This window comes from Ictalurus furcatus, chromosome 4 (genome assembly GCF_023375685.1).
Source record: "Ictalurus furcatus strain D&B chromosome 4, Billie_1.0, whole genome shotgun sequence".
Taxonomy (NCBI): Eukaryota; Metazoa; Chordata; class Actinopteri; order Siluriformes; family Ictaluridae; genus Ictalurus; species Ictalurus furcatus.
The window spans coordinates 26,559,332-26,631,420 of record NC_071258.1 but is presented as its reverse complement, the minus strand read 5'-3'; the positions used below and the strand labels follow the sequence as shown (position 1 = coordinate 26,631,420).

The following is a 72,089-nucleotide window of genomic DNA, read 5'->3' as shown; positions in this document are numbered from 1 at the left end:
CAACAAAACCCTCAAACATCTTGCAACTGAAAGAATATTGCATGGAAGAATGGTCAAGAATTCCAGCAATCCTGTTGAACAATTATGCAAAATGCCTACAAGAAGTTATTTCTGCTAAAGGGGGTAATACTAGCTTCTGAGGCCAAGGGTGTACTTACTATTTGCACATAAGAATATCACATCTACTGATATTCATGTTGAATAAATGATTGAAAAAGCTTGTTCAAGTATATCAACTTCATTAAAGGACTGTTTCAAAGATGATCACGTTTGCTTGTCCGAATATGTCAAAAAAGCCAACAATCTATTTGGGGTGTATGAACAGTTTCCATATATATATATCCCCCCCCCCCCAACTACTAATGCTAGCTCTCTGGGTAACATGAGTGTCTGAGTTCATATGTGGACCTACATGACCCCCTCAGAGACATGGCCACCAGTCGGCAGTCTGTAGAATTACCATGAAATTCTTTGAAATTACAGAAAGCACAAACAGTGCTGCCAAGCACAAAAGCACAAAAAAGATGAGGCAGATCGGATAAAAATGCATATGCATTCAAATGGCACTGAACAAACACCACAAAAAAAGTCTGTACCACAACTGTGCCAACTATACACAGTCTAAATGTAGCAAGCACAAAGAAAATTAGTATCCTCAAATTCCCCTAGACACAGTGGGAGTGGGGGGTATTTTGGACAGGAGGCACTGTGCCAGTCTCCCTTCTACACAAATTGGGCCCCTTCACCATGATTCTGCTGCCCGCCATGTGCCAAGCTTCCATTCCAGCCCTCCAATTGTTTTCATTTCTTGTCTCGAATGTATTTCTAGCGAATATATTTTTCTATCTTAAGGCTTTCAGGGGCCAAGCTAGAGAATGAGCTCAGGCTGAAAAAGGAAAACAAAAAACAAGGGCTATTTCAAGACTGTCAAACATGGTGCCAAAGAGGCATGCAAATCACCCCTGAGGCCTCGTAACATGGCGTGAAACCCAAACATGGATAATCAAAAACAGCGGTGGCATTCGCAATTCCTGATGTCAGCCTGATGTCACTTTAGATTAGACATGACCCGCTAATTGTTTATGCAATATAACATGATATTTAACAAGCACAAGAATGTTAGCATGTAAGTACACTACCCCTTTGTTTCGTTCAGGAGGAATGTGCCTAGGTAGGCAGCATTTCTCTGCAAAGCTTGTGTTCTGATAAAGGGTTTTCTTTTTTTTCAATTTTTCCACTTATAAGGAAGCATAAGGTCTTCTTACATTAGCTAGATCTGAAGGCGTTGCCAGGAAATGTAATACTATAATCCGTTTACTGGACTAGAGTTCTGCAAAACGTAGAAAAACCTAGCAATTTGGCATTATCTAAGAATTTCATTACAATTGTAATACAATTGTGTAAACCTGCTGAAATTTCACCCTCTCTGGTAGAAAAATGCAACTGCAAGCAAATTAAAGAATCAGAATAAAAATTCAAGGATGCGTTCCAAAATGTATACTTCGTACCAGCAGTATGCGTAAGTGAAGACATCAAAGGTGTCCTGACATACTATTTACTGGGTTGCATGTGTCCAAGGCATTTGTGATCTGCTGCTGTTTTCATATTACACAAATGTTATGAGAGTAAAAATGTACAATGATGTGACTTTATATTTAATGACTATTAGAGAAAAGCAAAATCCCCTACTTTCAACAAGAGCTTGTCTTTTAGCTTCCATCACTCATTTAGCTCATACTGTGACTGTGTGATCCAGCAGCAGTGCCCATGCATCAGCTACTTATCATAGAGTAACTGTGCTCATTATGTTCCATCATAAACACATAATGAATACATCAACTAACATTAGCTAGCTAGTAAATTAGAAGTTCTAATTGAAGGGAAAAGGGTCGCTTCACTGTAATCTCACAGAGCATCTGCTCGGAGTTGGACTGTGGGATGAATACAGGGGCTTTTCCAGAAGCTATGTGCATCTCCAAGTTCAATGCAAGTCAGCTAGCCTGCTAACTCTAGCTAGCTAAATTACTTTTCCAGAAGCTATGTGCATCTCCAACGCCAATGCAAGTATGCTCGCCTGCTAATTTTAGCCATATAGCTAAAATATACTGCAGAGAGCAAAACTGTCACACCTGTTCACTAAAATACACTGAATGGTAGATTAAATATACATAGCAATATAACCAAGTTTGAAGTACAAAAATACAAAAAAAACCCCCAGCTAACTCAACTAGTTATCTACTACTCAGCTATCTGTATATCTTCAGCTACAATGTCTCTGCAACTGTGTAGCAATACAAATTCCACAATGAGAATAATTCAGATGAGTGTTATTTACTATTCCCAAAATCAAGAATCCATTTTTCTTTTATTGATTGTGTTGGACTCACTTTCTCTCCCCTGATTGGCTGCATGTCCCCATGGAATCAGATTTCTCTGCTGAACCCCCCGCAAAACAATAGAAACCCTCATAGAATTTGAAATGGTTATAATGGGAATTGTATTGGTTGTAATGGAAACTGTAATGGTCCCTGTGGGTCTCTACTGGTAATCTGTTGCCTTCTACTGGTGACATGTAAAATATTTTGGATACCATTAAGGACCAATAATGGTAAGGGTTTAATGGTTAACAACTGATGGTTTGTAATGGTATTTGTAGTGGAAACCCTAAGAATTTCTGTGATGGTTTCTATTGTTTTGTTCAGCAGGGTTCTTTCGTCACCAAAATTTGGGGTGCAATAACATTTGATGTATATGAGTTGGCATATAATGCAAGTGTACAAATTTCACATAAAATTCAACCTAACAATGATAGAGCACTGGCTGTGAATTCCGTCATAAGTGTTTAACACTGACTCAGGAACCTGATTGAAAAATCATGGTTCTTTCATATTTTTTGAAAAATAACAAAACTACATATTGTAAACTGTGGTGCAGCTTGGCAAATATTTTGATAGTAAAACTTCACATCAGCATGTCCCTAGTCAAGATGTGGCAGTACCTAATGGATAAGGGTTAGAGGATTAGCCTCAATAACAGTCATTAGCTTTTTTGCTGTCAAGTATCTAATCTTAACACCACCAGAGAATCCTCTATGACACATCTGACAGACATTTCCCACAATAACACAACATGGGTCTGTTTTAATGCAAAACTACACTGTAAGCTATTAAGGTTCACCAAGTAATAAAAAACAAAAACATAACAATAGCAGTCTGAATACAAAGTCTGAGTACATTTTGCATTAGCTATGAGTCACTGTATGGCATGACTTCAGTTAGCATTAACTGCCTGTATTTAGTTGACATTAGCCAAGTGTCTGTCTGCAATAAAAAAAAAACAACTATTTAGCATTAGCTAAGTGTTCAGTTCTACTCTGACTTCACGATTGTATGATTTAAGTTAGCATATGTTAAGAACAGCTTGACTGCAGTTTTATCTATGCTAGTTCCTAGCTAATCATATGATTAGGTGCCAACTATGATTCTGAACACAATCATCATTAGCTATAGGATTAGGAAAATGGTATCATGTTTTCAGAGGAGAACAAACTGGAACCTGCCTGAGGTCCAGCTCTGTCTTTTGTTCCATGGTTCTGACCCTTCCAGGAGGAGGTACTTCCCTGAGGAAAAGTCTTTCTAACATCACTCCGTTGACGTCTTGAGGAGCATGCAAAGCGGTGAGCTGATGCCATGAGCCAGGGGTCTTGGCTGTTCTCCTAAAAGCAGGCCTGATAAGGATCGTGAGGGGTGCCCATGTTGCCCTGCCAGGCCAAGTGAGCGAATGCAAGTCAGACAAGAGTGACCGATGCTCCGGTGAGCCCACACACACACATACACACACTGTGGCCCTGCTGCCCACTCTCTGAGTAATGCCCTCGGCCACTAAAGAGACCACTTTGTGTGCCAGGGCCAGCGAGTGGGTTCGGACTCCAGAGAGGAAATAGCTAAGGACTGAACATGGGTTCATGTCATTATTCCAATGCTGAACAGCTAGTAGGGCTGTGTTTGGGTGGAAAAACTGTAAGAAGTTTCTATAAAACATAAGATACCTTTGTATTAATGTTGCATCCTTGACTACACGGAAACTGGAACGCGTCCAAGACTCAACACTCCAACATGGTGACAAAAGAAAAAAAAAAAAAAAAAAGAGGACGTACCATATTCTGCACTTTTTAGTCAGATTTGTGTGTGTGTATGATGTGCACCTCACTAAGTACAGGTAGATAACTCGACAGTATTGAATATTGAAAAAAGATTGTCTGCAATTACATAAAAATGCGATAGTCATATTGTAGATTCATTGTAGTCGTAAAGTAGATTAATGAAAAAAAGTAGTGCAAATTAATTCCACGTTAACCCTAAGCATTTATGTATAAAAGGTAAATGGTAGCTGAAAGCTTTTAATATTCCACTAGCAGCATTACGAGCACTAGCTTTCCTCTGAGTGTTCACTTTTTCCAACCTCAGCATTAAGGTCATTCTCCAAACTCAGTCAAGAGTCTGTAGGATGACTACAGTTAGTATTAGCCAAAAGCATCATTATTTTCTCTTTCGTTACTTTCAGTCGGAGAACAGTCAAGGTATATAACAGCCTGTCTATAGTTAGTATTAATGCCTGATTGCAGTCCAAGAAGCAGCCAGACAACACTTCAAGTATGAAAACAGCATGACGACATCAGCTAAGTGTCTATGGTAAGTGTGTGGTTAGCATGAGGGACTGATTATAGTTATATAGTTAGACTGACTACAGTTTGCATTAGCTAGGACTCTGACAGAACTCTGATGCTTGCTCCCATAACAAAAAGTCAGCAAGGCATTGGTCAATATTATGAATCTATGAACTGTGGTTTCTCTCCTTGCATTGCACATGAATGATATTATTCTAGTCTCCTGAACATTTTTTTTATTATATTCATGGCTTGGTTAACTGTGGGATGATGGCAATTAGTAATCAAGAGAATTGTATGATAGTTTTATGTTGTGTTTTTGTCTGGTTTTGTCAGTATTTTCACATACCTGCATACTCCTGATTCTGAAGAGACCGTCTGTCATCTGTGTATACTACTTACACTGATGAAGTACCATGAAATGCATTACGTTTAAACATGAAACTTTATTAAATTTGAAAACCCTGAGTTTGCCATTGTTAACAAGGAAAACATTAGCGAAATACAAATGGAGTTCCTTTTATTGCTCAGTACCAGGTTTATCTCGATGACACTAGCAAATTAGCCTGATTTTTTTTTTAAAGCGCACCTACTATGGTTTTGAAACGTGCCTAATTTTGTTATAAAGGTCTCATACAATAGATTTATATACATCCAAGGTCAAAAACACTTTAATGTGCTCATAATTTAAATTACAGCATTACCCCCCCCCCCCATGTCACAAATGACTCGTTAAATGATTCATTCTAAAGGATTCGTTCTAAATTCCTCCTTTCAGACAGCATACTGTCCTCTGATTGGTCAGATGTCCCAGTCTGTTGTGATTGGTCTACCGCTATCAGCGTGTTTCAAAAAGGAAACACCCACTACCATAACGAGTTTCAGCTCAGTCTGATTGCGAGCAGCTGATGAAGACCAGAGGCGGGGCTTTTTATTACAAACCTATGTAGGTTAGTACAGGAAGTAAAGTCTGGAATTACTAACAACTCATTTCAGCTGTTCAGAATTGCTTCCTTCTTTTGGGAGTCAATAACTCCGTTTGTCATGTGCTTTGATTTTTGAAACCTTGAAGACTTTTTACATTCACAAACATCTACATAACACACTACACGAAAGGTAATATTTGAAAAACTATAATAGGTGCACTTTGATAATATTGAAGCAGTTTACCGAATGTACTGTGAGGTAATGCTAGTATACTTGGCTGCTGGTTTTAATCAAATAACAATAAATTAAGCTAGTTCGTTATCCAATTTGGATAGTTTATTGACGTCAAACAACATGTATATTAGAGGCCTTGCTGGATTGCTGGAACTATCAGTTATCGGCAAAAATCCACACCAATAGTTTTTCCCGGTTGCGTCCGTTGTGAGACCGGCTGAGAAGGGTCAGTCGTCATTATACAGTATGGGAGCGGCCTCCAGAGACAAAATAAAAACTATCACTGAAAAATTTTGTTGTGTTATTTTAAGTTTTTTTTTAATTAATTTTAGATGTCTCTATTTTTATTTGTTATTTGGAGTATTCAAGTTTTGGTACAGTCAATAGTGTTTATTTTTGTAATAAAATTCAGCAATATTTTTACTTAAGAGTATTATGTTTTCATTCAGTAACCATTTAAAAAACTTTCGGTTGATTAATTAGTTATTAGCAGGTACTGCCCAACTTAGTTATCAGTATCTGTAAAATCCACTATCGGTAGAACTCTAATGTATATAGAATGTATATATAGAATCATATACTGAAGAGGTAATATTAAGGTGAACTTTAACACTATGATGTGCTTTGGTAGCAAATGTTGCTAAGCTATTGTAATGTGTAATTAAGACCATTTTATGCTAGGCATTAACCAACATCAAGGTGTGGGAAAATAAAAATAAAAAAACTAAATGGATGAAGACATTGAACTCAAGTAGAAAACATCTGTCACTCGTTCAAATCTGAATAAAGACATGGAACTGCCGAATGACACTCATCCAAGTATATGGAGGGAGTTCTCTTGGGGCTTCGGGTCATTTTTCCACAAGGTGATGCTTACGGACTCATGGAAAACAATGATACTTGGGTTTAAAAAACAATAAATAAATAATTAAATAAATAAAAGAGTGAAACTGAATTGTTCCACATCATAAAGACAGACAATGCTGTTCAGGCTGGATTACGGGAGTTATAGAGAGGACAAGACCACATCAGAGGGAACCAAGAAAAGAAAAAAGTGGCCTTTTCTGAGTGGTCATCAGTGCGTGCGCGCACACACAAATATTCAACTGCACTCGTGGCCAAATGAGAACTGTTTTATTACAAACAACCACACACACACACACACTCTGCTCAATCACAATGTACACATAAATTACATCCTCAGAAATGCAAACACACACACACACACACACACCATCATCAGAAAGTGCTGTTTCAGAGGGCCTCCCCTTACATAAGCATCCAGACTCTGTAATTATGAAGGGTGGTTCCCATCTAATGCGTGTGTGTGTGTGTGTGTATGTGTGTGCTTGTGGAGGAGGGCCAAAGACACGAGTGAAACTAAGACAAAGAGAAAGTGGAAGAAAATGGAGGAAAAGCATGACTGAAAAACTGAGAACAACAGGTGGTGGAGGAGAGAATAATCCTCACTCAAGATTCACTTCTATGACAGTTGTCTATTATTTGACCTCAGCCTTTAAATAACACACTGAGAAACATGATTCCTTGATCGGAGTAACGACGGTGTCCATGTTGTTCAAACTTCAATGCAATTCTCATGCTGAGAGTTATGCGACTGGATTGCCAAGGAGGACACATTTTATCCATTTACAGACATGGGGACAGAGAGAGAGAGAGAGAGAGAGAGAGAGAGAGAGATGCATACAGAGAGGGGGGATGGACACATGTAGGAAATGTACTGATAATTCCCTCCAAAATGTTTCCTCACTGGGGAACAGGCCTTTTCCGTTTGCTTGGTCAAAAACACACACACAAACACATGCACACATACATATATACACACACACACACACGCACACACAGAAAATGAAATGACAAGGAATAATAAGCCAGATGAATGATAGAAAGTTGTCCCTCTCTTTTCCTGCCTCACCCTTCTGCTCCTGTTTATGTTAGTGAGAACACAGATGGCTGGACCAATCAGAGGAAACAAACTAAAACACACACACCTCATTACCCTTGTGAGGACCTTCCTTTGACATAGTTATTAATGCCTGCACCTAAATCTAACCCTAACTTTAAAGGTAACGAAACAGAAAACTTTTATCCCTTTGTTTCTAAAAAAAAAAAAATAATAAAAAAAATAAAAAAATGTGAGAAAGAAATTAATTAAATAATAATAATATCCTTGTGGGGAACAGCTGAATATCAGCTAAATGTCCCCAGAAGTTCAAAACTGACCGATTTTGCTACTCTTGTGGGGACACACAGTACCCACCGAAATTTAAAACTTTACTCCCATACACACACACACACACACACACACACACACACACACACACACACACACACACTGGAGATTTGCCAGAGGTGCCCTGGGAAAGAGAGAGCCCCCCTCCCCCTGGTGGCTTGATCACCACACGGCCCCTTTCTCATGCCTGGGTCTGTGAAGTACATAACAGAAAAGCCTGCCTGCGCGTGCGCGCACACACACACACACACACAAAACCATCTTGTGGGCCTTCAATCTAGACCATGTCATCTCAGTGCTCGTCCCTCACATCAGACTGACATCATATGTGTATAATTTCAGACCATACAATAGAGTTATTATTAGCTCTATTGTAATTAATTAGTTACATGTGATGTCATTGTGCTTATATTCACAAGAAAGAAAACTTTAACTTATGGTGACCTATTTATTAAGTTTTATTTACTGTATCTGCATCTTGCTACAATAAAATAGAGATGTGCAGAAATAAATGTTTGCTAATTTTGCTGCCAGCTTGTTTCCATCAAACTGTATTTTGGGGGGTAGGGGAGCATGTTTTTATATCTTGGTTGGGTCTAAATGTCCCAATTTGTACATTTGGCTGGTCCCCATAAGGAATTAGCTTTTTCAAAAACGACAGCTTTTATTAAAAATAAATAAATAAATAATTATGTCAATGGAAGGTTCTCAGGGACAGTAAGACAAATGTATATATGTGTGTGTGTACACGCATGCATGTGCGTCTCACACATGACAGTATAGATAAGCACAGCAGCCTCCTGTGTTGGCCTTGTTATCTGGATCTGTTATCTGGAGACTATATGGAATTAAATTTGAGGCAAAAGTACTGAACGTAACTTTTCAAAAAAAAACAACAAAAACATAAAATGAGAAAAAAGAAAAAAAAACATTCTGAAACTGAAAACTGGAACTCAGGGGCAAAAATTTAACATGGTCTTCAAATAAACAACATTCTTTGTTAACAGTTTTCTAAGCTTAATTTTTGCTAATCACGGTTTATGAATGCTCTGCCAGAGTTTTCCTTTTACACTCAGCAAGTTTATGTTCGCCATTCTGGCACAAATCTCTTGTGTGGGCGGGGCTTAACAGTGATTTACTCCCATTGGCAAGTGAGATTTAGATTGACAGCTCCCTGACCATGAAGTACAGACTTCAGGTTCTCTGTATAGTTTTAGAGTTTGTACTTTATCACTGTTAAGCCCCGCCCACACGAGAGGTTTGTGCCAGAATGGTGAACGTAAACTTGTGGAACGTAAACGAAAACTCTGGCAGCAAATCCGTAAACCATTATTAGCGAAAAGGAAGCTGAGAAAACAGTCAAAGAATGTTGTTTATTTGAAGACCACGTAAAATTGTTGCTACTGGGTTCACCATTTTCAGTTTCAGAGTGCTTTTCTTCTTCCTCGTTGTATATTTTTTTTCATTTTTGGAAAAGTTATGTTCAATACTTTTGGCACAAATTTAATTCCATAAGACCATAGTTTCCTTATTTGTTAGCTACATTAGCTCCAGAGCATCTACACTTGAAGTTCGAGTGCACTTCACCTTTGACTTTGAAGTGAAACATTGTGTACAATAAGATTCTGGCCAGATGGTCCCTTTACAGCTTTAAGACTTCATTGCTAGCTGGATCTGATGAAGGTGAAGTGGAAAGCAAGACCGCTATAAACACACACTCACAGAGCAAGCCATTCTCCAATCATACTCTGATTGGAGAATGGTTTACCTTGTACTAATACTAGACACACAAAGAAAGAAAGAGTGAGTGAGCGAGAGAGAGAACAGTAGACAGAGCTGATAAAGTGATGTCCTTCATCTCGAGACAGAAGGACGTGGGAGAAAAATATGTCTTTGATAGGTTACTGAAATGTGACACACTGATACTCCCTTGATTTCTTTATTTGAAGTGAAGAAAGTAAGGAAGTAGGTCACATAAAAAGTCCCTTAAAAAGAAACACACACACACGGTCTGCTTCTCAAGGCTCTTATGCAGAGAGAAAAGATAGGCCACATTCCTGCAGCTTGATTAACTGAAAACAAAAGAGCCACCAGATTCCCTCTTCTTCTTCTCCTCCACCATCTCTTGCTACTCTCTCTTCTCGCTATTCTGTTCTATTCAGCTGTTTCTGTGCATTCTCTTTTCTGTCCTCTCAATATCACTTCTCACTTTTGCATTCACCCTCCACCACTCTTTTCACTAGCTCTCTCTCGCTCACTCTCTCTCTCTCTACCTGATATCACACTACAATCTTGCAGCAGAGAAAATGAAGGAGATGACCTCATCTCTTGGCTATGCGTCACCTCCTTCACTGGCTTTAAAGAGGAAAGAGAAAGACTGAGGTGTGGAGAATGTGGACAGAATGAAAGAACAAGGCCAAGGGAAAATTTCCTGGTCATGGTCAAGGGCAAGGTAAAGCAGGCAAAGGCAAAGGTCATACCTTAATACCTGTGGAACAGCCACTGCTAATCATAGACTACTGTAAGGTAATTGTTAACTATTGTACTACAATGTACTACAATTGTAGTACAAATAGTACAATTGTACTACAGTGAATCTCAGAACTGAGATAGAATCACGGACCGTATGTCCTTAGTACTGTTTAATACTAGTTATAAGCTATGTAGAAATGATAGATAATATTTGGGAAATTAGAAACCCTATCTATCTGTATATAGACCCTTGCAGCCAGGTAGCTAACAATGGTCCTGAAATTGAGATCACACAATCTGTATATGTCTGACATTAGTTAAAGCCTATATGATGGGGATCATCAGTTAAAAACTGTAAAAAGGGGGTCAGGTAAATACTGTACCGGTAGGAGGGATCAGTTAAAGATTAGTGAGAAGGAGCAGTTAAAGTGTGCCGAGTGGATCAGTTAATGACTTGCACTCCAAGGGAATCATTTCAAATTGTACAAGGAGGGTGTGAGATCAGCAGAGTGCACAGAGAGCATTTCAGGCCTTCAAGTCTCTTGCAGCATTCTCCCAGCATCCTTCCCTGCAACTCGTCAAGTACATCAGTAACCACAACAACTTCCTGTTTCTGTTCCCCAGCTTCCTGTCTGCAAAGGATCACTCCACACCAGCGCTGTCAGAGGAGCAGGCCAAGGCTCCAGAAATACACACACACACACACACACACACACACACACTATCATAGCCACACAATGGTGTGTATTTACCAGATGGAAGAAAATTTCAGCAAATTCTAGATGTTGATGCTAAATTACAGTCCATAGAGTACAGGCATGCTTTCTATTTCACAAATGAAGTGCACAAACTCAACAGCACAATGAGCATACATAGGTGTTAACTCATCATCTCTCCTTTCTTGTTTCCAAAATAAATTTAAAAAACCCACCACACCCTTTCATTCTTCTCGTTCATTCTTCTAACTATATGCTCTATCCTCCCTCCTATCACTGTCCTCTCCACTCTCTGGGATCAAGTAGTTATGGTGCTCATGTCATAAAATACAATCACCAATTGCTCCCTTCCAGGGGTGAGCTCAAGGTACGTGTCCTCCGCCTAGTCAACCACAAGTATGTTTGGGTGTTCACATCATCTGCTTGCGTCACACACTCCTAAAAGAAATGCTTAGCCAGCAGGTTTTTTGCTCCCCTTTTCTTTCTTTCTCTCTCTCTCTCTCTCCCTCCCCCCTCTCTCACTCTCTCTCTCTCACTCTCTCTCTCACTCTCACACACACACACACACACACACACACACACACACACACACACGGAGCAGTAATGATAAAAACAGGGTGCACCTGTTTTTATCATTACTGCTGTCCAATACACCCAAACCATTAAACCCAGTGGTTCTGCTAATGATAATCTTCACCTAACACAATAAACAGTACTGATTACATCACTGGTGCAATCATGAAAATCCAGAGAATTATCCCACAAACTCAGCTGCTTTATGAGAAACTACATGGTATTCTTCATCTGGCAACCAGAAGTGTAAACTTTTCAATGTTGTACACACTCCCAAACAGTTCGAGACCATGTCCAAACTCTAATGCTTCCCAGTGTGGTGATGTCATCCCTATAAATAAATCCCTGAGGACCCCGTCAAAGCTAAACCTCGCAGTTTACTTAAGACCTTACTTAAAATGATAGCAGCTAACTACTAAGCTAACTATTTTGCATTAATTTGTATTGTAAGCTCCCCTAGTGTAGCACTAGTCAGCTACCTATAATTAATGTCTTACTTTCATAGAAGTATTGTGTAGCTACAGACAAATTACAAATGAAAGGAAACTTTATATCCAAGCTACGTCAATGCACGTTGAGGCTGTTCTGGAGGCTAGTGGTGGACGAACGCCTTACTAAGACATTGCGCTGGTTTTTATGTTGGTTTTTTCCCTTTCTTCTAGGTACAGTGTAGGTATGTTGTGCTCACGAACAATGATGTCTTTTTGAACGAGTCAAAAGGTTAAGGTAAACAAATCAGTATAAATCCGGCTTTTTGCTGATTATCAAACAGATTTTAGATACAATACTGACCAGATACAGTAGTGACTGAGATTCACTACTCTCTGGTTCAAAGGACCAGTTGAAGTGCGTTCACAGAATACCAGTCAAGCTTGAGATTTTCAGCCTTTCAGTGCATGCAATAGCAATGTGAGGTAGGGTTTGGAAAAAATTATATTCCAGACAGAATAAAAATAAGACAAATAAGACAAACTCTATTGCTGTACTTTATATTAAAAAATGTGATTTATTTATCACTTTTGTTACAGACTATTTATTTTTAACCCAATATGTCATTTGTTAGTGTTTTTACGATATGCATGCTACTCCAGCAATTATAGTTTGTGCTTATGAAATTATGGGTGTGCCTCTTATACTACAGAGAGACTTCTGTCACAGAAACAGTATATGTGCAAACATGGTCTGTGATGCAGACAGACCAATTTCAAAATACAAGTGGAAGGATTCTAATGCAACTCATGAAGCAAACACGGAACCAAATTATAAAAAGGTCATGATGCTGGATTCCTGAGCTTTCTATTCAGGTTCACAGATCGTGTGTTTATTTTCACTAACCTTTATTCATTTGCCAGACACAAGCTTAGATGATCAGGTGCTAATGCTTCATATATTATTTTTTCAATTCTTTACAGTGTCTTTTTCTTTTGGCAACAAGATTGTGTGCGCGCCCTAGTCTGTGCCTCAAACCCAGTGTGCATGCATGTAGGAGACAGAGAGACTACTGTGAATGATGACTCAGATTAGACCAAATTATCCAAGCTGAAAGTCAAGCCCAGCAAGGCATTTTAACTCTTGTCTAGGTCATAATGACTTCATTAAACAGAAAACAAGAAACATTTAAATATCACAAACTAGGAATGTTGGCTAACCAACACAGTATCAATCAAGGTAATTCATTTGCACCCATCACAATCAGCGCCCTAAATTTCAGCAGCACACAAAGAATCAAGAACAGCCAGGCACCAACAAAAACTAGAGAAAGTACACAACCATAAAAGGTGCTAAAAGAGAATACGACCTAGCCTTGCCCTACAAAAGGGTGGATTCATTATACACATACAGAGAAGAAACTAATCTCTGAAAACCTGTAACACTTTGTAATAAATCTCAATCAATATATACCCAAGTGTAGAGCACTCTTAAATATAAAACATATTGAGGACATTTCACAGAAACTTTTCTGTGACATTTCATTAGAAATGTTATAGCAAACTGTTCCCTGAGCTAAATTGTTATCTAAATACACAAGGAGGTAAAACAATCTGTCCAAAACATGCCAGGAAAGAATGAGCATGACTTTTAAAACAGCTAGAGAAAGAAATATGCATTTGCACTGAACAAAGTGAGGCATATGGGGCATATCAGAATAACATATGCACACACAAAAAGGCATAAATTCATACGAAGCAAACATCTGAGGAACAGAAGAAACAAATCTCCTAAGAAAAAGATTCCTATTTGGCCCATTGTTTGCATGTAATCTTTCACAATCACAGACAAAAATATCTTGTGCCATAAAAGCACTTCACTGGAATACGAGGCAATATGTTTCACAAAAGGAGACCTTCGGGCATGGATATCACTTCTGACGTACACATGCACACACAGTAATATTACAGGTACAATTCCTTATCAACTAAAAATCTTTAGCCTTTGGGGCACACTTGGTTTCAGCTTAAAGCATAAAACTCAAATGACCGAAGATACATGTCACCTACCACTTGCGGCTTGGTTTTAAGCGGGGCCTGGGTCAGCTCATCACTGGACTTCCTCTGCAGTTTGGGGTCAATGGTGGCCATTGCAGGAACAGAGCTGGTACCTTCCACAACAGCTCCATCAGCAGGGATGTCTGAAGACCCCTCGGGTGGATTCAAAGCCAGGATGTATTGTTCCGTCACATCTTCCAAAGATGGAGTTCCCTCTCCTTGTCTGTGTCTTGAGACTTGTTGGGGTTCAGGGCTCTTGAAAGAGCTACGTTGCTGGTTAGATGATGTCATGGGCACAAATGTTGCAGGCTCGCTGGCATGGCGTACATGTTTGGGCCTTACTTTAGGTGCAGGAAGCTGAGGCAGGATGGACTTGGAAGGATCCAGATGATCTTCATAGGATTGATCCTCTTGCTGCTCCTCTAATTGGTCCCCATCATCACAAGACTGTTGATGGGTGACTCGGTGTGTACGTTTCTTGTAACCGCGACGACTTATGCAGGGAGACAAAACCTGGGCCAGCTTTGGGTCAAAGGGCAACTTTGGCTCCTCGTTTCCCAATTTATTAACTCCATTGCGGTCAAGGTGGCAGGGCAAAACATGCTCTGATTGGGATCGAGACCTCCTGTTGGAATACCGCTGACATTGCTCACTGTTCAGCTCCCACAGCTCATCTCTTTGCTCCGACAAGATTGGCTCACTGCTGGAAGGAGGAATGGGCTGCTCTAACTCGTTAATAGGTTCCTTAGGATGTTTCTGGACTTCAAGTGCTGGAGAAGCCAGTTCTCCCCGTCTGCTGGGGTCACTAAAGCTCTTCTTTTTCACTGCTTTTCCATTTGCCTTCTCATCAATGAGCTTGTCCATTGCACCGGGTTCATGCACTATGCTCTGTATCACAGTGCTGTAATCTCGCAGAGAGTCACTATACACTGACAGGTCACTAGCTGCACTGCCGGTACACTCCGACAGATCCGCTGCAGAAGAATCTGCACTTACACCCACCTTTGAGTTTAGAGAGAGTGAGCCAAGTAGGTTGCTGTCCACAGAAAAGCTGTTATTGCCATCCTCTGCCACCGAGCGACTTCGATGTGGCATGGGATCACTGAGAGAGCGGTATGCAGACTCACCATTTGACTCCCCATTACTGCCATTGCTGGAATCTGAGCCATTATTGGCAGCTGAGGAGAATTTTCTCCGTCTTCGAAGAGCGCTGGGAGTAGGCGGAGCCTCTGAAGAAGCCTGGTTAACATTTTTACTGATGCTTACATCTCCTCCTATAGCTACTGCCTCATATTCTGTCCTGACAGATGGGACAGGAGTGGAAAGAGACTTCTCCGGTGTCAGATTGGGTGACTGTTCCTCATACAGTCCAGACTGAGTCCAAACAGTAAGCGTCTGGCCTAGCAAGTCGGTTCCAGAGGGCAGCCCTCCATATGAGCCAGCCTCCGGCTCTGTGACAATTCCTTCATCTGTCAGACTTGATTCATGTCCTGAAAGTTCATCCAATGACTTATCAACAAACATGTTCTCCTCTGAATTTCCCCTAGGTAAACATTTTCCACTTTCTAGATCAGCCTGTTTTTTGTTTACAGTATCTACAATCTGTCCATCCATCTCCTCCACTTGCTTCATCTTATTAATTTCTTTATCTTCCACCATGTCAACATTTCCATTTCTTTTAAACCCTGAAATATCATCATCATCTTCATCATCATCATAATCCTTGTTAGCACTCATTTGACAAATATCCCTTATTACCTGTCTTGCTTCTTGAACGTAGCGATCTTGTAGAGGGGTTGGCATTGGCTCTTCATAGTCATAACAACCTCTACAATCATCACTTTCCACCTCTCTATCAGAAATGACTACTCGATCTCCATCACTTTCATGGTCCAGTCTTTGCTCAGAGGAACTCCTCACAGCTGACCCTAATGGTTTCTCTGAGTAAGTGAAAGATTTGGTTCTCCTCAATGTTGCAGTGAGGTCCTTTAGTGAGGGCCGTCTAGAGTTCAACGCTGAGGTTCTTGAGCCCATTTTGTACATAGTTGATGCACTTTGGACACCCTGAAAGCTGGAGTTCAGACTTTCCTCACCTTCTTGGCCTCTCTTCTTCATTCTTAACTCTGATAAATCAGTTTTCAGGTAACTCAGCAGTGACAATGTTTCTGAAGTAATATCAGGATTTGACATGGATATTCTGTCTTTATCTTTTTCATGACTGACAGAACGGCGACCAAGTCTGTTTTCTGCAGCTTTAGGAATGCCTTCTCCTTGATTCAAGCTAGGCAGCACTCGGGGACGAACACGGACAGGGGCCCGAGAAAAATTGTCTCCATGGCCAAAACTAGGTGAGCGGTACATAGTAGCATTGCCATGATATGTTTTGCTTAGGACAGAAGATGAGGCTCTGCTAGACGTTGAACTCACAAGATCTTCAGCCTTTAGAGTCTCAGTGCTGGAATATCTGCTGCTACAGCGTGACCCCAAGGGGGTGGAGAGAAATGAGGGAATGGTTACCTTTGACACGCGTGATACAAACGGGACATTACCGGTGCCAACTTGTCCCTCAGAAGCTTTACATAGGTGCTTATAACTGTCCTGTACCACAGACGAACCTCGAGCTATGTTCCCTCTCTCCCACATCTGCCCACTAAAGCAAGCCTTAGACCGCAAGCTGTCAAGCCTACGTCCCTCCATTTGGGAATCACATGAACGCTGGTGGCGCTCGAGGTGCTCCATCATTACGTGCTGGTCGTCACTGTCATCAGACTCCTCATTCTCTCTACTACAATTACTTTTCTTCTTTTTCCTCAAAGAACGACGTCGAACTTGATGAGCTAATCCAGCTGGGCTGTCTTCCTCACTACCTGAAGACCTATGAGGGAGTTTGGCCCAGGCATCATGCTTGTTCCTTGAAATATGTGTGCCAATTCCTTCACTGCTGTGCACAAATGAGAGTGCTTTTCTACCTGTCTGCCCTCCAGATTCGTCCTCCTCTTCTCCAGAGCTCAATCTCTCACGAGTGCTGACCGATTCCACGGAGGAGCCCGTCTGTGGTTTTGAGGAGCTATGTGAGGAATGCAAACTATCTGATGGCTGTGGCTGCTTCGCCCTCTGTCTCTGCTCCTGCAACTGCTCACTGTAAGCACACGAATGGGACCTGAGAGGCAGTGCAACAGAACTACTGCGAGGTGGAGGAGTGGGTGGAGTGGGTCGGAGGTCACTGTCTGTCCAGCCCTTTCTGCCACTTTTGTGAGTCTCAACTCTACTTATATCCGTTGGCAGTCTTCTTGTCACAGCGCTCAGATCACCTTCATTAGAATGCTTTTCTGTGCTAAAATCAGAGTCCATACCCTGCTGTTTGTTAGCATCATGGTCTGAGCTGTTTGTATCCTGCCAGTGTCCTCTTGGCTGCAGTGGCGACTGCCTGTCGCTCTTGTCTGAGGACGTGTTACTGTCTTTTGTGCTGTATGAACCGTGATGGCGATAGTCATCAGATCTCAAGTCCTCTCCATCCGACATTGACTTGTGCTTCGTTTTGTGACCATCCCCAAAAAGCTCTCTAATTTTTGTAACGCTTGGCCAGCTTGAATCAACATGAATAGTTTCACCTTGGGAAGAGCGATGGCGGCGATGAGACTTGCATGTCGAAATTCCTAGGACACAAATATCATCTTCTGAATTTAAAGTGTTACCACTAAAGCTGTCAGATCCATCACTGATTTCAGAATAATCACTCTTACCTGCCTTTATGCCACCTCCGATCTTTCGAACCCTCCGTTTATGACCTGCGTCTGAATCCGAACCAGAGACGGATTCCTGACACTTATGATCCAAAAGTTTGTTGGTCAGGGTTCCTGAAAGATCTTTGTTCTGATCAGGGAAACATCCTGAAATGTCCTGGGAAGACGATCCATCCGGAGATCTAATCCTATTGGAAACTGCAGACTGAAGGACTGAAGTGCTGCCTGAATTTGTGTTTGTTCCAAACTTTTCTGAGAGCTGGCGGATTGAGGGTGAAATGGTATGAGTGGAGCCCTTCTTCAGCTCTGCCCTCGAGAGGCTGGCTGCTGAAATTTTGGAAACTTTTCTAGCCACAGCAGCACTGCGCATATCCGAGGGCTGTGCAGCCGGAGGGGGAAGGGCTCCTCCAGTCTCCAAATCCTTCGAGCCGTGGCGCTGATCCTCGGCTCCCGGACTGCTTTTATTGGCCTTCCAATTGTGCAACTTTTTGAAAGAGACACTCCGGTAAACCGCAGCTTTCCTCTGCGTCTGCTTGTCTGCCATCGCGTCTCTCTTCCCTCTCGACTCTTTGGCGTCTAAATTCCTTCGGTTTTTGTTTGTTTTTTAGTTCATCGATAGATCCACAGTCTTGTTTGTTTTTTAGTTCATCGATAGATCCACAGTCTTGTTTGTTTGTTTGTTTTTTGCGTCTTTGCTTGTACAACTTGTAAACTAACGCCGCGTTCCCATTGACCCGGGTCTGTGTTGCACAACAAATCCAACTTAGGAAACTTTACACCTTAGGGAAACTAACGCACGCGCGAGTTTCCCAGCAATGCTTCCCTTCCGCTTGGTTTCCATCCATGAAGGAGGAAAAGAGGCTCAAAGTCTGAGCAGCAAGCTTGCAAATGGTTGAACTCCGCAGAAAGTTTGCCCAAAGTAAATCCCATTTCGGAAGCTGAGCGCGTCTCTGCGTGAACGCATCTTTTCTTTCCGACACCAGTGTGCTTACCGGGATTCAGACATCATTAAGGTTGAATTATGTGCTGGGTTTTTTTCCCTGTGTTTTGCATGCCTAAATGGCTGGTGGGAGTGAGTGAGGGAGGGCGGGACTGAGCATGGGGAAGGGGGAGAGCAAGAGCCCCTGGGGTAATGGGGGAAGAAGAACTGCGCTTCCTCTCTGATGGGAAAATACGCGCGCGCGCGCACACACACACACACACACAGCAATGCTGCTAAATAAACATTAAATCCTGGATGGAGATCAAGAGCTACTTGGTGATGTAAAAACGCCTAATGAATTAAACTTCTATTGATTCCCTTCGAGGTTTGTGTTTACACTGTTGTCTTGACAGTAAACTATGAAAACATGTCCTGCGTTTTTTTTTTTTTTTCCATGCAGGTCACTGAATTTGGGTTTATTGCCCTCCTGTTGGGAGGCATTTCAGCATTCTTCTCATTTCTCATATTTGTACTATTTCTAGCTCCAAAGTTCTCCCCAGTGGGTTTCCTCCTACCTCTCTGGTTTCCTCCCACCCCCCCAAAAAATATGCTCTGCGATGGACTAGCATCACATCTACAGTAGAGTGTGCCCACCTCGATCCACTCCTATAATGTGGTCACTGAAGTCGAATGAATGAATTAATGAACTATCAGTAGACTAGGTCAACCAAACAGACTTCATATAAAAACCATAATGAACTTCGCTTTACTTTCACACTATCCATTGTCACCCAGATGAGGATGGGTTCCTTTCTGAGTCTGGTTCCTCTCAAGGTTTCTTCCTCATATTGTCTTAGGGAGTTTTTCCTTCCCACTGTCAACTCTGGCTTGCTCGTTAGGGATAAATTCACACACGTAAAATCTATATCCTGTGTTTATATGTTTCTGTAAAGCTGCTTTGAGACAATGTCCATTGTAAAAAGCGCTATACAAATAAAATTGAATTGAATTGAATTGAACTATTTGTGCACTACTGAATACTTTTTATTTTATGCTGTATTGTTCACAGGGGGAGCATGGTGGCTTAGTGGTTGACACATTTGCCTCACACCTCCGGGACTGGGGGCTTGATTCCCACCTCCATCTTGTGTGCATGGAGCTTGCATGTTCTCCCCATGCTTCAGGGGTTTCCTCCAGGTATCCCGGTTTCCTCCCCCAGTCCAAAGACATGCATTGTAGTCTGATTGGCATTTCCAAATTGTCTGTAGTGTGTGTGATTGTGTCCTGTGATGGATTGGCACCCCATCCCCTGCCTCGTGCCACGGGTCCCCTGGGATACGCTCCAGGCTCCCCGCAACCCTGTGTAGGATAAGGGTTAAAGAAAATGGATTTTAAAAAGTCAGTTACATTGTACAATGAGATTCTTACTCTGCGTTCCTTCTGTTCACCATCAATATTATACAGATACTATAAATTGGTTAGAAATTATTGTGTAATATGGAGAAGTATGGTATATATTACAAATATGAATATGATGTAGGTAGGCTGTAGTGCAAGAAACCTGTAAACATGGATATTTGACACTGAGCATTGGATTGTATGATTATAGTGCCAGTATTTATATTTATACAAACCTCTGCTGATCTGATATGGTTATTAACAACTGTAGTCACAGTTGGTGAGAATCATTGACGAGCCTGATGGACTGTAGATGTTTCTTAGCTTTGTGGTTCTTGATTTCAGACTCCTGTAGCGTCTATCTAATGGTAGGAATGTAAAGAAGGTTGGGGTGGGTTCTGTCTATGATAATATTGTGTAGCTCTTCTGGTGAGCCTGGTATAATAAATAACCAAATAACCAGTAAAGTCATTAGAAAATCTGAAATGATTATTGATCAATTTAGTCAGGTAATATGGAAGGTGGAAAATCACTTACCACTCCTCACTACGCTTACTGCATATAATTTTTATTTGTATGTTGTATGTATGTTTTGTTGTTTGTGCAAAAGTCACATGATTTTTTTTTAAAAAGTTATTTATAGGAGCACTTCTATAGCTCTTTTATTCAATTTTATACAATTATAAATTCATTTATCATCATCTTTATCCTGTTTCAGGGTTACAGTAAATATAGAGCCTATCTGGGGAACACTTGGATAGACTGGGTGCAAAGCAAGAATATACCACACATAAACTCACACTCTGAGTGGCTGTTTTTTGGAAGCACCTGCAGACACAAGAAGAACGCCAACAGAAACGCCACAAAGACAGTAACTGAGCTCAGGATTGACCCAGAGAGCTGGAGCTCTGAGGTGCCACCATGCCGGCCTACAATTATACTACCATTCTATTGTGTTTGATCACTCATTCATTGTGTGTGTGTATATACACACAATAAACCTGAAGACACAGACCATGGATAGAACAAGACATACACATAACTTCTAGTGGTTTTATTGTTTTCTAATACTGTATATTAGTGCAAAGTTTAGATAGCCTATGTCTAAAGACATGAGCACAGCACACAACTACAAACATTGTGGCATAACACAAGCAAAAATATAAAATGATATCCAAATCCAGTCAGGTAATAACACAGTGATGCCTATTTTTAAAGTTTATGTTTCTCAAATTCACATTTATTGGTTGACATGAATGCACAGTACACATGCACAGGTTTTATGACATCACAAAGCTGCAAGACACGCAACTGTTTCACAAATTAGTCATCTTCTCACAGGCCAAAAATGCTTAAATGGCACTGCATTTACATTACAAATGTCTTTTCAACAGTTATACACATTTCTATTTATAGGTTTGCTGGTGTAACCTTAAGTCATAAGTATGAGATGTGTCAATACATGCTCAAAACAAGAGTGCAATTTAAATGTCTTCATATACAGTATTTATTCAGTCATTTATACGGTGTCTAGCCTGCATTCTCATACTATAGATTCAGTTATGTTTTCTCATTATATAATTACTTGCTTAAGGAAGCACTAGGGTGTGTGAAATTCTATTCAGGACATAAATACTTTCCCTTTCAATGGATACAAGTTAGAGTAGCCAAATGCAGTTTACAGTAAGAGAAGGCGCACTGCTGGCAGCTATTCTTGGTAAATCACACCACCTAGTGGCTGAAGTCGTTAAGTCTTACAGGGTGCCCTTCACATGTATTCACATTTACACTGGTAGTGGAATTGTAAATCACTACAATATACAGGTGTAGAAGAGTAAAGACAAATAGTACTGTGTGTTGAAAGGATGTGCTGTGAACAAGAGTCTTCTTTATCTTTATGATTACAGTAGAAGGTCAAATCTACAGAATCCAGGTGAGATTATCTACTTTTTATCTACTAAGCATGCGAGACCTGGGTATAAAATGTTTTTGGAGTTTAGGAGTGTTTATCATGACTTGATAGTAACCCTCACCCCTGTCCACTGTGCAATCACTTAGTATGATAATACATTTTATTTATAATATCAAACATACATACACATATAAACACAAAGCATTTCTCTTGTTTTTTTAGTGCTAGTGCTTCATGCAACTGTGACAAGCCCGGCCTTTCAGACTAGACAGATATTTGTCAGAAATAATATTTCAAACTACATTTAAAAATACATGATTTGAAAAGACAAACATAATATTTTCACATTTTATAAATATATGACTGGCCTCAGAAGCACAATTCTTACACAGCCAATGAAGGACTTTTGTTCCCGCCTCAATCCACTCCTCAATCTACCACTATCCTGACCAGGATAACGTGGTTACTGATGTCAAGTGAATGAATTAATGTGCACTACTGAATACTTTTTATTTTATCCTGTATTGTTCACGGGGGCGCACGGCACCTCCAGCGTTGGGGGCTCGATTCCCGCATGGAGCTTGCATGTTCTCCCAGTGCTTCAGGGTTTTCCTCCAAGTGATGGATTGGCACCCCATCCCCAGCCTTGTGCCCCGAGTTCCCTGCAATATGCTCCAGGCTCCCAGCAACCCCATGTAGGATAAGCGGTACAGAAAATGGATTAAAAAAAAGAAAATCAATTCTTACTCTGCATTCCTTCTGGTTACCATCAATATTATACACATGCTAAAAAACTGGTGAGAAATGATTCTGAAGTATGGAGAAGTCCATCCATCCATCCATCTTCAACCACTTACTCCTTTTCAGGGTTGCAGGGGAACCTGGAGCCTATCCCAGGAAGCATCGGGCACAGCCGATGAAGGACTTTCCTGTTTCACAGGAAACTGTGTACTCCACACATAAGATTATGAAAATAGATTTAGACATTTAAACCTTTATATTCTGTCCTCATGATTTTGTGATCATAGAGAATGTTTGTGTGTGAGTATCTGTGGACTTTGGACTTATTAGAACATGGCTAGAATTGTGATTAATGGAGATTGAGATGTTATGTTGACTTCATGGAAAATGTGATTAATTATGATAATAATTATTAATTAATAATACAGTTGTGGCAGCAAACTTAAGGGAGATGGCAAACATTACAGAAACTTGCAGAGTCATTATGTATATTTTAGTGTTAGTGAAGGAAAGAATATGTAGGGTTTTTTCCATTTTAAATGCATTGTTAATTTCTGTACTTTACTCATAATTCATGTACATTGTTTTATTTTAATTTTGCTGTGTGGTGAAATGTCATTATACTGTTTACGTCATTTATTTAATTACGGTCAGGAATGAAGACGTTCTCACTTAGGATAGTTCTGGAACTCTATCTCAGTAGGTAATGAACCTTGGTGGGAACATGCTTTTATATTTCATACCCTTCATGATTTTTTGTTTAATAGATCTTGTGTTCTTTCTTTTGGTTTGCTGTCTCTAAATGTAGAGATCCTGAGCAGCAGGTTGCGTGTGCCACGTCTAAATTTGGGCTGTGTGAAGTAGAACAGGATGGGATCAAGCACGCTGTTCATGCTGGCAAAGGGTCTCGTACTCTTATACACCACCGATAAAAAGTTCCGGAGCTGGCATGGAGCATCAGGCAAGGTCCTCACTAGCAAATACATAGTTTTGGTCACGTGGAACGGCAGGAAGCTGAGGGCAAACACCAGCACCACAATGGCGATCATCCTCACAGCTTTGCACTTCTTTTCCTTGGTTGCTTCACCACTGGCGTTGCCCGGTTGGCACAGAGCCCGTGCCATCCTGCAGTACAACACCACAATGACCATAAAGGGTAACAGGAAGCCCAGGCAGGTAAGGGCCATGCCGTATGGGTAGTACTGCTGCGAGCGCTCAGGCACACTCAGCTCGTAGCACACGGTACGGTTTCTCTGGATGCCCATGGCTGCAAATTCAAATGTAGGTGCACATAGAAGTGCTACAATGACCCAAACACTGGCGCAAACAGCCCACGCCAGCTTACGTCCCGCTTTTCTGAGCCACGGGGACAGCGGATGGCAGATGCCCAGATAGCGCTGGACGCTGATGCAGGTGAGAAAAAGGATGCTGCTGTGCAGATTGCTGTAGAACTGGAAACGTACCCATCGGCACATCAACTCTCCAAAGGGCCAGTAGTCTCGACTGCCGTAGTTGTAGATGAGCAGAGGGAGAGAGCACACATACAGGAAGTCGGCTGCGGCCAGGTTCAGCGTGTAGATGTTGGTCCGAGTCAGGGAACGTCTTTTTCCAAACAACTGCAGAATGACAGCAAAATTGAGTGGCAAGCCTAGGACGAAGACAACACTGTACACCACAGGGAGGAGGATGCGCTTAAAATCTTCATTGTAGGTGCAGGAAGGGAGAACGGAGGATGATGAGGAAGCGTTCTCCATCTGGGAAATGATTGATTTACATTCTAAAACAGAGAGAGGAAAGAGACAGAGAATTAATAACACAGAGTAGGAGTATATGTATGAAATACACACACTGGAGTCATTACCAAACAAATAAAAATTAAATAAGAACTTTATGATTCATGTCCTAAGACTTCAATATTAATATTGTTGAATTATTAATGAGCTCATAAAATAAAAGGAACCGGTCCAAATAGCTCTTAATTCATTCCTGGGATCTGGATGTGATTTACGCAGGAAGTCAGTGTGTAATGCTACTTGGCATTGACACCAAGGGCTTTGGCATCAATCACACTAATCAGACTCAGAAGCAGCCAAACTAATTCCCTTCAAGTGTTTCAATTAATTAATGTCTGGAACCACAACTTGAATAAATGTGTTTGTATTTTTACAGCTACAATACACATCTGCTAACACATACCAAGTAAGACACAGTCTGTATCATAAATAAATATTCAATTATAACTCTACATGTAAATAGAAACAAGACTCAGATATTCTTGCGTTTTAAAAATACACTCTCTGTAAATAAGCTGACTATTCAGAGGGTAGACTTCTGCTTGGAAGGTTGCAAATTCAAGTCGCAGCTCTGCCAAGTTGCGACTGCTGGGCCCTTGAACAAGGGTCTTAACCTTTAACTGCTCAGAAAAATTAGGTAAATGTAAGTCACTCTGGATAAGGGCATCTGCCAAATGCCATAAATGTAAATGTACAATATAAATATTCCCTGCAGAATAGAAAATAAACTAAATGAACTGCCCTAAAAGAACAACGGCACATAGTCTTTAATAGAAACACTATGAATAGTGTGTATGGGGTACAGTAGTATGTCATTCATTCATTCTCAGTAACTGCTTTATGCTGGTCAGGGTCTTGGTAGATCTGGAGCCTATCCTGGAAACACTAAGCATGAATGTACCATAAATGTAACGGCAGTTATAGTATAAATATGTATAAATATAGTATGGTGTGGTGTGGTGGTATGAGAAAATCTATCAGATGTTATAGTGACTGAATTCTGGCAAACTGCCTAAAATTATGAACAATCAAGTTTTGCCATAGCGAAGTGGACTTAAATCCAGATATGTCTCGTGACCATAGATTTTGGTGGGGTGGTCCAAAATTAATACCGGCATAACCTCAAACAAAATTAAAGTCATGAGGCTATCACACTTGAGGCTACTATCTAGTGAATTTTTAGAGCAACCCTATAATAAGCAGTTGAGAGTCGACAACATACAGCCATCCACAATAAAGTCTCGCAGCTCAGTTTGAGAGGGTTTAGACATACCTTCAACTGTGTTTCAAGGTAATATCATTAACCAGGGTTGACAGGCTGCAGCAAAATTTCTAGCCCAACTATACTATAATAAAAACCATACGAAATACCTTTCACAACCTTTGAGTGGGAAACAAGTATTTTGGACATATTTCTGATGTATAGACATCCACTCCACAATCTCCCTTTCCCCTTCCCAATCGTTGCAATATCTCTTACAGTAGAATGGTTCTGTACATCATAGATACATTTTCTGTATTTTTCGTGGAAATTATGTACATTTAATGAAGACTATTTGATATAAAACAAGAACACGGCTGCCACAGAGTCTTAACTAACACAATCTCGCAACCCTGTCATTAACTGTCCTGTTCACTAATCCTCCTTTGCTGAAAATGTACATAGAGTGAGCATGGGGTAGGAAAACTCCTGCCCATATGGATCTCTATTAACAGGTGTTGCAGTTCCCATTTTTGACCTAACTTGGTCAAAACATCAATAACTTGATAGAAGCTAAGTGGCTGTCACTGCAACATCTGAAAATTTGCTTATATCTGTGAAATAACATTTTTTTAAAAATCGTTGGTGACTCAAATGAAGTAATTAATATGGAGCTGTAAATCAGGAATTTATGAAGATTAAAGTGCCCCGATTATGCTATTTTAAAGATTCCTAATTTTGTTTTGGCAGTCTCCTACAATAGGTTTACATGCATCCAAGGCCAAAAAACACTTTAATTTTCTCATAATATACATTGCAGCATCATCTCTTTCCCCACAGTGTCTGAAACGGTTCGATCAAGGATCCAGTCTCTCTAAACCCCTCCTTTCCAAGAGCTTACTCTGCTCTGATTGGTCAGATGGCCCAGTCTGTTGTGATTGTTCTACCACTTACAGCGTGTGTGGGGAAACGAAACGCTCATTACCATATCTGAAACGAGGATGCACAAATAAGAAATGAGAAGCACCCATAGTGTATTACATACTTATTTTTTTAACTAGGTGAGATCATTTCTAATCCATTTTCAGGAAAGGGGACAAGTGTGTAAAGTTTGTCAGGCTTATGCTAACAGTGTGATCATCTTGTCCATCAATAATCGGCTCCTGTTTGTATATTTATAGCTCACCACTCTTCAGTGACAGAGAAGTGTCAGTTTGCCTTTGGACAAAGAGTCTAATATTTCTTTCTGCTACTGAAAGCCCTTTAGAATCTTGTTGATGGGTTATGAATGTACCAGAGTTTCTTAGTTTCTTTTACATACGATAGCAATACTCTTATGGTAGATGTGCTAAGTATGTCATCACATCTGCTCCACATACCAACACAAACTCCAAGGGTGCTTCTCATTTCGTATTTGTGCATCCTCATTTCCTTTCCTTGCTTCCTTTCCTTGCATCTTAGCTCCACCCCCTTAGGATGTGAGAGAAGGATGCAAGGATGAGATGTGAAAAGAGAGGAAACGAAGCATGTCAAATGCAATATCCTCGCTCTCTCAAGCATCACTTCAACGCGATGTCAATTAATGATGACTGTGCTCAGCTGGATTACCTCAATGAGCTTCAGGGAGCTGCCGTTTTGCTTATTTTTTTGATGCGTCATTATGTTGTTGGAGCTTGGTTAATAACAACATTCTTAATAAAGCAAAATGCACTGATAGCATATGAAATATCTGGGTTACATAATTTATCACATATTTTGTGCAGCTTTGCATATCCAAACATCCATCCATCCATATTCTACCGCTTACTCCTTTTCAGGGTCATGGGGAACCTGGAGCCTATCCCAGGAACATCGGGCACAAGGCAGGGTACACCCTGGACAGGGTGCCGGTCCATCGCAGGGCACAATCACATACACACCCATTCATACACTACGGACACTTTAGACACGCCAATCAGCCTACCATGCATGTCTTTGGACTGGGAAGGAAACCGGAGTACCCGGAGGAAACCCCCGCAGCACGGGGAGAACATGCAAACTCCGCACATACATGGCCCCGGCGGGACTCGAACCCCGGAGGTGTGAGGCGAATGTGCTAACCACTAAGCCACCGTGCGTCCTGCATATCCAAACATGCAACGATCAATTAATGACTCATCGTAAAGCATATTATTATTGAATTATATTTCACACAAAATTCCATCACATCATCAAAGTACTTTTTGTTTGAGATTGTGGCAATTTATACATGCGTTAGATTTTTAGACAAGAAACACTTCCTCATAGGATACACCTGTGTATCCTCGCTCCTAGCTCCTATGGAAGCTTCCTCATTCCTCACCTCCTCACGGTGCAATCAGAGCATTGATATGTTCTTCAAGATGGTTGACTTGATCAATTTCCGGGTCACGGTCTGAAGGACAGAGGAGTGAGGAAACGAGGAAGCATCAATTTGAGTATTGATAAGCACCCCAAGCATCTTAAGCCAAACAAAGAACTACAAACTCAGTCACATGACCCATCAACTGATCTGCTACATTATTCTAGTGCCCTTCTAATCACAACACCTGTTCCCAGCACAAATCAGCAGCACAAACCATAACAAACCTGGACATTTATTCTCAAATCAATCGCTAAACGAGGCTACAAATAACCATCAATACAGGAAAATGACACAAGCAATGATAAAGCTCTCATCTGAGAGTGCCCTACATTCTCGAACCCAGCTTTGAAGCGAAGGTACCCAGCATAGCATCTCTATTTTCAGGAAGGTAATTTGAAAAAGTGAATTCAACCTGAGATAGGCTGAGTCAAAAACATGCTCGTTTAAGGCAGACTTAACAAGCCATCACTAGTTGGGCTCTGTAAATATCACCTGTTCTAAAGCTTGCATCACTAGTTCAGCCTTCCTTAGCTAAATCTGTCTGCTGAAACTCCCTGCACTTGCATCAAAACCCTGTCTGTGCTTGACACATGTGAAGAAAAAAATACATCTGGATTTAAAAGTGATCAACATAACAGCAGTATATAGTGTTGATACTAAAGTTTTAAAAAAAATAAAAAGTATACTGTGAACTGTGTATTATAATAGGAATAAAATGGATAGTATATAGCAAGAGTAATGTAAATAATGGATGGTGTGAAGAGTGTACAGCTAAACAGGGGCCTTTAATGTAGCTCGATCATAAGACACAGTGAAAAACATATGCTGCCTTAACTTAATGATTGTAAATAATACTTTTAACATTTTAATGCAATTTATGAAAACTTACATTTAAAGGATGAATTAGTATGAAAATGAATGAGAGAAGGAATGAGAGACTACAAATAGATGTGTACAATCATTGTGTGTGTGTGTGTGTGTGTGTGTGTGTGTAAGGAAATATGTAAAGTGTGCCAGGAAGCTTCAGCAGTCTCGATTGTTTCCTGTGAGTATAATTATCCTTACAATGGAGACTGAATGTGTTCCAAACAGGATGTCAAACCTTCCAACACTAAAATAAGGAGAATAATAGAGCACTCAGAGATCACATCCTGAAATTAATAGTGTGAACATTTTAGTATGAATACTGTGTAATAATACACCTATCAGCCATAACATTAAAAACACCTGCCTAATATTGTGTAGGTCCCCCTTGTACCACCAAAACAGCTCTGACCTATCGAGGCATGGGCTCCACAAGACCTCTGAAGGTGTGCTGTGGTATCTGGCACCAAGACGTTAGCAGCAGATCCTTTGAGTCCTGTAAGTTGCGAGGTGGGGCCTCCATGGATCAGAATTGTTTGTCCAGCACATCCAACAGATGCTTGAACAGATTGGGGAATTTGGAGGCCAAGTCAACATCTTGAACTCTTTGCCATGTTCCTCAAACCATTCCTGAACAATTTTTGAAAGAGGCCATAGCCATTAGGGAACCTTGTTGCCATGAAGTGATGTACTTGGTCTGCAACAATGTTTTGGAAGGTGGTACATTTCAAAGTAACATCCACATGAATGCCAGGACCCAAGGTATCCCAGCAGAACATTGTCCAGAGCATCACACTGCCTCTGCTGACTAGCCTCCTCCCATAACGCATCCTGGTGCCATCTCTTCTTTTACAAATGTAAAAGAAAACGTGATTTATCACAGTGGTTTTCAAAGTGGGGGCCGTGGCCCCCTTTGGGGCAGCCAGGGGGCGCCTGGGAGGCCTCAACAATTTGGTGTGAAAAATAAATTCTCACTCTCAGACAACCACACACACACACACAATCAATTCCTAATGTAATGTAATGTAAAGATGTAAGATGTAATTACTAATAAAAAGGGGGGATATATTCAGAAGTCTGTATTTTTAATGTGTTTTAAAGACATCTTGCAAAAGGGGGGCCTCGGTCAAATGTTAATGCCATTTGGGGGGCCTTGCCCTGGAAAAGTTTGGGAACCCCTGATTTATCAGACTAGGCCACCCATTAACAGTGCCTAATAAAGTTGATATAATTGAACAAAACCACAAGGAAAATTAGCTTTTTCAATCATTTATTCAAAAGAAATATCAATAGAAGTGATATTCTTCAGTGGAAAAAGTAAGTACACCCTTGGCTTCAGAATCTAGTATTGTCCCCCTTTAACAGAAATAACTTCTTGTAGGCATTTTGCGTAATTGTCAGGCTTGCCTGGAATATTTGACCGCTCTTCCATGGAATATTCTTTCAGTTGCAAGATATTTGAGGGTTTCCTTGCATGTACTTGCATGTTTCAAATCCCCCCCACAACATTTCAATGGGATTCAAATCTGAGCTTTCACTAGGCCGTTCCATAACCCTCCATTTCTTCTTTTTGAGCCATTCCTTGGTGGGTTTGCTTTAAGTTTTGGACAGATAGCCTCACATCTGTCTTACACATCGGTCATATCTTCAAGCACTCTTTGATATGATGCAGAATTCACAGTTGAATCAATGAATGCAAGCTGTCCAGTCTCTGAGGCAAACCATAACATTTCCACCACCATGCTTCACAATTGGTATGGGGTGCTTCTCCTGAAAAGCTGGTCTGCACCAAACGTCTGCTGTTACTGTGGCCAAGCAATTCTATGAACAATATCTTTGATTTGTCTGTCCAAAAGGCCTGGTCTTTGCCTATATTCTCATTGGCAAACTGTAGTCTTGCAAAGGCTTTTCCCTGGCGTGCCTTCCATGCAGGTCAAATTTGTGCAATCTCTTTTTGATTGTAGAAGCATGCACTTTGACACAATTACAAGACTTAAGCCTAGTTCACACTACACAATTTTAAGCAAGATTTGCAAATCGCAGAGCTCGCCGACAAAAATCATTTGACTGGAGGCAACTTGACGAGCAATCGGCGCTCGCCAATCGGCAGTCGATCGTTGAATGTGAACTACTGAATGACGCACCGCTGAGGCTCGTCGACATATCACAGAGGCATCGGCAATGCCACACAGACATTTGGCATGCTAAATATTTGGAGCTGTCAGGTGACTCAACATCCTGTGGTGTGAAAAGTGTGGTCACTTGCAGTGATTGCGGCGACAAGCTACAGCCAATGAGAAAGCAAGGCATGGGGTGAGCTCACCGTGAGAAACCTTTTTACTCACCCTCAACTCTCTCTGTAGCACACACAATCCCTGTTATCCGCGTGTGCTAATCCATTATTTCACCTACTTTCTTTGTATTTTCCTTTTTGGGATTTTGCACAAATCACCATGCAAATAGCTCACACCACTTGTTTCTGTCCTATGCCCATCTTCAAATAAACAACTCCTGTTTCGCGCATGGTTTTCGTGTCATATATCTATGTCACTTCTTGCGTGTGTTTTCATGACAAAACGTAGTTTGGACACCAGATAGAGTAATCGAGTGACAGAGTCACTGTCAGATCGCGTAGTGTGTGACTCCCTGTCGCTGAGCAATCACGTAGTGTGAACACCACAACGACTTTATGACTCCCGATTACAAGAGAGCAAGTCATGTAGTGTGAACAGCACAGCGATCTGCCGAAGTTGAAAGTCATGTAGTGTGAATAGCAGACCCTGTGATGAAATTTTGGGATTCCTGGAGACTTCAAACGGCTGAATTTGCTGGGAAGGCCAGTCCTGGACAAATTGGAAGTTGTTTGAAATCTGTAAATCACTTCATGATTTTCTAGATGATCTTCCTTACAGTCGAATAATGAATTTCCAATAATTTGGAGATCTTTTTAAATCCCCTGCCAGACCCCTTGGCATCCACAACATTTTTCTGAAGGCCCTACAGAACACACCTCAATTGCAAAGGGAAGACTAGATATGAGAGAGGTATAAATCAGACAGGTTCTACCTGCACTCTATAAGCAGGTTCTAATCACTGGCACCCAATCTTGAACACCTGATTCTAATTTTATGTATTTGAAGGTATGATAAATGTACAGGTGTAATTACTTTTCCATGTGTTTTTTTGCTAGTTTAAATGGTGAAAATTACTACAAAGTGTCAATTGTATGTGTCATTTGATAGAGTATATCACCTTTATTAATAGGCATGGTTTCAAAGATGATTAAATGTTTGCTTGTCCAAATATCTCAAAAAAAGCCAACAAATTTCCATGGAGTGTACTTATTTTTTCACATGACTGTACATATTAATTGACTCAACCAACATGTCAACTACTCTTTGAACACCCATTTCAGCTCATTCACAGGGACTTATAGCAGACATAATCTAAGACTAATGATAAATGAATTATATAAGAGGAATTATAAAACACTTTAGGATGTGCTGTTATAGGAAAATAATCAACTTCGGGATGGTAACACACTACCCCATGAATTAATATGTTGCTTATTAGCAGCTGCAATCATATTTTCAATTATTAGCAAGATGCTACAGGTGGACTTCTGCACTTTTCCCTAAATCATAAGTAATAGTTTCCCTGTGTAATAAATATCTCAGTGAAGTCAGTGCAGTAAAATAACTGTCTGAGTTAAAAAGCCTCTTTGGCTCTGTCCTAAACGCATGAATTCATGTCTACCAGAATGTTGGCTATTGTAAGAAAAGTCCAAAATTCTAAAACTCATAACAATCTCTTCTATCAACATATCTTGATGGTTGCTGTTTTCTTAATGGTGGTGCTTCATGTGACTGTGGACTGTGTAATGAAATAAAGCAAAAAGCTAGCTGTGTTTTATATATATATATATATATATATATATATATATATGCACACACACAGTATCTCACAAAAGTGAGTACACCCCTCACATAAATATTTGATCATATCTTTTCATGTGACAACACTGAAGAAATGACCCTTTGCTACAATGTGAAGTAGTTAGTGTACAGCTTGTGTAACAGTGTAAATTTGCTGTCCCCTCAAAATAACTCAACACACAGCCATTACTGTCTAAACCGCTGGCAACAAAAGTGAGTACACCCCTAAGTGAAAATGTCCAAATTGGGCCCAATTAGTAATTTTCCCTCGCTGGTGTCAGGTGACTTGTTAGTGTTACAAGGTCTCAGGTGTGAATGGGGAGCAGGTGTGTTAAATTTGGTGTCATCGCTCTCACACTCCCTCATACTGGTCACTGGAAGTTCAACATGGCACCTCATGGCAAAGAACTCTCTGAGGATCTGAAGAAAAAGAATTGTTGCTCTACATAAAGATGTGACACATTGTGTCACAGTGTTGTCACAAGATATAATCAAATATTTACAAAAATGTGAGGGGTGTACTCACTTTTGTGAGATACTGTATATATATCTATATTGTTACGATACAGGGAGGTGAGGCGGGAGCAGGTGCAGGTCAACGTCTTTATTTACTGAACAGCAGACAAAACACAGGAAATGCGGTCTATACTGGACAAGATTAACGGGTTAAACATAGGACTGAAGTCAAGGCATGGAACGAGAACAGGACACGGAAATAAGACCGCTTAGCATGCGTAACGTATTCACCATTACACTCAGAGGTTCAAATACTCATTTGCGGATAATACTGCCCGAAGTGCACAGCAACACGAGGGGTTTAAATAACAAACACAATCAAACTAAAACACAGACACCTGGAGTAAATCAAGACACACCCTCGAACATCAACCAATGCTTAAATGGGGAGAACCAAAACAAACAAAGGCGCGTGTCCATATACAAGAGTCTCGTGCACGCGCGCTCTCTAAAGCCGCTCGTGCATGTCGACGCCGCAGTGCCATCTGCCCGCAGGAGTGTAACATATATATATATATATATATATATATATATATATATATATATATAAACCTGTGTTTTGCTTGCAATTGTTTGATATCCATGAGCGCAGAGTATTTTATGTGAATTTTTTTATTTACCAAATGATCAAAAGGTTAAACAATAAAGATGATTTTTCATAGCCTTCTTTGCTCCTATTTACCAAAGGTGCCAATATTAGTGGCGGGCACTGTATAGAGTGTGAATAGTTATTCTCTTGTTATCTCAAAACTGGACTACTGCAACTCACTACTCTCTGGTCTCCTGGCCAGCTCCATCAAACCCCCTCAAATGATTCAGAATGCAGTAGCACGTCTAGTCTTCAACCAGCCCAAGAGAACCCATGTCACACCCCTCTTCATCTCCCTCCACTGGCTTCCTATAGCCGCCCGCATCAAATTCAAGGCCTTGATGCTCACCTACAAGACCTTGTCTGGAACAGCACCCTCCTACCTCAACTCTCTCCTGAAGGCTTACGTTCAATCACGCAATCTGCGATCAATCAACGACCGACGATTAGTAGTACCTACTCAGCGTGGCTCAAGGTCCCTTTCAAGAACATTCAAACTAACTGTTCCTCAGTGGTGGAATGAACTTCCAACCTCAATCCGGACTGCAGAATCTCTCATCATCTTCAAAAAACAGCTAAAAACCCACCTCTTCCGTGAACACCTAACCAACCCATAAAAAAAAAAATTACTCTGGCACTTACACCTCTACTCTGCGCACTTTGTTTCTTCTGGAATTCAATTAATGGATCTTGTTGGTAGCACTACTTGTATTGTTCTCTGCTTGATATATCGCTTTGCTTGTATTTTCTCATTTTGTAAGTCGCTTTGGATAAAAGCGTCTGCTAAGTGAATAAACGTAAATGTAAATGTACATAATGGATGATTTGAAACGTAGTTCAATAAACTCATCTGTACTCTGTAATAACTGCAACACTTTCCCATGCCAACAGGCTGTGTACTCAACCAGGAAGCCGGCTGATCCTAGGAAGCCAGCAACATGTAATGCTTCCGTAAGCTATTAAGACTGACTGAGTTCATCCAATTAGTGTTGCTTTTTTAAAGTGCCCTCGCAATCATATATACTGACTATCGCCCTGCAGGCTCGTGTCTACAGCCAAATCACAGCAGATATTCAGTATAACAGATCTCTTGCTTGTGTGATATTGCTTAATTAATTGCTCTGAAAATCTGCTTTGGAACTGTTGCTCTTTGCTTTCAATTTGGTTCTTCGTGTTATGAATGCAGTGCCCGCATTTTCATGTTGAAGTTAATCCATGTTATGTTTAATACACATATTTTATTAAACATAAAACATATATTATATTTTTTTATTAAACATATTATGTTTAATAAACCTTTGACAAAAAAATGTTAGTGTTAACTTTGACTCACACTTTTCTAAATGAACAGTAAATCCACCAGCACAAATCCTTGCCCTGACGTAAAAACTAAACAAAACACCATAACCGCAACACAGCTTCACATCTGGCAGTGACTACACACTTTCATCACTCTCGTTTTTCATTCTCTTACTAGATGCTTGTTGAATTTGAAACAACACACCTCAATTTCCCAACCACTGCCCACTGTCTGAACATGTTTGTGCAGAGATTTTAGGGTGATAACAACTCTTACACAGTTCCCTCCCTTCTACAGAAGTGATGTAAGCGCCCATAAATCATTTTGAGCAAAGCGCTTGCTTTATCTGTCCAGGATTTGCAGACAGGAAGATGGCTATGCAGAAGTCTGATGCCTGGAATGGTTGAGAAATCCTATGATGCAAACAGCCATTTCTGAAGCACATTCCTACAGAATAATACAGGAATGTGCGTGTATGTGTCTGTCTGTGAAAAAGGATTAGCTGGTTTAGCTGGTTCATTTATAAGAGAACATAAAAGGGTTTAAAGTGATTGTGGTAGTTTTTAGTAATGCTTTATATGGTAGATATCTGGGATGTTTGGATGCCACTTTCACACGTTCACACGTTTGTTGATGGTGGGGTGGCTGGTCGATTTATGTCCCAGGGAGCCCTGTATGCTGTCATAGCTAGTCTTGTTAGAGTCCCGGCTCACATTCATGCAAAGTACATTGTTCTTAACCATTATGGGACATTAAGCATACCTAATAATCTCTCCCTCTCTCTCCCTCTCTCTTTCTGTCGAGCTACACATGATACTCCTGAGAAACCAGTGATCCTAACTCCTTCTGCTCTCTGGACCTGCCCGATCCATCCTGATGCCCTACTTCTGGTTTGAGTTCTCATCAACTGGAAGTTACATGCTGCTGCTGAGGATGGCCCCACATGGTGCAGCCTAAAGAGCACTGAGATTGTTGAGGATGGTACCACATACAAACCATAAAGATGGTTTTCAAGTCTCAAGTCTCCATCAATGAACAGTGGAGAACAAAACAGACTTCATTTAAAAACTGTAATGAATTTTCCTGGTTACACAACTGCACTATTTGACCATGTAGTATTAACACATTTATAGAAGGGATTTATTTATAATTGTACTATCCAGCGTCACCTAGATGAAGATGGGTTCCCTTTTGAGTGTGGTTCCTCTCAAGGTTTCTTCCTCATGTCGTCTCAGGGAGTTTTTCCTTGCTACCGTCGCCTCTGGTTTGCTCATTAAGCATAAATGAATAAATTTTCAATTTATATTCTGAATTTATATATTTCTGTAAAGCTGCTTTGGAACAATGTCCATAGTTAAAGGTGCTATACAAATAAAACTGAATTGAATTGAATTAATATGAAACACTTCCCAGAAATAAATTATCTGGTGACATCTTTAGTATTAACAGTAATATATTAGATTTAGTGCCCTTTGAAAGGTAACACTAGGGTAGGGGGTTCGATTCCTGCCATGGCCCTGTGTGTGTGTAGAGTTCTCTGGTTTCCTCCCCCAGTTCAAAGACATGCATGGGAGGCTGACTGGCATGTCCAAAGTGTCCATAGTGTATGAATGGGTGTGTGAATGTGTATGTGATTGTGCCCTGCAATAGATTGGCACCCCGTCCAGGGTGTACCTCGCCTTGTTCCCCATGCTCCCTGGGACAGGCTCCAGGTTCCCTGCGACCCTGTAGGATAAGCGGTATAGAAAACGGGTGGGTTGTGATATTTAAACTCATATTTACCTGCAAAGTGTTAGCATCACTAAGACATGCTTTTTATCTGATCGTGGCATCATTTAAGGAGAACAGAGACAAATAGTTGAAAGTAATATATTCATTTACAATTTGATAATTTAGTTTAGTGGATAATTAATGAGGAAAAACTAACATCATGGAAGTGACATTTTTGTATTATGGATGTGACGTTCTGAAACACATTCAACAAAGCACAGTGGTTACGCTTTAGTGATATTAGATGGGAGGCTAAAATCTTTCAAGAGCTCCACAACAAAACTATTAAGGTTTAGAGTAGTAATGCATTAGATAGATGTGCTTTATTCATCCCTGAGGGCAAATTTGAGTTATATATCCAAGACATATTAACAAATGACACACAGGGCAAAAGGTGATGAGGATATGATGATGAAGATGATGATGATAAGGTGCAAAAATAGTACAAGGTGCAAATATCATTATGTCAGGTACATCAGATACATATGATAAATATTATATCATGTGGTCTCATCAATGGCATAATAAGAATGATGTCAGGCAAACACACACACACACACACACACACACACACACAGAGTTATTGACAACCAGTTATAGGCAACTTCATTCAAAGTGCTTCATGTCTGGAATTCTCTACTAGCTTCATGCCATCTTTCCTCCAAATACTTGGTGTTCTGTTGTCTGCCCTTTTGTGTAATTTGTACTTCCATTTGACAATGTGTGCTTAATCTACTTTTAGGTTCTCCTCCATAAGTGTTTTGGGGGGGAAATGATGATAAAGTAAATAATCCACCTCATTCGCATTCATTACACCGCAACTGTTTTTCATCATCACTGCTGATGACATGTTACTGATGTGTCAATAAAGGCTACATCCACATTAATCTGGCTAGATCTGAAAAATGCCTTTTCATTTTAAAACGCTCTCTGTTCAAACTAAAACATCTGAAAAACAAACTGCGCATGCTTAAAAACATAAGAAGCTTTGGCCTGCCTGATTTCCCTCAGGTATGTATTTCAAAATGCAATCTAATGGTTGTCCAAAGTGACATTAATCTTCAACAAAGCCATCAAACTGGACAGCAGGCACAACAACTGCAGTACAACATCGTTCACCGTCTTGTGAATTGAATGGGTCACATGAGTAACAATACGTCATCGTTTTTGAATATCTGTTTTCACAGTCCACACTACAATGCGGAAACAGTGTTTTCAGATTTATCCACTTGGGGGAGCGTTTTCAAAAAGCTCAGTTTTCGGTAGACAAAACTCTGTCTCATTGACTATGTTTACATGGACAGCAGTAATCTAATTATTGACCTTAATCTGAATAAGACAATATTGTGATTAAAGTGTTTACATGAGTTGCTTTTAGAATATTCCTTTCATGTTCCCATTTTACATGTTATAGAACATAGATCAATTAATGGCGCGTCATTACATCCCCACGCCATGCCGTCCGGCGTTCCCTACAGAATATCACATATCAACATACAGTTCGTCTTTGTTATGGTACCGTATACAGTTTTGGGTGTTTTATTTTTAATTTTACGAAAGCTTCAAGTGCAGTTAATTATTTGTCATTCTATACGTGCAAATAGACGACTGCTTAAAGCCGTGTGCTGTGTCCCAAACCATGTACTTACCTACTATATAGTAGCTGAGATACATGTATTTCTCCTACTATATAGTAGGTAAGTACGTGGTTTCGGCCGGAGCCGTGCTCTCTTGTTTGCCCTCAAACGGTTGAGCACTGCCGTGTGTGATCGTGTCCTGTCGCAAAACGCGGTGAAAACTCCCACACGGCATTAATAGTGTTATTAAGGTGTGTACATGTCTGTAATACATGTCAATAATGTGACTAAAACAGGAATACTCCGCATGTCTTAATTCCATTTGTGTTTACTTCGAGTATGACTTTAATCCGATTAAGGTAATTAAAAATTGCTGTTTACATGCTAATTTCTTAATCAGAGTATTGTCTTAATCGGGTTAATATTGGATTATTGATGTCCATGTAAACATACTGAGTGTGGATGGAAGGCCTAAACGTAGAGAAAATTATGTGTTTTCAAATTTATCAGGATTAATGTAGATGTAGTCAAAGTGGAATGAAAAACATCAGCCCCAAATGCACAAGAAATCTAGGGGCATTTCAGTCTGTCCAATCACCTGACATGGCTGCCTCTGACAGGCTGCATAATTCTACAGTCTGGGCTAGAAAGAAATCAGTTCCAGCCTCACTTCTTCATATCATTCTGTGTATGTTTCTTACAACGATTGCTGATGCTGTTGTACTTATTTCCACAAAAGTCCAAAATAATCCACTTAAAGACATTTGTTAGTAAATAATCTGATGTGGTTCAAATTTTTTTTTTTTTTTTTCCCTAGCATTTAACAATAGGGGCTTAGACTGGCTTGTCCACTTATACCAGCCTCCTCAGTTTCTGTTGCTATGAAACGACTGAAATAGGAATTAAGACTAAGCTAAACCTAAAATAAGACACCTCTACAGCCTGACTCCAGTCTTAACCCGACTAACAAAAACAAGTAAAGCAATATGATTCTGTTTACCCCTTTGGTAAAACAGTGCAGTGTGTCTCTCTGACTGAGAACTGATACAGTTTCCTTTAAAGAAAAACATCCTGATGTGCTCATAGTATCATTTTCCATAATAAGGGTGACCATTGCATACAATTGTCCTATTATTACACTCTATTTTCAGTCTGAATGCCTATCATAATGCATACTGAAAGCAAGATCAGGCTAGCTGCACCTGAAAGACCACTTGTACTAGTCACAAAGTGTTTAACAGCTGTGCATCAAGAACAGAATGCAAGCAAGAACCTCTACACTGTTGACTTATTCCTTTATTAACATTTCCACACACAAAACATCTGGCATCCTTAAAAAACAAAAAAACAAAACTTAGATGCATAGAATCCTGACATAATTAGCATTTATAGATATGGCTTAATAAACAAACATCAAATCTGCATGCATTTAATCAGATCACAAAGACAAAAAACAGCACAGGATTAGTATATATTGGCTTTCTTTTGGTTTGTCTAATTAAAGGCTAACTCAAACCATCATAAAAGACAGAAATGAGGCCAGAAAGCATGAGACCAGAAATCTTACTTGATAAAGAGCTAGCAAATGCACTGGTGTTATTGCTCCATTCACATTACCCCTTTTCAACTAAAAACAGGAAATTAAGCCAAACATAATCTATAATCAATGACTTTATTATGAAGGGAGGTTAAGAGCATGGACTTCTGTGAAATTCACTTGTGTATTTATTAGCATTTCCGCTAATTATTTACTTTAATAAAAAAACTAACTTCATTGCTCCTATCACAGTGTGAGATCAAGAGAATTGGCTTCTGTATTTATTATCATTAAATGAGTCACTGAGTTACTGAAGCTTTGGGACAGTGACCTAATTATTTATGAGCATTTCCACTAATAAAATACAAACATAAAGTTTACCATATGATGATCATATGACAGAGGAACATAGACTCCTGTTATTACTAGCATTTCTGCAAAAGTGGAAAAAGTTCTCTGGTTTGATGAGAGCTAAACTAAATGTTTTGGCCTTGACACAAAGGTCTACACTTGGTAGAAACTCAATGCTGTGCATCAATTTAAGAAGACCATCCTCAGAGTGAATCATGGTGGTTGTAGCATGATGTTGTGTGGTACCGGTGGCCTCTTGGCTGCTTTGGCTCTCAATAGAGATGAATACTTTTTATATTTTTTTATTTGTAAATAATTTTGCTAACTATATTGACCCCAAAACCCCCTTTAAATTTTATGGGCTGTTTTGTGCATGGTGTTCATGACATATAGGCCCAATTAAGTCAGTGTCAGTTCCAGGTTTTAACACTACAAAATGTGAAAAAAACAATTAATGGGATCTGCTGAATACCTATGTAAGACCTTATATCTTATATAATAGCTTCACAATCACTGACTTTATTATTTCCATCACAAAGACAGGAAAAGTTAATGAACCTTTGTGTCATTTACTTATTTATTTATTAACATCCCTATTCATCGACTTCATCAATCATATCCTAAGCGTGGTAAAAGAACACTGACCTCTTTTTCATTGCCTTCTGTGTTTACCATTTTCGATAAAGATCTGGTATAATAAAAAGCTAGTTTAATCCAGTCACTGATTTTATCATTCCTATCATAAAAAAAAATTGTGTGCATGGGCAGGAACCATACAGCTGCAGCACACTGAGATCTTTATGGATATTGGGCAAACACTCATCACTGACTGCTTACCAAGTGGGCCTTCACCCTGTGTCAACTGTTTCAGGATCAATAAAGTACAATCGGTGTGTACAATATGTGTGTTTTATTTAAGCTGAGTACTAGTGTATACAGGACAAACTGGGTGAGAAAGAGAGAGAGAGTGAGAGAGAGAGAGAGAGAGAGAAAGAGAGAGAGGGCATAAGAGCACTGAATGGACTATGGGCAGGATGTGTGTGTGCATGCATGTGTGGCTCACTACACTCTAGCAGGTGGTATTTGAGACTCCACAGCAGATGACAGTCTTTAGATAGAGCACATGAGCTTCTAGAAGCTTTTTATAGACATAACACACACCACCGATAATATACATTACACACCTAGGGCTGTAACATTAGTATTTTTTAATGTGCTGTCGGAAAACTGTTTAGAATATAGAGGATAGAGAAAGCTCATGGAATATACTGAATTTCACTCATTATTCAATTTTTAAAAAAACATTACATCGTTTCCATACCTAGCTGAGAAGCATTGACTAGAAAATAAACATTTCCTTGAATTTCTACAACTCAGATCCATTATATGCTCTAAAATCAACCAAAAAGACAACACATTAGACCTTCCCCCATTAGTATGAAAACTTCTGAATATCTCACAACCAACTAAATTCTTATGCAAAATATATAAAATAATATCCAAATCCAACTCTTCCATAACCATACCATGTAAGAAAAATGGGAAGATGACTTGGCAATCACATCCAGAGAAGATTTTTGACCACAAATTTTATAGAAGATTCCCTCATAGTTAATAACACTAATCTGCACCTGATACAATACAAAAGTAATCCATAGAAGTAGGGGCAGTGGTGGCTTGACGGTTAAGGTTCTGGGTTACTGATCGGAAGGTCGGGCTGCCACTGTTGGGCCCTTGAGCAAGGCCCTTCACCCTCTCTGCTCCAGGGGTGCCGTATCATGGCTGACCCTGTGTTCTGACCCCAACACGCTGCAATATGAGACTCACTAAGGAAATATCTTGTTTTCTAAATAGCACCATCCCACTCTCCCCTTCACTTTGCTTACTCAGCAATACATCTGGGATCAGAATAATTAAGGAAAACACAATAGTTCTTCTTACAGCACTAACAATCGCCAAGAAAATCATACTAACAAACTGGAAAAAAAACCCAAAACAACATTATCTCACATTGGAAAAACCTAATAATCAACTACATAACAACAGAAAAACTCTCGGCCGCAATAAAAAATAAAACTATTTAAAAATCAAAGTCTATTTGTACACCTCTGATCACCTACATACACCAGGGAGTCACCTTGCAATAGCTTACATTACTGTTCCTACAGACAGACCACATAACCAAAGCCATGGGCAACATTAGGGGGGGAAAGGGGGGGCCCCCCTCCCATATCGCCATCAATTTATTGTAGTCATGGAGTTTCAGATTTGAAAACTGTTTAATATGTGTTTATATGTACATCTCCATGTTGATAGGGGGCAGTAGAACAAAATAAAAATGTATTAGTTTACCATAGTTAGTATGGCTATTAGGGAAAACTAAATGATTGGACAAAATGGCTAAGCATCCCAATACACTGAATAATTACTTCTCCAAGAAAACAAGAACAGAAATTGCTGATGGAGGACAGGTAACTGAGCAGACAAGTGTCACTCATTCAAAAGAGGAGAATTACCGATGTGAGCCATCAGCTCCGCAGCAATTTGGAACGGTTAGTCAGGCCTCCACAGATAGAGATTCAGTTCATGGACCCAAAACGTCCAAAACGAGAATTTGCTCTACTGTCGCCGCTCTTCGTAGTCACGATGAAACGGATGAATCAGAAAATCTGGGAAATTTCTTACAGTTGATGGATTTAAGGGCCACTGATAACCAACTAATTAACCGGCTATTCAAAAATAGAGAGAGAACATTTAATTATGTTCATAGCAAGCACCAGAATGAGTTGATCAATATAATGGCCAGTCAGGTTAAAAGTGACATACAACGAGTGCATGAAGCCGGAATTTTTGCCCCTATGGATGAAACGCAAGCTATAAGTAGGCATGAGCAAGTTGCAGTGATTTTAAGATCTGTCGAGAGAGACCTCGATGTCCATGAATCATTCACTGGATTTTATAGAACTGACAGAACAGATGGTGAATCTTTGGCCCTTCAGAATGTACTGACAAGCTTTAAGCTTGATATCTGCAACTTGAGTGTGCAATGTTACGATGGTGCGGCGAGTATGCGAGGAACCTACCGTGGTGTAGCTACACACATTTTAAGAGAAAATCCACTGGTGATGTATGTCCATTGTCACTCGCATATCCTCAACCTCTGCATTGTGGATGTCTGTCGCACCAATACAGCTGTGAGACACATGCTGACCAATGTTCAATCTCTCTATAACTTCATCGAGGGATCAGCAAAACGACATGCTGTTTTTGAGTCTTTGCGAGAACGGAGCAGTGACTTTTCAGGTAAATCTACCACACTGAAATCTCTAAGTGACACAGGATGGAGCTGCCACGCAGAAGCTCTCAAGGCCATACTTGATAACTTTGAGACTATCGTTGACACTCTTGGTGAAATTTCTGAAAACGATATGCAAGTCGGGGGACAGGCAAGTAGTCTGCTGACATCTGTGACCGATTTTCAGTTTTTGTACCCTTGCATTTTGATGCAACAAATTCTCATACCGTGCAATGTACTGTCCAAAGCATTATAGTCATCCACCTTACATTATGCCAGTGTAAAAAGCCTAGCATCTTCCACAATCTCTGCTCTTTTAGCAGTGAGAACTGATCACCACTTTCAGCAGCTTTGGGAGTTCACAGTCAAGTTGTGCGATAAGAACAACTACTGAGGCCCGCAACATCCATGGAGGAGAACAAACAAAGCAGCAGTGCCTGGACCGAATCCAGCCTCAGCTCAGGACTATTACAAGGAATTGCATTTCAGCGTACTGAACAACACTATTAAAGAGCTCTGTGAGCGATTTCAGGAAAAGAACATTAACACTTTGATTGCACTTAATCACATCCTTAGCTCTAATACGGACACAGAAAAGGACCTGACATTTATTTGTCATCACTATGGATTTCCAGAAGAGGAGACGAAGAGGAGACTTTTCAACGCTATGTCAACTGGAGAAGCGAGTTTTGAACAACGACTGTCACTGTTCAAAGAGTCAAAGCTAGTCCACAGTCTTGTAAATGTTGGCAACCTCTAAGTTATTCTTGACTGTGCCGATGAACACTGCCTCGTGTGAAAGAAATTTTTCTTGCTTGTGTTGACTGAAAACATACATGAGAAACACCATGAGACAGGAGAGACTGTCGGACATTGCAGTAATGAACATTGAATAGGCCATTCATGCGGATTTGGATAAAACAGTTAATCGCTTTGATGCCGTGTCTGGTGGCCGCCATTTAAATTTCTGCGAATATTTTGCTGAGGCAGGTACAAAAAGACTCTTAATTTTTTTCTTGCCCCCCAACTCGAGAGTCAAATGTCGCCCATAACCAAAGCCATACCGACATCTCAAAAATAAAGCTTACAAGAACACGCAACTAAATTACACACATGTACATGCAACATTCACAGAAATCTATGTTGGTGTTATACAGTCATGTGAAAAAATAAGTACACCCCATAAAATTGATGGATTTTTTTTTTTTACATATTTGAACAAGCAAACATTGAATCATCTTTGAAATAGTGCCTACTAATAAAGTTTATTTACTCAAATAAAACCACAATGGAAAATAGCCTTTTAAACCATTTATTCAACAGAAATATCAATAGATGTGATATTCTTCTGTGGAATAAAGTAAGTATACCCTTGGCCTCAGGAGCTAGTATTTCCCCCTTTAGCAGAAATAACTTCTTGTATGTATTTTTCATAATTGTCCATGAGGATTGCTGGAATATTTGACCACTCTTCCATGGAATATTCTTTCAGTTCCAAGATGTTTGAGGGTTTTGTTGCATGTACTGCCCGTTTCAAGTCCCCCTACAACATTTCAATGGGATTCAGATTCAGGCTTTGACTAGACCATTCCATAACCCTCCATTTCTTCTTTTTGAGCCATTCCTTGGTGGATTTGTGAATGTGCTTAGGATCATTATCCTGTTGAAATGTCCACTTTCAGTTCAACTTCAACTTGTGGACAGATGGCCTCACATTATCTTCAAGCACTCTTTGATATGATGCAGTATTCATAGTGGAATCAGTGAATGCAAGCTGTCCAGTCCCTGAGGCAATGAAGCATCTCCAAACCATAACATTTCCACCACTGTGCTTCACAGTTGGTATGAGGTGCTTCTCCTGAAAAGCTGTCTTTGGTCTGCAGCAAACATGTCTGCTGTTACTGTGGCCAAACAACTCTATCTTTGATTTGTTGGTCCAGAGCACATTATTCCAAAAGGCCTGGTCTTTGCCTATATGCACATTGGCAAACTGTAGTCTTGCAAAGGCTTTTTCCAGTAAAAAAAAAAATGTTCAGGTCAAATTTGTGCAATCTCTTTCTGATTGTAGAAGCATGCACTTTGACACCAACTGTTTCAAGACTTACTAGCAGATCCTGTGATGAAATTTAGGGGTTCTTGGAGACTTCTTTTAGCATCAGACGGTCTGCACTTGGGCTGAATTTGCTGGGACGACCAGTCCTGGACAAATTGGCTGTCTTTTGAAATCTGCACCATTTGTAGACGATTTTCCTTACAATGGAATGATGAATTTCAAATAATTTGGAGATCTTTTTAAATCCCTTGCCAGGGGTATAAACAAGACAGGTTCCACCTGCACTCCCTAAGCAGGTTCTAACCACTGGCACCCAATCTTGAACACCTGATTCTAATTTTATGTATTTGAAGGTGTGATAAATGTAGGGGTGTACTTACTTTTCCATGTGACTGATCTGTTTTTTTTTCTTAATTTAAATGGTTAAAATTACTACAAAATGTCAATTGTATGTGTCATTTGATAGAGTGTATCACCTTTATTAATAGGCATGGTTTCAAAGATGATCAAATGTTTGCTTGTCCAAATATGCCAAAAAAGCCAACAATTTCCATGGGGTGTACTTATTTTTTCACATGACTGTACATATTAATTGGCTCAACCAACATGTCAACTACTCTTTGAACACCCATTTCAGCTCATTCACAGGGACTTAGACATAGTCTAAGACTAATGATAAATGAATCATAAAAGAGGAATTATAAAACACTTTAGGATGTGCTGTTATAGGAAAATAATCAACTTCGGGATGGTAACACACTACCCCATGAATTAATATGTTACTTATTAGCAGCTGCAATCATATTTTCAATTATTAGCAAGATGCTACAAGTTGACTTCTGCACTTTTCCCTAAATCACTTCTGCTCAGCTCTTGTGGTTAGAATAAAATCATAAGTAATAGTTTCCCTGTGTAATAAATATCTCAGTGGAGTCAGTGCAGTAAAATAACTGTCTGAGTTAAAAAGCCTCTTTGGCTCTGTCCCAAACGCATGAATTCATGTCTACCAGAATGTTGGCTATTGTAAGAAAAGTCCCAAATTCTAAAACTCATAACAATCTCTTCTATCAACATATCTTGATGGTTGCTGTTTTCTTAATGGTGGTGCTTCATGTGACTGTGTAATGAAATAGAGCATAAAGCTAGCTGTGTTATTTTAACATATAGCTAGAGATCATATGAGTATAGCGTCCATCTGCTCTGTGTCTGGTTTTAGCTGTGTTTTATGTAGAGCCCTATCTCATCCAACCACCAGGTTTATTAGTCAGCAGATTAATAGCAAGCTTCTAAATAGGCAAAGTGCTAGATTATCTGCATACACTGGCTAAAAGCACAAGTTCTGATGTAAGGAATAAAATGCTTTAGGGCATGCTACCACAGGAAAATAGGGTGGTGTAATGTGGAAAGCCATTCCCATCCTGAAGTCATAAAATAATTTTTTTGTAACAGCACACCCCAAAATGTTTTATTCCTCTTGTACTACAACAATTTCCCAACAGTTTGTATTTATTAAATAATATGTCATACTATTTGTTTGATTAAAGTTACATTTAATGTTGTCTATCTAATGTCCCTGAAACAAGTTAGCTCCTGTTTTCACTAATATAGCAGCTATAAATAGTCATTCCCATTCTTCCCAGCTCTCTTTCTTTCTCTCTCTCTTTATTATAAGACAAAAAAAGAAGAATCTCAAGTTTTATAGAGAAACTACAAAGTGAAAAGCCCTCTGACTTGAAGACTTTCCCATGACATAATCCTCAAAGGTTTACCAGTGCTGACACTGGAGACTCTTTCTGTAAATGTTGAATAAACATTCCTTAACAGAAAAATTCGCTTACAGATTATGTCGGGTGTCCTCTATATATGTTGCTCTGAATTAACTGTAGAACACTAGAAACAATAATGCAGTATGAGTGTGTTAATTTAACCTTCTATGGAGCCACATCATTTATAAATGATGCAAAGAAAAAAATTGTAGTTTTAGAATTTAAAAACATCCCACCAAATGCATTTCACTTTTATAATGGCACATGAATCTTTTATCCAATCCTGCCTTTATTTTCTGCCATGTGAGTAAACTTTTTGATTACCAAGGCAACATGCACAAGGACTGCTACTGTAGCTTCTGTAACACATGGTTTCGAAGCACAGTATAATTAGCATATTTTGAAGTATTTGAATATATCCAAGTACATTTTAATTAATATTTTTGTTGTTTTAAATAAATTAAATGCCTTTAATATGTAATAATTAAAAAAAATTGGCCTTCAAATACATTAAAAATGATATTTTGTGTATGCATGACAATACCCTATGATGGAATATGCATGAACTACACGATAGAATAATTTAGGCTCCATTGAACAGAGTGGACTCATTTATTATGCATTTTTGGTAATGTCAATAAATTTATATGAAAGATGGAAAACATTGGCTGTTTCAGTTACAGATAAGAGTGATGACAGTTTAGCTGAGAGCAGTGCAGATGAAGAGGACACTGAAAAAGTAGCCATCACAGGGTTCTTGAAGCTAAGTGCTAGAGATGTGTAATTGAATTAGTAGAGTCGGGGGGGGGGGGGGGGGGGGGGGTGAACAGGAACATGAGCAAGAGGAAGACAGGGTTGTTTAGATACGGACTTCGCAGCAATCTTCAGTGGAAGACAATCGTTTGCATTCATTATGTATCCCTAATATGGAAAGCAAAGCTTCCTTCAGTCAGAGAGAGGTCACCTTAACTTACTAAACTGTTTTGCAGATGCAGCTGAACTATAAACCACATCTGAGCTTATTTCATAATGAAACCTGTTGAAAATTTCTGCGTACAGGGATATTATATATAATAGAAATCAAAATGTCAATATTTCCATGAGATCACTCTGGCAAGATTGTGTGTGTTGGGAAAGTGTTACAAAGAGCTAATGTTGGTGCATTGTGTTAGTTGAGTGTTCTCTTCATCTCTTATATTTTTAGTCTTAAATTATATATTTTCTTTTTTCAACTTTTTAAGCTCCACTGTCAAGGTTTCACCAGTGGCTGCTTCCCATTACATGTAAATTACCGTTACATTTAAAAATGCACAGTTGAGAAAGAAGATATAGAAAGAATAAATCATTCTTCTTCAGAATTCACTCTTGAAATTAATTAACACAAACTTTATTTCCCCACAGGGCCATTGTCTTGCAGCTGGAAAGCCTCAACATGCATAATGACTCAAAAATGAGTCAGACAGGTTAACAGATATTATTCTCCATGTAAATGTAACTAGGGTTTAAACTTGGTCATTCTGTGAGATCTATTCAACATGATAATATTAGCTCAAGAGATGAAAAGAAATTCAAAGGAAGTCACATGTTGATTTATTTAGGATCCTATACCACATATTGGCTGTCAAAGATAAACAATTTCCAGCTAAATGTTTTGTTTTTTTAATATTATTAGTCTGTCCAACAACAGAATGCAAAATGTCACTGCAGCAGGAATTTCAAAATAATTCCCAAAGGCAACACAATAGTACAAAACAGACACAGACACAAACAAAATCACAAACTATACAGAGTTTCAAATTTGGGTAACACTTTGCATTAAGGTTCCCTTTGTAAAGAATTTATAAAGGTGTTCATTTACAAGTACATTATAAATCATTGATAGGCATTTGGTTATAACTGCATGAATAAAAAATGTGACGCTAATGAAATACCTGCCAAATAATGAGCCATTTTTAACTCACATGTTATAAATGCTTAATAAATTTATTTATTCATACTTATTTGACTCAAAACCAGATTCATGATTATCATGATGTTAATTGCAAAATAGTCTGTTATAGTGAGAATGGAGGGTGTTGTATTGGTTTTTCTTATTAGTCTAAGGTCTCACGACTCATGCCACTTTTCCAACCATGTTGCTTAGCACACTGGAAAAAAAAAAGATTTTGGCTCAAATTAAATTCAACCTTATTAAACTTTGCTCATTTAATTAATTTCAATGTTTTTGACATTACTAAAAAAAATATGAATTGTTTTTTATGCATATCATGTGTTTTGAACCAAGCTACGTGAATGAATTAAAGTCAGTTAGAAAAAAATAAGATGGTTTTGTTTGAGGTCCTCTCTGTGCATACGAGTGAATATAGCACGTGCAGTTTTGGCACCAGAGGGAATTTCCGGTACCACGTGGTGTGAATTGAAGACATTTTCATTTCGGTCCGGAGTTTCATCATTCCGACAATTTGCACAGTACAGTAAAATGTATTTCATATTATGCAGTACCATTCATTACAGTAAACAGTCTGTTGATTGATTAAAGAAAAAAGCAGTGCTGACGCATTTCATAATATGCTAAACGTTAAAGCATTCACACTGTAGGTTATAGGGTTTTTTGTAGTCTAGGTCAACGTGAAGTTGCTCGTATGTTAGCACATTAAGACAAATGTTATGGTTTGCATGTTACCGAAAAAATAAGACTCGTGTTGCGAGCATGCATGCATTTGAAGCTTGTGGGAGGGATTGTGCCTCCTTGTACTTTGTCAATCAGCGATTGTGTGTGTGTTTGTCCACTGTAGTATTTGTTTACTATGTGACGAATTTCCTGTTTTATTCCTATCAGATCACAATATAGTGTTGGATTTATGAATCTTCTCAGCGACACAACAAGCTCATAATAGGGATCCTGTAATTGATGTGCCTTGCATTAATGAAAATATCTACTACAAAAACATCCCCTCTTTTCACTAGATTTAATGGTTTGGTATGTGAGTATAACTAACAATAATAATCATTATGTGTGCTCACTTGCTGTGTTCTTTCTTTCTCTTAGGGACATTTTGGTGGATCCTAAACCCTAAGTAATAGTTCTGGGGGTTTTTTTTTCCCACACTTGTGATCACTTACAGAGCAACTTATTTAAATTTAAGTAATATATGCATGCTCATTTTTGGCTATATACTATCTATTAATTCGCAACATTCTTGTGGGTTTTTTGTTGTTGTTGTTGTTGTTGTTTTGGTCATCTTTTGTGTTTGTCAGTTCAATGTATTAGTGTAAATATTGTGGCATTCAACTGAGAAGGCAACCTTAAATTCTCAAACACTACAAACTTAAGGTGGCCACTTTGGGCATTTATTTGTTCCAAGTACAGTGTGTGTACTGAACAGTGTCTTTGGTTTTTGGCTGACAAGCTACAATGCTATAAAAACAGATGTGTGTGAGTCACGGTATTGGAGTGGGAAAGAGCATCAAAGTAGTGCTTTCCTCTTTCAGGTCAAAGCATGTTTGGGTGAGCATGTCTACTCACTCACTGCCCACACTCATGAAGTCTGGAAAACGGTACACAGTAAAGATCTGTGACAGCCAGACTGATAAACAACTCTCCTCTTTACAAGCAATGACATACTGAATGCATAAAATGCTCCTTTCACTTCATGTTTAGTAACAGTTTTATCCTGGTCATGGTCACGGTGGATCCTATCTTAGGGTCCCTCCAGGATTTTGTGCTTTTGCGATCGAAGAAATTAACTCACATCAAGGAAACTCCGCAATATTCAAAGCAGTTTGCAATTTTTCAAAATTACCACAGATTCTTCGTAGATTTGGGCCAAGACACGTCATGTGATGTCCTCACAACGTGCATTCAGCCAAAGCCCTCTTCGAGTCATGTGCATCGAACTTGAGTACAGTCTCATTTACCAACAAACATCACTGCAAAAGAGCGTGCAAACAATTGAGTGCAATTGCAATTTCGTCAGGTCAAGTAGTTATCCGCAAAAAAAGCACAAAAAAACCCTCAGCAAAATCAAGCATTTTTGGCCGCTACAATCACAAAAAAAAACTCCGCGAAATCCTGTACAACTGCCTCTTGGGAACACTGGGCATGAGGTTGAAATACATCCTGGATAGGACGGCAGTCCATCGACATGCAGACCATGCACACATATGCACACATACGTATAAGTAAACACACACATTTATTCACACCTAAGGGCTGTTTATTATAACCAGTCCATCTACTGGCATGTTTTTTGTAGGAGAGAGGAAACTGTAGAACCCACAGGAAACCCATGTGACACACACAGTGAACATACAAAACTCACACATGGAAGTTACCGAAGCTCAGGATTGAACCAGGGACACTGGAGCTGTGAGATAGCTGTGAGGTACCACCTCCTTTGGAAACATCATTAAAACAGGGGGAAAAATTAGGTTTATTGAGGTCAATATTTCAGAGAAAATGTATTTATACATTGTTTTGTTAAATTACAGAAGGTTAAGACTTTAACCTTTACAGTGGTCCACTTTAAACAATATTCCAGCAGTCACTGAACCCTTGCACTGCCACTACAATGTTATATGGTATTTAATGTCATCATTAATAAACAGGAAATTGTAAATAAGGCCAAAATGTCCATTTTGTCACTGATTTTGAAAGAGCAGTCTGTAATTTTTTTTAAGAGTGCTCTGCTGGCTGTGAAGGAAGTCACACTGAAAACAAACCAAAGACACCTACTGTTACCATTAGCATTAAGTCTGAAAGAGATGACCCTAATTCCTAAGATATGAGCAAGACCAAAAGAGACACTCACTGTTTTTTTCACACTTAAAATTACAAACTGTACCGATTATAAAATGGAACACATTTTATAAGTGATACATGAAGTTTTTATCCCACTGCAAACAACTAGCTGCAATGAAACTAAATCTGAATGAATCTTCAGGATTTCACAGATGAGATTCTCTGTGTTGGATTATGAGCGGACATATTCTTTCTCCACACTTTGGCCTTTCCATCACTTTGGTAGAGGTTAATCTAGGTTTCAGAACTTTTGTGGCTCATCTCTGTATTTCTTTGCAAATTCTAACCTGGCTTTCTGATTCTTACTGCTGATGATTGTTGATTGTGTGGATTGTGATACCTTCACCCCTGACCTGTGGAGGTTGTTGGTGATGTCCCTGACTGTTGTTTTTGGCTATAACAATGTTTTTGTCATCAGCTGTTGTTGTTTCTCTTGGCCAACCCATTCAGTGTCTGTTGCTCAGTACACCAGTGGTTTCTTTCTTTTTCAGAACATTCTAAATTTTTGTATTGGTTATGCCCAATGTTTGTGCAATGCCTCTGATAGATTTCCCCTCTTTTCTCAGCTTCGAAATAGCTTGCCTTTCTCCTACAGACAGCTCTCTGATCCTCATGTTGGCTTATCCTTTTAACAACAAATGCAGTCTTGAAACTGAAGGCTGAAATCAAGAGTCGATGTTCAGAGCTATTTATTGTTTAAACAATCAATTTAACAGGATGCATGTGAGTGAAGGGACTGTAAATAATATAAAATTGTTACTACATGTGAATTCCATTCAGGAAAAGGCTCCCTACAGGCAGCTAGCATTTCTTCTAAGCTCACATTAATTATAAAGGCCCAATTTAAAAGCAGGATCATGTATAATTATAACAATTATCTAATATTTTAAATACAATATCATGATATGATAAACAGAGATAAAGGTTAGGCAATTGATGTGACTATAAATTGCAGTATTGCTAATCCAAGAAAGTCCTTAAAGCAAACACAGAGACTTTCACTGGAGTGTGTTATCACACAGATTTAAAAGCAAACAGTTGCTCCAGATATCAACACTGTCACTGTTCACGAACCTGCGAGACACGCCAAATCAACAAGACATCTGCATGCAGCTGCAGCAGAACGACTACGAGCACACAGAACATTAATCATTGTCAATCTAATGGAACATGTGACTGAGCTGTGCTGTAAACACAGACATCTCAGAATGCACAACACATGAAGCATTGAGGTGGATGGGCTACAAGCAGAAGACCACATCAGGTTCCACTCCTGTCAGCCAAGAACAAGAATCTGATGCTATCATGGGCACAGACTCACTGAAACTGTAAAGAGTGTAAACTCTTGTAAAGAGTAATTATTTGAGTTACTGTAGACTTCCTGTTAGCTCAGACCAGTTTGGTCATTCTCCTCTTATATCTCTCATCAACAAGGTGTTTCAGCCTGCAGATCCTTTGCTCACATGTTTTTTGTTTTTTTGTTTTTCGCACCATTTTGTGTAAACTCTAGACAATGTTGTGTGTAAAAATACTCAAACCCATTGTACAGCCTATTTGGCTGTACAGGGGCAAAAAAAAGCATGCCACAGTTAAAGACACAGACATCTTTTTTTCCCCCCATTCTGATGTTTGATGTGAACATTAACTGAAGCTCTTGACCCATATCTGCATGATTTTATGCATTGTGCTGCTGCCACCACATGATTAGCTGATTAGATAACTGCATAAATGAGCAGGTGTACAGGTGTTCCTATTAAAGTGGATGTGTGTGTGTGTGTGTGTGTGTGTGTGTGTGTGTGTGTGTGTGGGTAGAGATATCTATTGTTTATTTGTCTCTAAGCCGTTTCTATTTAAGTGTGTACTTAAGTATGTTTTTTTTTAAATTATTATTAAGTATTATTATTAAATGCATTCAGGTATAATTATCTTATATTGAAACATAACAAATGTACTTAATTGTTTTTTTAGTTACAGTATCAGTAGCACTTAAGTATGTGATATGCGTGTATCACTTTTCTTTTACAAGGGTCCGTTTTGATTTGTATGCCGTTTTTCCTGATATTTTATAAAACAGTTTATGTACAAATGCTTTACTAAGTCAAACTACGTCTTCTGGCAATATGTGTGTGACAGCGTGGCAACTTAGACATGCAGTCTGCACAATGCCAAGTTTCTCTTTCTTGTTAGAGATGTTAGATTATAGCTAATGTGCCAAACTAAATAAAAAAAAAACTTCAGACACTAAACATGTCTAGACTGATCCACTACATCTGGGTTACGAGAAAAAATCTGTCCCTTTCATTTTTTACTATAATAAGTCCACTTTAAATAGTAGTCATTATATTGGATTAAATGTTTATTATTCTCTAACATTTTTCATATCATTCCACCTCACTGAAGATTTACGCACATGTGGTTGTACAGTGGCAAAGCATGGGGCAGAGTAACAGCTTGCAAAAATAGAACTAAACACTGCAAGAACTGTAGAAGTGGAACTTACATCACATGACTGAACACATGGTCTTCATGAACAACCAAATGCCTTAGGTTAACTCTTACAGTGCTGAATTAACACAAAAATATGTTCACTAACACTGGGTGCTCATTACCTGGACATAACAAATTATATAATTCGTGGGTGTTGATTCAACAATGTCCACATTATGTAAATATATATCAATTTTTAATTCACAGTCAGAGCTGCCAGATTCAAACTGGCAGGAATTTTCAAACACATACATCATATTCCAGCTCAGATACATCATTACATCTGAGAGGAGGTACAGTCATAAACCCAACCCCAAGTACTTAGTAACTGTGACAGTCACACTGACATGTATAATCAAGTTTTTATTCTCATAAAACTTGTGTAAAAAGTATCTAGTTTGGACAGTGTCTCAAACCACTTACAACCACTTACTAAGTAGTATCTAAGTACACCAGTAGTGTGAATCCTATTTAGGTTTTCTATTTAGTGTGCAGAATGCCATTTGGGACAGAGCCCTAAATTCTTTTTAAATTAGTATTATTCGTTAACTTTGCTTGTATTATCACAGCCTTCAGATTAGTCTGCAAAAGCGGAAAAGTGCACATCATAACCCATGTTATGAAATGTTCTTCCACAAGTAGCTTGCAACAGCATTTTCCTAACAGAAAACCTTCAACATACAGTAGCTCCTATTATGAGTGGTGTCATATTTTGCTAGTAGAACACAGATGCTGTACAGGTTGCTAAACTTAACATACTTATTATTGCATTTGTTTTTATTCTCTTGATGGTATCAGCTGTAATCCCTGTGGTTGGTGGACCAAAAATTATTATATTACATGCTATTTTCAATTTCAATGCAGTCATGAGCCATGTGCATTCATGATTCATTTAATGCATTAGGAAGAATATTGGTTCTCAAATATGGCTTAACAAGATGGATGTAGGTTTGAGCAGTCAGATTTAAACCTGTTTTAAATTTACGCATTTACACGTGCATTTTATGTTGCTGGTCTGGATATAATCCTTATACGCACCATGCATGAAATGTCCAAGAGTAAAACCTCTCTCCATAAACTCACAATGAATTAAAATTTGGCTGCTTGGCTTCTCACCAACACTTGATTTAAGCTAAATATGACAACTTCACTGCAATTCCTTTTAAAAACATACATTAATGTCAAAATTCGTCTCAATTGCAGATCTCACTCTTTTTTTTATCCATACCCTCGAATATCCAATAGTCCTCCATGAGTTGGCTGGCTCAGTAATTATTCCTTTGAAAATCTGTAGCTTCTGTGATTGTTCTATCTCTAGAGCGACACCCTAACTCTGGCCCTTTCGCAGTTAAGCAATTTCCAACACCTGCTGTCTTTAAATCTTGCCAATACAGCTGTTTTCTCAGGCCTTTTCACTATTCTGGCTAAAATCCTGTGACAGATTAGCTGTCTACTTGTTGGAAATCTTCTCTATTTTCTGCCCTACTATTGATGCAGTTACTGTAAAGTGCTATAAAAAGATTTATTAAGACTATGAATAAGAAAAAGAGGAATAATAATAATAATAATAATAATAATAATAATAATAATGATAATAATAATAATGATGATAATAATAATAATAATAATAATAATAATATGGAAACCCCCAATATGATCTACTTATATTAGTCTGTTATATTAAGGCTTTGTTATGTTCCTTTCATAAATGTCTTGTTTTGATCCCAAAATTTGGTCCTCTAGTGAACAAACAGTGCACTACATAGGGTGTAGAAGCTAATATTTTATGCTCTGTGCATTTAGGTCCTTTCCTGTTCCTAGTTAACTGTAATTAGCGTCCTGACTACCACTCATGAACACGTGAGTCGTTCGTTTTCGTCTTATTCGCAAACAACTTCAGTAAGCAGTTCTCGCGTCATTACAATCACAGGTTGCATCTTACCTCGTCATTACGTGCAAATACTAGCTTCCGGAGGTCGGCACGTGCCAACTGACACTATTCCTTCAGTGATCCATCAGGTTCGTCTGGAGAAAGTTCACCATCCGCTTGACTCCCGATCGAATCCAGATCCTAATGTTCGGTTTGTTCGCACACACGCCTTTTTAAACGCCTCTGCTCAGCCGCGCGCGCTCTCACTCAGACGCACCGGGAACACGAGCGTGCTGAGAGAGAGAGAGAGAGAGAGAGAGAGATTCCACCGAATGGGTGTAATTTGCTGGTTTTAACTCTTCCAAATTATACTTATAATTTTTTTTTTTAAATCTTTTTTATTGGTCAATCTCAGGTAACTTTATTTAAGTTTTTACGAGGTTTCCAAGCAGAAGATGGTTGCATTTTTCTCAGTCCTGTTCATCCCAAAGGTGTTCAGGGGGTGAGGTCAGGGCTCTGGAGTTCTTCCACTCCAACCCTGACAAACCATGTGTTCATGGACCTCACTTTGTACACAGGGTCATGGTCATGCTGGAACAGGTTTGGGCCTCTTAGTTCCAGTGAAGGGAAATGAAATTAAATGCTACAGCATACAAAGTCATTCTCTACAATTGCATGCTTCTAACTTTGTGGCAGCAGTTTAGGGAAGGCCCAAATATATGGGTGTGATGGTCAGGTGTCCACAAACCTTTGCCCATAGCGTTCCACATTTTTTTCTTTTGCTCCAGTTAATGAAATGAAAGAATTCAATATTGAGCTTTGTCACAGCCCAAAGTTATTTCAATTTGAAAAGCAAATTGCTGAACATGTTTAAACTGAATTCAAAAGCTTTTTTTTGAACAAACACACTTCCACTAATCACTACTGCAAAAGACTAGGAGAAAATAACAATAACACTTTCTTCCAGGAGAAAAATTATGCCTTAATATTTATAAGAATACAAACAGTTTTTCCTCGACTCACTTGAATGTTTTACTGAAATAAATGTGCTTTTCATAGGTTTCTTATGACTTTTGTTGTAAGTAACTTTTGCTCAGTACAAATGTTAATGCAATGGGAAGCACAGCACATAATTTGATATTCTTAGCTGAAGCCCTTCTTGAAGAGTGAGATTTGTGGAACAAAAGAATCAACGGCACATACATTTGAAAGTTTTCCTCATGATAATTCTATTTTATAGCTGTTTTATATTCGCTTTATAGAACCAATAAATCAGTCCTGACTGAGTTGGAAAATGACTTCATTTTCCAACTCCTCCCTTGACATTGTCAGGCCAGTGAAAATATTTAATCATGTAGAGGTTTTATTGCATGTTATTATTTTTATATTTAATCCTTTGTTTGGCTCCTTCACTGTTTGTAGAACCGATTATGAATGTCAGAAATTTGACCCTAGGTATTCATGCTTGTTTCAGCTTGTTGCTCGCTTACTGACACTCTGGTGCAGTTAATGTGAACTATTAACCAGGAAGACAGGATGAAGTAAATGGTAAATATTTATTAATTATTGCCACAATTAACTGTACCAGCTATGGTACACGAAAGGTTCTTCAGTTGTCCCTCTTACAGATTGCATGTAGAACCCTATGAGTGTTTCCCTAATGGAAAAGATTCCAAGTAGAATTCTTTTAAGAGGCTAAGAACTCTTAATTATGAAATGAACCCTTAAAGAATCCCTTGAAGTACAAGTTTCTTTTACAAGTTTACCCTATTAATTGTGGACTCATGGCTAATGAAATGTGCACACTTTGGTTAGCTTAGTATCTTTCCTCATCCAGGAAGCCTGATACTGTGAGAGAGAAGTGAAACATACTCTCCAGCAGTACAGACATGCTGAATGTTGTTGCTTCACTATTGGGACAAAAGTTATTGGTCAATAACCAGCATTTTGAAAAGTGTTTTAATGTGTTCTTATGTATACAATATGTCATCTTTTTATATAGATTTTTTTTTATCATTCACTACCAGTAGAATCACTGATTGTTTACATTATAATGATTTATACTATAGCGCTGTTGAATTATTGAATCTGATTAGTCAGAAGGTGCTGATTCATTTTTCTATAACAGCAGTAGTGCTGTCTGAGGCATTTGAGGATACTCAGTGTGTCACAACCAATAATGGTTCAGTTTGATAGTCATCAATGAGAGCATACTTACATTCTTCATCAATATGTAGTTCCTCTTCTCAGTTCTATCAGAAACTATTACAAAAAGTAATGTGTAATGCTGAGGATCATCGGATACATGCTCACACCCATCAATGCACTGTTTACTACCAGATCAGTGACATGGGGATATAAAATTGCTTTTGCTTTTCTTCAGGAAGAGAAACAGAAAGAGAGAGAAAGAGAGAGAGAGTGAGAGAGAGAGAGAGAGAGAGAGAGCGAGAGAGCGAGAGAGAGACAGACAGACAGAGAGAGAGAGAGAGAGAGAGAGAGAGACATTCCACCGAATGGATTCCATTTGCTTGTTGTAACTCTTTCAAATTAAACTTCATTTTTTAATCTATTTTTCAACACTGAATAATAACACATTATTTAACTAATCCAAATGTGTACTGGTCAATCTCAGATAACTTTATAATTTTTTTTTTTTTACATGGTTTCTAAGTGGAAGATGGTTGCATTTTTCTCAGTCCTGTTACCAAAACATGTCATTTAAAAAGCATATTTAAAAGCGTTTCAAAGAATTCCTTTATTTTCACCTCAAGAAAGTGTTTATTTTAAATAAATGGTTGGTTACATGTTCAAATAATTGATATTTGTGACTAAGAAAATCACTATATATGCACACAAATAGTATTTTTCTGAGAAAAAAAAAATGCAAAGCCATTTTTTCCTTTTAAAGAAGAGCCAAACCTGAAGTTTATACTGACCTTCTCAGTCATAGTTACAATATCATCAAATATACAGAAAAGAAAATGAGTGAACTTATTTTTGGTCTTCCCATGGCCTTCCGAAGATCCAAATGATACAACTTCCTGGTGAACATGAGGGTAACAGGACTGAGTGAAAACCTGGGGATACACTTAAAATGTGTGTTTTAACTAAAATATTATGGACTTCTTATGAAAAATATTTATTTGAACCGTAGATGAGATATGGAATCACACAAAAATGCAAAAAAAAACAAAAAAAAAAAAACACAACAAAACAACATTCTGAAGGATTGTAATCATTATATTTAATGCTAAAATGTAGTGTTAAAGAATGGGTACAGGTAACAAATGCTATTTTTTCAGTGTTTCAGGTAGTTTTCATTAATATTTTAAATTATATATTTTTTACTTTGCAGTTACATTAATGTACAGGACACTTTGCTTAATAATAAAATGTATTTTTCAGTTAATTTCATGCATAACTCCTCCATTGACATTGTCAAGCCAGTGAAAATATTTCATAATTTAGATGTTTTATTGCATGTTATTACTTTTATATTTAATCCTTTGTTTGGATCCTTCACTCTTTCTAGAACTGATTATGAATGTCAGAAATTTGACCCAAGGTATTCATGCTTGTTTCAGCTTGTTGCTCGCTTACTGACACTCTGGTGCAGCTAATGTGAACTATTAGCCAGGAAGACAGGGTGACGTAAATGGTAAATATAATTAGTGCCACAATTGACTGTACCAGCTATGGTACACGAAAGGTTCTTCAGTTGTCCCTCTTACAGATTGGATGTAAAATCAGTGGCAGAGCAGCGGTAGCTCAGTGATTAAGACATTGGACTACTGATTGGAAGGTTGTGAGTTCCAATCCCAGCACTGCCAAGCTGCCACTGCTGGGCCCTTGAGCAAGGCTCTTAATCCTCAACTGCTCAGTTGTATAAATGTAAATTGCTTTGGATAAGGGTGTCTGCCAAATGCCATAAATGTAAAACCCTGAAAGTGTTTCCCTAACAGAAATAATTCCATGTAGAATTCTTTTAAGAGGCTAAGAAGTCCTAGTTATCCAATGAACCCTCAAAGAAGCAGTTGAAGTACACTTTTTACGAGCTTGCCCAATTAATTGTGGCCTCACTGCTAATGAAATGTGCACACTTTGGGTAGCTTAGTAGCTTTCCTCATCCAGGAAGCCTAATACTGTGAATGAGAAGTGAAACACACTCTCCGGCAGTACAGACATGCTGACTATTGCTGTTTCACTATTGGGACAAAAGTTATTGGTCAATAACCGGCATTTTGAAAAGTGTTTTAATGCGTTCTTATGTATACAGTATGTCATCTTTTTATATATTTTTCTCATTCACTACCAATAGAATCACTGATTGTTTACATTATAATGATTTATACCATAGCACTGTTGAATTATTGAATCTGATTAGTCAGAAGGTGTTGATTCATTTTTCTATAACAACAGTAGTGCTGTCTGAGGCATTTGAGGATACTCAGTGTATCTCAAAAAATAATGGTTCAGTTTGATAGTCATCACTGAGAGCATCCTTACATCCTTCATCAATATGTAGTTCCTCTTCTCAGTCCTATCAGAAACTCTTACAAAAAGTAATGTGTAATGCTGAGGATCATCGGATGCACGCTCACTCCCATCAATGCACTGTTTACCACCAGATCAATGACATGGGGATATAAAATTCCTAATGAAACCATCCATCCAGGCAACCACATCCAGACAGTTGCTACCGAACCATATGCACCAAGAGAGCTCATCACCAAAACAGCTTCTTACCATGCACTATCAACCTCATCAGCCAAGACAATTTATGTTTTTAGGGGGTTCTTGTACACTCCACATTATCTAAGCGTAATAATAAATGGAAAAAAGTGTCATTATTTAACAACAATCTACTGAAGAAAGAAAAAAGAGAGGCTGGTGAGGGAATGACTGTTTATAGTTGCTATAACATAAGTGATAACAGGAGCTAACTTGTCTTGCAGACATTCCATAACATTAAATGTAACTATAAATAGATTAAAAGTATGATGTTTCATTCATTAAAATACTTGCTGTGGTATTTGAGGAATAACACACTTCAGGGTGTACTGTCATAGGAAAATAATCAAATTTGGGGGGCAACCACCCTGTCATGTTTTATTCATGTTCTTATTCTTATGTGGCAGATACTTTTACCCAAAGAAGTTGACCAGTGAAGCAGAATCCAGTCCAAGCACAGAGTTGGTTGAACGGAATGTAAGCAGAGGCTGACTTTTAGTCTTCCATTTTATGCTGAGTTTCTCAAAGTAGTACATTTTCAGAATTGATGAAGCCTCATTTCAAATTAGAAGAAATTAGAAGGGAGTCTAAGTGGCTGGATTGGGAACATGTGTGTGGAGTGGTTTTGTTCACAAGGTAGATGGACACAGGATGGAATTAAGTAAAGCACAATGGACAAAACTAATGCTCATTACAACATACAAATACATTTTTAAAATACATTTTTCCCTCTTTCAGCTGCTCCTGTTCAGGGTCAACACAGTGGATCACCCATCCACACATTTTGAATCTGGCACAAGTTTTACATAGGATGCCCTTCTTAACGCAAGCCTCCCTATTTCCACTCCAGTGGCTGGAGTTGTTTCTCTGACCTAAAATCAAACCCAGATCGCAGTGAGAGTAGCCACTAGTCCACCAAGGAACCATCCATCCATCCATTTTCTGTACCGCTTATCCTACACGGAGTTGGGAGCCTGGAGCCTATCCCAGGGGACTCAGGCACAAGATGGGGGACACCCTGGATGGGGTGCCAACCCATCGCATGGCACAATCGCACAAACACACTCACACGTCCATTCACACACTATGCCAGTCAGCCTACAACACATGTCTTTGGGCTGCGGGAGGAGGAAACCAGAGTAGCCAGAGAAAATCCCCGAAGCACAGGGAGAACATGCAAACTCCACGCCCACAGGGCAGAGGTGGGAATCAAACCCCCAAGCCCAGAAGTGTGAGATAAATGTTCTAATCACTAAGCCACCGTGCCCTTACCAGGGAACCACATAAATAAATAAATAACAAATGATAGAAATCTAATTCTACTATGGATAAGTAGCATACTTTAGGATACTACAATCAAGTTTAATCTTCTATTTTTTCTTCCCTTATTGACTGGACTGGTACTACTGAATTAATGCAAAGCTATGTTTGCTGATGAAACTGCCTCTCTGGAACAAAAAAAGGTTTTATTACTTGATTGATACTTCAAGTGAAGTCAAGTCAAATGTATTTTTTATTGTCATACCTCTATGGTGCAACACATAATACAGTGGCACAAAAGAAAGGACTAATTAAAGTGCAGATACACAAAAGTGTGAGTTAAGTGCTCACAAAAAAAAAAATTCTGACTGCCACAGGGAAGAAGCTGTTGCAGAGTATGGTTGTAGTTGCACGGGTGCTCCAATACCTTCTGCCAGGGGGGTCATCCACAATGCTGGTGGACTTGTCGATGAAGCACTTGTTGTAGGAGGCGTCCATGGTGGATAAAGAGACCCTGAAGATCTTCTCAGCTATCCTCACAATTGGCTGTAGGGTTTTGCAGTTTGAAACTGTGCCACTCCCATACAGGCTGTGAGACAACTGGTCAGGATTTTCTCTATTGTCCCTCGGAAAAAGGTAGTGAGGATGGGAAGGGGGAGCTTAGCTCTTCAGCCTCCATAGGAAGTGGAGATCCTGCTGTGCCTTCTTGACTAGGCAGTTGTTGAGAGTTCAGAAGAGGTCTTCTGTGATGTGCACACAAAGAAAATTGGAGCTTTTTGATTCTCTCCACAGTTGTTCTGTTGATGTGCAGTGGCGAGTGGTCCACTCGGGTCCTCCTGAAATCAACAATCAACTCTTTGGTCTCATCAACACTGCGAGATAGATTGTTGTGTCTACACTAGTCTGTGAGCTGCTCCACCTCCTCCCTCCTACTCCATTGTTGCTGATGAGACCCACAACTGTACTGTCTTCAGCAAACTTGATGATGTTATTTGAATTGTACTTTGCAGCACAATCATGAATACTCAGAGCTGGGGAGCACTGGTGTTCAGTGTGGTGGTGCTAGAGGTGGAGTTGCCAATCCTGACTGAATGGGGTCTCCTGGTCAGGAAGTTCAGGATCCAGTTGCAGAGGGAGGTGGTCAAGCCTAGCAGGCTTAGCTTTCCTATTAGTTGTTGTTGGATGATTGTGTTGAATGATGAACTGAAGTCTATGAACATCATCCTCACATAATTGTCCTTTTTGTCTCGTTGAGTCAAAGACAAGCGGATGTCAGCGAATATGGTGGCCTCTGTTGAGTGGTTAGGGCGGTAGATCTGCTGGAATGGCATCAGTGTAGTGGGAATGTGTTTTATGTCTAGCTGCTCAAAGCACTTCATTATGATAAGTGTGAGTATGATGGGCTGGTTGTCAGTGAGGCAGGTCACAGACAATTTCTTTGGCACAGGGATGATGGTGGTTGTTGGAAGCACACAGGGACAAATGCTTGGCTCATGGAGATGTTGAAGATGTCTGTTAGGACATCTGCAAGTTTACGAATACATTCCCTTAGCATTCGGCCAGGTATGTTGTTGGGACTGACAGCTTTAAGTCTGGACAGAGTGTTTCTGATGTCCACTGCAGACAGACAGAGTACTTGGTTGGTGGAATCTGGGCCAGGTATATTGTCGGGACCGGCAGCTTTCCATGGGTTAAGTTTGGATAGAGTTTTCCTGATGTCCACTGCAGACAGATATAGTATTTGGTTGGTGGAATCTGGGGTGGCCTTCCCTGCCAGCACCCACGATACAGTGCTTTAAAGTATTAAGTCTCTGTGACATTTATCTAGCACCTTTTTCAAACTCTGAGTAATTAAAAATATTAAAAGGTTAAAATGATACATACAGTGATGTTCGAAAGTTTGTGAACCCTTTAGAATTTTCTATATATCTGCATGAATATTACCTAAAAAATCATCAAATTTTCACACGTCCTAAAAGTAGATAAACAGAACCCAATTAAACAAACGAGCTACAAATATTATACTTGGTCATTTATTTATTGAGGAAAATGATCCAATATTACATATCTGTGAGTGGCAAAAGTATATGAAACTTTGCATGCTGTATCTGGTTTGACCCCCTTGTGCAGCAATAACTGAAACTAAACATTTGTTGTAACTGTTGATCAGTCCTGCACATCAGCTTGGAGGAATTTTAGCCTATTCCTCAGTACAGAACAGCTTCAAATTTGGGATGTCAGTGGTTTTCCGTACATTAACTGCTTGCTTCTGGTCTTTCCACAACATTTATATTGGATTAAGGTCAGGACTTTTACTTGAACATTCCAAAACATTAACTTTCTTCTTCTTTAATCATTCTTTAATAGAACAACTTATGTGCTTAGGGTTGTCCTCTTGAGATTCAGTTCTCGGACAGATGTCGTAACATTTTCCTTTAGAATTCGCTGGAATAATTCAGAATTCATCAGTGATGGCAAGTCTTCCTGGCTCAGATGTAGCAGCACAGGCCAAATCCATGATACTACCACTACCATGTTTCACATATGGGATAAGGTTCTTATGCTGGAATGCAGTGTTTTCTTTTCCCTAAATATAACCCTTCTCATTTAAACCCAAAATTTTATTTTGTTCTCATCAATGCACAAAATATTGTTCCAATAGCCTTCTGGCTTGTCCACATGATCTTTAGCAAACTGCAGACAAGCAGCAATGTTCTTTTTGGAGAGCAGTGGTTTTCTCCTTGCAACCCTGCCATGCACACCATTGTTGTTCAGTGTTCTCTTTATGGTAGACTCATGAACATTAACATTAACCAATGTGAGAGACGGCTTTAGTTGCTTAGAAGTTACCCTGGCTCCTTTATGACCTCGCAGACTATTACATGTCTTGCTCTTGGAGTGATATTTGTTGGTCGATCACTCCTGGGGAGGGTAACACTGGTCTTAAATTTCCTCCATTTGTACACAATCTATCTGACTGTGGATTGGTGGAGTCCAAACTCTTTAGAGATGGTTTTGTAACATTTTCCAGCCTGATGAGCAACAACAACTTTTTTCTGAGGTCTTCAGAAATCTCCTTGCCATAATACACTTCCACAAACATGTTGTGAAGATTAGACTTTGATGGAACCTTGTTCTTGAAATAAAACAGTGCACTCACTCACACCTGATCATTATCCCATTTATTGAAAACACCTAACTTTAATTTCACCTTCAAATTAACTGCTACTCCTAGAGGTTCACATACTTTTGCCACTCACAGATTTGTAATATTGGATCATTTTCCTCAATAAATAAATGACCAAGTACAGTACATTATTTCTATCTCATTTGTTTAACTGGGTTTTCTTTGCCTGTATTTAGGATTTGTGTGAAAATTTTCAGATGTTTGAGGTAATATTTATGCAGATATATAGAAAATTCTAAAGGGTTCACCAACTTTCAAGCAGCATTGTTGTGCAATAATAAAAAAATTTGTATAGATTTATTCATTTGGCAGAACGAATACATTTATCCAAAGGGACTTTTAACTGAAGTGGAATCCAAGCCAAGTACTGCATTGTGGTTATGGGCCGTCCTTAAAGCCCAATAATGGGTCACTGACATTCCTGGGATTTGAACTTTTTGCTCACACAACCTCAATGACAGACCTTTTTCTCCACTTTAGAGTAAAATAATTTGGCCAGGTGGCAGCTGAGGGTGTAAATGCTACAAAAGAGAAACCATAATGTAAAGAAATAAAAAGCTGGTAAGGCAGTCAGTGGTGTCTGGGGTTAGAAACTCCCAAACAAAAAGAGGTCAAGTGAGAAAGATGGCATTGAGAGAAGTTAAAATGGGTATGTTCCAAATCAAAGTTCTAGGGCTTGTGGAAATAATAACAAATCTGGTGTTATATTTAACTGTTTGAAGCTTACTATACGACTCAACTTACCCATGTGTGTAACTTTGTTTACGGTTAACAGGCATTAAATTTGCATATTTGCATGTCACAATATAACCCAGAGCAATGAAAGAACATTTACATTAAATGTCTGTTAAAAACAACTTTTACACTTATTTAGATGGCAGTGTATAAATTACCTGTTGTTGAAGGTCAGAAGTCATTGCAGCGTCTGTTTTAGTTTTGTGTGTGTGTGTGTGTGTGTGTGTGTGTGTGTGTGTGAATATTCCATATATGGGATTAAATTTGATGGCTTTAAATAATATAAAATGTAAGTACTGTGGGAATATACATTTAAGAACGAGTTTAAGAATATATATATATATTTTTAATTATATGTGTATCAGACTTGGTAGTTTAGAGAAGCAACAGTGTCAGCTGTATTGTACACTCTTAAACAGAGTTGCTAAGTGGAGGTCTCTGCCAGATCCTGTTCACCTTTTTGTGAGTCAAACAAGAATGGCTTAATGAAACCTTTACCTTTGGTAATTGACGACCATTGTTCATGATTTAATCATTGTCTGAGTAAAATGTAAATATAATGGCTTAGGTGTGGACCTTCTTTTATCTCTATGATAATGAATTAGTCTGAGTGATAGTTATGCTGATAGGATTAAGGGCTGGTAAAACACCAGGGTCTGGGGAGGGTTGCTACAACTGCTTACTTCCTTTGTACACTTTGTTTACAGTCATCAAATTACTGCTTTATCTTCTCATGGAAGGATAGCCCCCAAAATATCTTTAAAACTACAATGTATATCTCATTGTTTTAGAACTGATGACTGCAGTGCAAGACAGCACATTCTGGCCTGTAGACTGATGCTCCTGATGTTCTACAATAAAGAATCCTGCTGAAGCTTTTCCCAAGTCTCCTGGTCTTCGCTTTCAACAGTACAGAGGCAGAAGATGAGCTACAGATCTCCAGGCCGGGTTTCATTACTCTTTAAATGAAGACATGGTTTATCTCTTATGTTTTCTTATAGTGCTATTAGTTATTATTATATTATATTATTAATATTTATTAATAATAAACAATGTCTAGCATGTGGTACTCTCACCACCGCGCCCCATGTTCAATTCCCGGTCGGGAAACCCCAGCCAGTGGAGGGTTGCACGAGTCAGTGCACCCTCAGTGTTGGTCCCAATCCCCAAAAATGGGGAGGGTTGCATCAGGAAGTGCATCCGGCATAAAGCTTGTGCCAGAATCAAAATATGCGGACGGGTTATCCGCTGTGGCAACCCAGTATCCAGCTAATATCAACCCCCCCCAAAGTCGTTCAAGAAACGCTGCATGACGTGCATTTATTTACAGGGAAACCTGTACAAATTACCCAGTGAATCCAGAAATCAGGAAATTAAAATACATTATACAAGAACTAATAGAACTCAGTAAAACATGCATAAAATGGTAAAATCAAAATACCAAAAATTATAAAAACCTGAAAGCACATTAAAAAAATATTAATTGAATTAGACACAGGCTTTTTTAAAAATTTTTTTTAACATAAACGATTAATACAAACTTAAAAAAAAAAATCCAGATTCTTTTGTTAGAGTTTTTGTTGTAAACTTTTCAAATTTATTGATGTATTTATTGATTTATAAGATGTACATATTTGGCAAAAAAAGAGAAAACAGTGTACTAAAGTTGCAGCTGTGATTTTTAGAGTAATACACTTATCAATATACAGTCCTGTAAAATTGTTTTATGTATTTTGTAAAGTTTTATAAAATATAGTACTATGTACTACAGTAAACAACTGTAAACAAACATTACAGTAAGAAAGCTGTAAACACTAATTTAAGTAAATACTCTTCCACCAGTAAGTTACAGTAAATTTAAAGGATATATATATATATATATATATATATATATATATATATATATATATATATATATATATATATATATTTACAATGGAAAATACTGAGTATTAGGTTCTAAAGGGTTCAATATTTATACCACTTAACACACAACTGAGTATTAAGTAATTAATTAATTAATAAAATCATCATAATTGGCTAGACAAGTTACTGTAGCCTATGAATAGTTGCTACAAAACATTCACACTTTAAGAAACAGCTATGAGTCTATAGCAAATGCTAGAACACTCTCAGAAATAAACATACGAAACTGTACGTTTCCTTGTGCTGGGGTGGAACTATCAAGGATACATCTTTCATACCTTTTGTGGGTATCTTCTCCCTTAAATTATGAATATAGTATACATTTCAAAATAATTTAAGGTACATAATTGGACCTTAACGACCACTGATTTAGAAGGCACATAAGATGTAACTTTAAGGTATAAGATACACAATAAAGGTCCAAAAGGCCACACAACAAGGAAAAGTACAGTTCCTTTTATTCATGAAAGTGAAATGTCCCCTGTCGTTAGACATATGTAGTTTTCTTCGTACAGGATGTCTGAGGTTAGGAGAGGGAAATGAAACACACTGATATATGATCACTCTCAAACAGTATTTATTCACATGCAATTACTAGTCCCCTTATGCAACAAAGTGCCCTATATACAACATTTTACAGATAAAACCCCCTTGAAAAAATTGATCTTTCATTATGTGTGCCATTCATTCATATTTATTCATTCAAGATCAATTACCAATTGTGAAACTGAATCATTTACATCTTTATTTATCAGATTTATGAATGAGACAGAATCCAATCCAAGCACATTCATGGGATTTAAACTTGCAACTTAGTCTTTGTAAGTTTTTTTCACTATATATATATATATATATATATATATATATATATATATATATATATATATACACACACACACACACACACACACACACACACACAGTATCTCACACCCCTCACATTTTTGTAAATATTTGATTATATCTTTTAATGTGACAACACTGAAGAAATGACACTTTGCTACAATGTAAAGTGGTGAGTGTACAGCTTGTGTAACAGTGTAAATTTGCTATCCCCTCAAAATAACTCAACACACATCCATTAATGTCTAAACCGCTGGCAACAAAAGTGAGTACAACCCTAAGTGAAAATGTCCAAATTGGGCTCAAAGTGTCAATATTTTTTGTGGCCAACATTATTTTCCAGCACTGCCTTAACCCTCTTGGGCATGGAGTTCACCAGAGCTCCATAGGTTGCCACTGGAGTCCTCTTCCACTCCTCCATGACGACATCACGGAGCTGGTGGCTGTTAGAGACCTTGTGCTCCTCCACCTTCTGTTTGAGGATGCCCCACAGATGCTCAATAGGGTTTAGGTCTGGAGTCAATGACTATTTGGACATTAACAAATTTATTGTTTATTGAATTTTTGGGCTGTATACAACACTATATTGGAATTGGAATGAAATAATACATATGAGCTCAAAGTGCTGACTTTAAGGGTGATTTCAGTGTGTTTACATCCAAATCGGGTGAATGATATAAGTATTACACAGCACAGTTTTTCCAGAACTGTACAGGATTGTTAGTTTCTTTTTTCTCGTTTTTCTCCAAAATCTATGGTCTTCCCGTTTTTGAGGCTTACCAATAGTTTACATTTTGTTGTAAAGCCTCTGTATTTACTCTGGTGAAGGAGTCTCTTGACTGTTAACTTTGATATGGAGACACCTACCTCCTGCAGGGAGCTCAACAGCATTTTAAAAACATAAGAAATAGTTGATTCGACCACACCTAATGTGTTTGCTATCTCTCTGATGGGTTTGTTTTAATTTTTCAGCCTAATGATGGCTTGCTTCACTGGCAGTGACAGCTCTTTGGACTTCATATTGACAGCAACCGATTCTAAAAGCAAATGCCACAACTGGAGACCTTTTATCTGCTTAATAATGGAATAATGAGAGAATAACACACATCTGGTCATGGAATAGCTGAGCACCCAAGTGTCCATTCACATTTGTCCCTTTAAAAAAAAAAGGGGGTTGGGGGGTGGTATAGTAAAAATAAAATACTTTAATTCCTACACCATTCATTCTTCAGTAATGTCATACTTCCACTGTGGCAAATTGGACTAAAAACTTATGAAAATTCCTCCTTCTAGGTGAATACTGTACTGGTATTGAAGGCAGCCATCTTTGACAGACAGAATTTGGTATAATTTTCCCGGTAGGCACCCCCTCCAGAGGTTTCAAGTCAGAATTGTATTGAAAGCTGGAAGGATATAAGGGTGAGAATCCTTACAAATCTTAACGTTGTCATTTTAAGAATGTATTTGAAGAAATGGCATTTAAGTTAAAATTTTTTTATTCATTCATCTTCAGTAATTGCTTTATTTGCTTCAGGGCTGAGCTCAATCCAGAGCCTATCCTGGAAACACTGGGTATGAGGCAGGAATACACCCAGAATGGGACTCCAGTAGATCACAGCGCACCAAACACATTCACACACTTATTCACACCTAAAGGCAAATTATAGTCACCAATCCACCTCCTGGCATGTTTTTAGGACATGAGAGGCTCAAACCTCAGAGGGACCTTGGAGCTATGTCACTGAATGAACCTAGTTGATTTTTTATTTATTTATTGGGGATTTCTGCACACTTGAGCTTGGACAAACGCAATTTAATTTTGCTGTGCACTCCTTGTTGTATGGTCTGAATGACAATAAAGTTCACTTTGACTTTGAATTCCTTCAACTTTTTGCTCCACATGCAACCAAGCCTGGTCACTGATGTAGAAGTGCAGAAAAAAAAAAGCAAAAACAAGCATTTTTTTTGGGAAAGTTTTTAATAGTTATTGAACGTTCTACATCTTACAGTAAATATTATACAATTACAAACTTGGCTTAATTCTGTCACTGAGATCACTAATTGATCTTCAAAAAATAAAAACCCATAAAAAGAATAAAAACAGATTTACACTTCACATCACAGGCCTGAAACGGGTCTCGTCGCCTCATAAGAGCATTCAGTTCAGTTTTACTGATAAGTGTGTAAAACTTGCTACAAAACAGATATATAATGTTTTACTGACATAATGATCAAAATGTTCTAATCCTTAGTGTGTTTTTGGAAGACGGTGACATTC

The 72,089-nt window shown here is 38.9% G+C and overlaps 2 protein-coding genes across 2 annotated transcripts in view; both read right to left on the bottom strand.

Moving 5' to 3' along the window:
* The window catches only part of LOC128606242 (rho guanine nucleotide exchange factor 17), a 135,286-nt gene extending 116,674 nt beyond the window's left edge, over positions 1 to 18,612 (bottom strand). The window contains exons 1-2 of the mRNA XM_053622279.1: positions 18,069 to 18,612; positions 14,338 to 17,981 (exon numbers count right to left, since the gene is read on the bottom strand). Of these exons, the coding sequence (XP_053478254.1) occupies positions 14,338 to 17,981; positions 18,069 to 18,612 (4,188 nt within the window). The remainder of the gene's footprint in view (positions 1 to 14,337; positions 17,982 to 18,068) is intronic.
* Positions 18,613 to 23,190: 4,578 nt separating this feature from the next.
* On the bottom strand, positions 23,191 to 59,450 carry LOC128606903 (P2Y purinoceptor 3). The gene is made up of 3 exons (XM_053623445.1): positions 59,348 to 59,450; positions 57,202 to 57,422; positions 23,191 to 24,818 (listed from the first exon to the last, which is right to left on the bottom strand). The coding sequence occupies exon 3, from the start codon at positions 24,793 to 24,795 to the stop codon at positions 23,788 to 23,790; it is 1,008 nt and encodes a 335-aa protein (XP_053479420.1). The 5' UTR covers positions 24,796 to 24,818; positions 57,202 to 57,422; positions 59,348 to 59,450; the 3' UTR covers positions 23,191 to 23,787.
* Positions 59,451 to 72,089: the final 12,639 nt, after the last annotated feature.

Excerpts from the sequence above, each read along its gene's own strand:
- LOC128606903 (XM_053623445.1), bottom strand. The coding sequence starts at position 24,795 with ATGGAGAACGCTTCCTCATCATCCTCCGTTCTCCCTTCCTGCACCTAC.